The sequence below is a fragment of the Limanda limanda genome, chromosome 12 (genome assembly GCF_963576545.1).
Source record: "Limanda limanda chromosome 12, fLimLim1.1, whole genome shotgun sequence".
Classification (NCBI taxonomy): domain Eukaryota; kingdom Metazoa; phylum Chordata; class Actinopteri; order Pleuronectiformes; family Pleuronectidae; genus Limanda; species Limanda limanda.
Window position 1 is genome coordinate 9,187,344 of NC_083647.1, and position 72,089 is coordinate 9,259,432.

Below are 72,089 nucleotides of genomic sequence, written 5' to 3' on the forward strand. Positions count from 1 at the left end.
ATAGGTCGACCCTTGACCCCGATTCAGGTCCGACGTCACTGAGTTACTTCCGCTGTGAGGCAACTGGTTTCAGGTTGAACTGTGGTTAATATGGTGATTTCTTTACAAAAAACCCCGTTTGCTTTTTTAAAGTCTCTGCAGTCGGCACGGAGGTACTGTGGACAACGACGTGGGTGCGAGACCTAAAACATCTCTTTGAAAAATGCAAACAGCATGAAAGTATCGACAATAACATTCACAGTGAGGCTACATTTTTGTAGCAGGCTGAGCATACCATTAGCATATATATAGCATTGGCATATTGTGTGTTGTGTTATTTTTATTTTTCCAAATATTTTCACAATGCAAGAGAACATGAAGAGCATACAGAGCACTCTACATTAAACATTACAGAAAATTACATACAAAAAAATTACACACTTAGATGAAATAAAACTAAGTAAATAATAAAGTAAATAATTCCCCCCACCCAAAGAGAAAAAAAAGAGTCTGTTTTTAGTTTGTTTGCCCCCCTAAATAAAATACATTTTAAAAATTGCGCCCCCCCCCCCCCACTGCAATGTAAATATCTATTGTATCTACTTTTTAACTGCCACATCACTGTGAAAAACCTAATCCAGAAAGCACAGGTTACAACATCAGACTTCACTTCTCTTATTCCTCTTTAATCTGAACATGTAAAAATGACCACTGAGGATGTGACGTGGCTGTTGTGATGGAATGTACAGTATTTATTTTGTGTTGTATTTCACCAGGTAAACAGGAAGGCAGCAATAAATTATAGAATTAGTCCACACCGCTCCCTGCCAGTGGCGGCCTGGGGGGTTTTGAATCAACCTGCTGTGAAGGAAGCTGGATGCTGGGGTCTTTGTGTTGGCACAGTTTCGGAATAACAGGAAGAGCTGGACTGAAGAGGGGAGGTGGGATGGAGGGTTTACTACCTGTAAACATTCAAACTGTAAACTGAAAGAGCTGCAGCAGGTGCCACACCTACAAAACTGCACTGACAGAACACAACTATCTGTCTTCCACAACATGCACAACACCTCCTGATGATTTTTGCCTTTAAATCATGTTCTTCCACCATCTTGGTGATCAGTGTTCCACAGTGACTTTCTGCATAGATATCAAAGTTGCAGCTTTGGCCCTCCCCTTCTGCCATGTCCCATCGTAGACTTTCCATTGTCTAAGTCCTGCCACAGGTTACTGTATACACGCAGCGCTCCCCAGAAACTGTGGGATATGGTCTGCTCGGTGTGTGGCGACACGGCGCCCCCCCCCTCTCACTATCCTCCTTTCTCTGTGGTTACCAGAGTCTCCATGTCTGCTGGAGCCAATAAATAAATAATGGGCCCGGTGATCACTTCCAACCGTGATACTGCACGCTGAAACCACTGCATCTGGGAGTGCCTCGTTTACAATGACAACAACACAAGACGCGCACGTGCAGAGACACACACACACACGCACACACACACACACACACACACACACACACACACACACACACACACACACACACACACACACACGCACACACAGATTAATGCTGAGCTAGTATCGTAACAGTGAACTAATTTCTCATACAACTGCAACTTTCTTAGAACTCTGCTCTCCGTAGTTTCCACTGGCTGCTGTTGCGCTTTAACAGCAGTTTCTTTAAAATGTGACAATTAAGAATTTTCACATCTTTTATATTTTGGTTTTTCTACTCTCTTGTGCCACTTTTCTCTCTCTAAAAATACTTTGAATTAGCGTGAGAACTTTCAGAGGAACCTTCTTTGCTAAAAGGTTCCTGCTCTACTTTGTGATCCAAATAAAAGAACCATGTAAAGTAGTTGAGGACTCTCTTTTAATATGTTTGTTTATCAAATCTGTGCTGCACATGATATGAATATGCCCAAGGTATTCTGACTGGGATATCGGAAGCTAATGCCCAGTGTGAGGTGTGAATGAGCAGTCGGGACACTGGACCTGTGGATGCAGCCCTAAAACGGGCTCCCATGGCCGATCCCAGAGGAAAACAGGACCATGGTGTTTGATGCAATGACGGCCACTTCATTATAAAAGCCTCCTCAAGTCCCACGCTGCATTCCACGTTTATGGGGAACATATGGGGAAGCCTGCAATTTTTAGACCACAAAATAAGCCCCTTTGCAGCTGGACGCACGACCGCACTGGGTCCTTTTTGCCTCGCGAGCCACACCCGAGAGGCGTAGGACCACTGACAGTGATTAAACCACCACAGTTTTCTCAGCAAAACAGGAGTTATATTAAGCTTAAATACAGGGGCTTGATAAACAAGGCCTGGGCAGAGGAAAAAAAGAATTGAGTGAAAGACAGCCACAATGATCCTCAGACTATTTTTCCCCTCATGGTCATGGCCGGTGCAAAGCCATGAGATGGATTTCAAAACATGAAGCAGATGTTTACCTAGACAAAGAAGTAAAAAACACAGAGCGGCCCGAGGACTAAAGAAAAGGCCTCGACTTCGGAGCCTTCTTCCAATATCAAGTTTGGACTGCACTACAATAGAGCCAGTTCCCGCTCTTGCAAAATGCCGTGGGACGACTTCTATATTTGTTTTGCTTTTCCTCCATTGCTCATTGAAAATCCAGATGCAATACAAAAATAGGGAAATTGACAATAATGTGAAACAGTCCCTCCTTGTGAAAACAAACAGAGGAAAAAATGTATTTCTCACTTAAACGGAAAAAACAAAAACAAGACAACATGAATTATTACCAGCAACATGTCTCACTTGCACAAATACACGCACGTAAAATGATTATAAACTGAAACAACCACAAAGCCCCGTGCTATGAAGCCAGTGCTCTGCACTCTTGAGCATCCCCCTTTTTCTAAACAAACACAGATGAGACCAGACACTGCAGAGACTTTCCACCTCAAATGCACCAGACCTGAAGAAAAGCAAGAAAAAGCAAAGCTTCAAATGTTAACAGCTTCCTATTTTTTTCTCTTAAGCTGAAGAATTATTCAGCTCCATGGTTCAGCTACCCTGGCTTTGGCCTTGCAGAGAGTGGTGTTTCCCTGTGGGCCTGTACGACAGCAGTACCTCTTGTTCAGCAGCGACACACACAGCTGTAATCTGTCCCTGGGCTGGCAGGCCGGAGCCCAGGCCATGTCGGGAGGCAGCTGAGGTGTTAGAAGAGGAAGCTTTGCTGTCGGTGAGGTTAAGCCAGAGGCCTGTAGTGGCCGCGTGGACGGACTGATAAAAGCCCTGGGGCCGCGGCTGTGGCCTCAGCTTTCGGCCACACTTGCCGACACGCCGTGTTATTTAGCCCGCGCTGCCGCCTAACTCAACGGCAACTGCTCATTTACAGGGCAGTGCGGGCTACCAGGAAGACCGGCAAGCTTTCTCTCTCTCTCCATCTCTCTCTCTCTCTCTCTCCCTCTCCCTCTCTCTCTCTCTCTCTCTCTCTCTCTCTCATACAAACATACACATACACACAGAGAACATGGTATTGTATACACATACAATAATATCATGTGGTCCATGCATCAGACACACACACACACACACACACATACACACACACAGGTCTCCAGGGAAAGCGATGGGGTCACATGAGTGACCAGACGGTGGTTTTGGTCCGTTGTCCCTTGGCCAGACATGGTCAGTGTGTCATGGACACACAGGAGAAAGGAGAGAGGAAGTGTGGATACCACAGGTTTGCAAATGCCAGTGATTTATTCAATCACAGACACACACAAACACGCAGAAACACACATGTACACATGCAGTCCTACAAGATTGTCAGGTGGAAAGCACCACAGTCTCTCTCTCTCTCTGACTGCACTTTTGTCACTCTGCTCTGCACTTCATTTCTGCACAAACTCACGGCAACATGAATCATTTCCTGTTTTTACACAACTGCTGCAGCAACTTTAAAATAAACCATAAACAAAAAGAAAATAAAAACTATATTGGATATTGGCCTCAAATCACTTCTGAGGCTCATACTGTACAAATAGCACAGCTGGCCACATCACTGGCAACTTTTCCGTTCTTTAATTCAACCTAGAAAATGAAAAAAGTGTGAAAACCACAATCAGGTTAAAACGCTTCTGCAGTTTCAGAGCAGGAAAGAGGCGACACCACTCAATGAGCCCACAAACACTCTCTTTTCAGTAGAAACTCTCCGTAGTGAGGTGAACTAAAATTATATGCCTTAGTGTTTATGCTCATGTGGCAAAATCTAACATAAAAAAAGAACGAAAACAAAAACAGATAAGCTGAGTGAGGGATGGATGAGGAAAGATAAGAACCAGTGGAGGACTCGAGTGGAGCAACTGGCAGCGCTGCTTCTAATGAGACTAAGATTATGATACTATCAAGTGGTAAGTGAGGGTGGGGGGTGGGGGGGTTGCAGGCCCAAAACCACCGGTTCTTACAAACACAGATGTTCTGTGAGTCAGACAAACATAGAACGAGCACAGAACATACACAGGCAAGAACAAACCGCTCCGTGCTGCTCGTCAGTTGCAGACAACACTTTCCTGTCTCCCATCAGCGGCACAAAGCCACAGCTATCTCTCTTTCTCTTTCTCATCGTCTTGTTCGCCCTTTTTCTCTCCTCGTGTGTTTGTTCAGGGGCTTGATACATTATAGCCTCGGCACTTCTTTAGCAGCGGTTTCAACGCTTTCTCTCTCTCACTAAACAGGGAGCCACAGTGGCGAAGGGCCGCTGCCTGGTTTGAACTCAAAAGAAAATAGAACGTTTCCAAAACTTGGACGGCTAATGAAAAGTGAGAGTGAAGTACGGCGAGTCAGAGAGAAGGAGAAGCACGGAAAGTAAATGAAAAAAAAAAAAATTACAGAAACCAGAGAAGAAGCAAAGACGATAGGAGAAAGGAGGAAGGGAGGGTGAGAGGGTGGGAGGGAGGGAGGGAGAGAGGCCCGGTGACCTCACGTGACATGTGACGTGGGCTCCACCACTCACGGAGGGGAGTGTGTGTATGTCTCTGTGTGGAGGATGGCGAGGAGGATGCAGAAAGACTGTGGCTTTGAGCCTTTTTTACTAGCGCTTGCGTTCCAGTCAGGCCGCCACCATCAGTAGGAGAGGAAAGAGAGAGACAGACCACGATATCAGGCTAGCTGGCTAACCTCAGACCCTCAGCCCCACGGCGTGACAGAGGACCACAAACCCAGCCCTCCTCGCCGGCCCACTCCCACCACCCAGGCTTTGTCGGTTGGGCCCCCTCTCATCTCCAGCCCTGGTGAGTCCACCTCCACACCTGGAGACACCAACTCTCCTGTTGCTTCATTTGTGAAATTATTCATTTGCTGCCTTTTCTTCTCTTTCTCCCTCTGACCCTTTCCCTCTCCACGTCTCCCTCAAACATCTCCTGCTGCTGCTGCTGCTCTCTCTGCAGGCTTGTGGCTTGGGATTCCTGCGGTGGTCACAAACCCTAGATTCTTGGTTGCAAACGGGCTCCGAGCTCCAGGAGTTTTTGTCTTCTCGTGCTCTCTTCCTTTCGCTCCCACTCCCTCGTGCTCAATCCTCCTTTCTTTGCCCCTGCAAGGTCGGCGGGCGATCGACTGAAACGAAAAGGCTCCGCTCCCTTCCTGGCGTGACTGTCATGGCATCCAACAGCATCTTTGACTCCTTCTCCACCTACAGTAGCAATCTGCTCAGAGGTGAGTGTTGATCCTCCCCCCTCTCTCTCTCTCTCTCCCCTTATCCACCTCCCTCCCACCACCAGCATCCCCTTTTCTGTCCAGTTGACATTTCAGTGTGACAATGTGTTTGTTTAAACAAAAAAAGTGTGTTCAAATGTGAGCGCCGGGTGCTTCTTGAAGTGTGTGAATGCATTTATCTCTGTCAACACACACACACACACACACTCACACACATACACACACACACACACACACTCTCTCTCTCTCTGAAGGAGGTTTACAAAGGAGGATCTGATTTGCACAGCAGCCCTCATCCAGTTGACTGATATGGCCCTTAAAGGCCTCTGCCTCTCGACTCCTGTTGTCTTCTGTAGGCTTGATGGAGCGGCGCCATAATGGGATTCTCACCACAGACATTCATTATCAAGTGAAACTCTGCGCTCTCTCTCTGTGAGAACACGAGCTCAGGGCTCCACGTGATCGGGCCCTTTACTGGAAGACGGGCAATACAATAAAAGAGCAAAGCAAAAAAAAAAGAAAAAGAAAACATATTAGTCCGTCTCTCACTCTGCTTTACTTCCAGGAGGTACTTTTGGTCTGTGTGGTGAGGTGAGTGCACTATACTTGGAGACGCTAAACGTTAGTGTCAATGAGGAAGCCATTTGTTGCCATGGCGATTCCAATCAGATGGCTTTTACTCGCAAACAGCTCTTTGGAGAAAGGGAAGTCGAGAAAGGTGGCAAAGTTTCACCTGATTTGAAATTGAATGTTTATGTTTATTCCTGGGAAGAAAACACAGAGATGAAGTAGTCAGTGTTGACACAGGATTTGTTAAATCGGACAGCCGGGGGAAATCAGCTGTTCCCACTGTTCCTCGCACAACTAACCGCTGAGACAGCCACCATAAGGCAGAAAAGGAAAAAAAAAGGAAAACTAAATCTCCTTCCCAATTAAGGCCTCGTTGCCGTGTTAATTAGAGACAGCCACAGGAGAAGCACTACCAGCTCCTAATTGTTTGCAGAGGATATCTTAAAATCTCTGGAGCCTCTTTCTGTCTCACACACACACACACACACACACACACACACAGACACACACACAAAGTCAGACACATGCGCACACAGACAAACACAAACATGCTCAGTACATCTGCGTCTCACATGAGAACAGTTCTCTGATATCCCCTGCGGAACCGCAGTGACAGGGGATGATGTTCCAGTGTTCTCACAGCTTCTACAGACACCCAGGCATTTATAGTTTCCTTCTGACAAGGCTGAGCCGCCCCCCCCCCCCTGCCCCCTCGCCCTTCTTTCTTCTTCTCCACAACCGCTGGATCTGCATCCCTTTATCTCCTCGCTGTTTACAGATCAGAGTGTCACCGACCTCAGGTTTCATGCATGCCCTCCATTATGCTTTTGAGACACTAACCTCTAACGTTATGTGATTTCTGGGGTGCCTGATCTTGACTTTGAGCCCAGCAGTGAGGCACTATGTGAGACAGTAGGTCAAAAGGGGGGGCAGAAAAAAAGGAGACAAGCATTTTAAAGTAATCATCCATTGGAAATCATTAGTGAAAATGTAATATCCCTTTACAATTCATTCTGTCAGGAGACTGAAAGTCAACTTTCAGAGAACAAAGGCCAACAAGTCATTAAATCCTCCAGTTCAATCTGAAAGCATTTTAAATTTGGACTACCTCATGTAAGCAAAATACCACGGCGGTTCGTTTAACAACTTGCGTTACACAGGAAACGCTTTTTGGTCGAGGGTCTCTTTAGAAAAAAAACCTCAAATCAAACTGAAATTAAGAGGAACGGCTAGAGAAAATCAAGGAGACTGTTGAATGTCTGGCTTCCCGAGCACTGACTTAAATACTGTGTGACATGCAGCTTATGGAAATAATGTTATCATCTCCTCATGGGTCAGGAAATACTGCTGCAACCTCAGTTGTCTGAGACGTGACACAAAATAAGTACACTCATAACATTTTCTAAATTGGAAAAAAATTAAATAAAAAGTTTTAAATCTGTAATATCTTTTCTTGTTCCAGCATTTGAGATGCAGGATAAAATGGGGCAAAAAACACTGCATATATTTTAATCGCAAAACAAACTTGTATAGTTTATATACGGTAGTTTATGTAGTGTGTAGGTGTTACTTTAAAACTCGTATATATGTCTGCCTATCTCACTGTGCAGACTGAGAACACATGTAAGCATGTGATGTGCAACATCAGATGCACTTCGCGTGAGAAGCGAGAGGACGCCTCACCTCAGAAACCTCAGAAACACACACACACCCAGGCACACAAACACGCACACACACACACACACACACACACACACACACACACACACACACACACACACACACACACACACACACACACACACACACACACACACACACACACGTAAAAACATATGACACATGCACACCAAGTCACAAAGAGAGTAGACAGACAGAGCGAAGGTCTTCGTCATGGCGGCTACCTCAGGACGAGAAAAAGCAGAGAGATGGAGATGGAGAGTTTTCCATCGACGAGGCGTTTATCTGATGCAGACGAGCAGTGCTGCTGCACTTCGCTGATAATAACCACAATGAGGCTACACCTGTTAACCCTCACACAGAAGCGCAACTATTTAATCAGAGAGCACCATTTCTGAAGCGCTTATAAAAAAAACCTGAAAGGGTAGCAAGTTAAAACCTGAACAGTTTGAAGTTCACTGAGTTTTCCGTTCCTGAAATATTGGCAGTGTTTGCGTCAGGTGGGGTACCTGGTTTATTGGGGCTGTTTGGTCGGTCATATCCTCGACTCTCCCTCCAACGTGTTGCTGTTTTACGCAGGGTCAGTATTTTTTTCAGAGTGCTACACTCTTGGGAGCCAGCTCCCTTTGTGGCAGAGAGAAAGGCCCCACTTTATTAGGGTGGGAATGGTTTTATATGTTTGGCTCATTGCGCTGCATGAATGGAAGTGAGGGCATGTGTGTGAGTTAGCGCCATGCCTCTGCACCACAGTTGTAGCGAGGTTATTTTGGAGGATTCTGGGAGGTGGTCTGGTTTGTTCTACAAGTGTTGGGGAGGGGGGAAAAAGCCCAGAGAGACACATGCACGCTGTGAGGGGAAAAAAAGAGACTTTAAATGAATGCAGTGCTAAAATGAATCATTCACAGGGGATAAAACTCAAGATGAACCTCAAGCTCGATACCACTGACAAATAAAACAGGCACTATACGGTAGCTGAAAAAAGAAAAAGACTATAAATTTAATAGAACACATGGCTGGCCTCTGGTGAATTTATTAATAACAAAGTCATATGGCAAAGATTTTTTTTCCTCCTCTCTTAAATTAACATGCTTGATTGGAGCTCATTCAAAATCCTGCTGAGCGTGAGGCCCCACAGTGACGCCAAAACATGAAGAAGTGGCTGAGCGGGCTGGAAATCTGTAACCAGATATCAAGAGTTCCAATATTCTAAAGTGAAAGCAAATAATAGAAAACGCATGACAGCCACAGAGCGGTGAAATCCTGTCTCCAATTTAGTTGAGTATAATATCTATTTATAAAACTCTGAAGGCATATTGGATAGAGGCAGCGCTCTGGACTTGATTAGGGATGTAAACGTTTTTGGGAGGTACTTATTTACTTTTTGGTCCGTCTCGCCGTTTTCACCATCTGTCAACACGACTTTATGGGGCACACTCTCAGGGGTTGCCAGTGAAATAGCTCCCAGGTAAAGCATGCAAAGGGGAGTGCTGATTATGTGGTTGACTAATTCTAAACCTGCATTCGCCCATGCACACTTTTCGGGGTTCAAACCGCCGGGCTCTGCACAGCGTTGGTCAAGGTTAAAGTCGCGCTAAGTGTAGTAGTAAATACAATTTTCTGGTGGTCGGCAAGCAACCACAGTGGCCATATTCTTTTCAGCCGATCTGATAATATGGATTTATGCCGTAAAGGTTTCTCTGACGAAGAGGGGGGAAGGAAAACGTGTTCTGAAAGGCTGAGCAGCTTGTATCAACAAACGTTCCTGGGGGGGGTTTGTGTAAAAGTAAACTGGAGATGCGTCCGCCCTGAAGCAGCAGCATCCAGTCTGGAGCATGTGAAGTGGGATCGGAGGCTGGGGGGGGTCAAGCCAAGCGGGCAGGAGAGGATATACCCGTCTGCTACAGTTCATCCTGAGTTAGACTGCATGGTAGTCTCCGTGATGTGATTGTGCACGACAGCTGTGAGAGCAGTGAGCTCAGTGGATGTGAGCTGAACTCATTCGCTGAGGTCATCCTCACATGAACATTACTACAATACTATAGTCCTTCATGATTATAAACTGCTGGTGGTCAAAAATAATTGGGAGAAACACAAATGTTCAGATATGAAGTGAAAGGAATTAATTTTGTCTAGACCAGCTTCTCTAACCGGCACCATCTGACATGAAGAAGAAATCAAAAACAAGACATTGGCAGTAAAATAGGCAGACGGTGAAAGTGTAATTGGATAATGAGGTGGAAATTATCACAATATAAAATTCTTTTTTTTACTTTAAAATAAAGTAATACTCATACCGGATGAGGCTCTATGACTCATTTCTCGACCGTTAATTTGCTTCACACACGAGCTGATAATATTTCATATGAGGCCTTACGTTAAAATGATTAAATCCACATCACTGTTATTAGCCTCTTCATGATCTCATGCATCCTGCATGACGGACCACTAAATGAAGGAAAAGCCTTCCTCGCAATTTTCTGTTTCTTAATTCTGTTTTAAGCCTACGCCCTAAACCACAGTCCGGCCCCACAGCTTATTACATGGTGAGGCTGGGATGCTAGAAAAAAAACACACACAAGTATTATTCGGAGCTAATCTATGTATTATTACGCTACATTTATGCAGCAATAACACTGGTATTTGGAGTTTGCTTGCAGTTTAAGCTGTAAATGGGATTTGTAGAAATAAAAGTTTGACTTCATCTCAGTTGCTTTCAGTGAGTGTGACCTGACATTGACTCAGATGAAGAGGACTTGTTGTTGAGACCCCTCCCTGTATCGTTAAACTGATGTCCTCAACAACATCCTTTCTGTTGCAGCAAGAGAGGGGAGGTAAAAAGCAACACAAAAAATAGAACGCCTGTGACTAAGCACAACGTCCATCGCTCTGCCTTGCACTTTTGTTTTTATCATTACAGTTGCATTTCTAAACCACAAATTACTTTAATGGGCGGGCATGGGTCTGGTCGTGCAGCACATAAAACTGACTCAAACTTATGGAGATCCCACATGTCCAGAAACATATCAGCAGGCAAAAACTCTTCTTCTTCTTCATCTTTTTCTCTTTTTTTAAACGCATGAGATGGAACGCAGGAGGAATGGTGGGTTTTATATTATCATGTGTGAAAGTTTAGCAAAGATCTAAGGCCCAGAGGAACTCATTCTGTCACCATCAAAGCCCCAGAAGGAATGTTTTTCACAGACAGAAAAAAAATCCATCCTCCAGACTGAATCTTCACTTCATTATGAGCAACTTTAATCATGCTCAAAACATCCTTATAGTCTGCCCCTTTTCCCATAAGCAATAAAGAAAAAAACTTAATTACGGTGGAGGAAAAATGCAGATAATGATAGGATGAGAGAGGCCTTAGGCTATGAAATGTTTTCTTATTCTCTATTTTCCTCTATTTTCCCAGATTTGTTTCCCTCCTCAACTTGTTTACATACAGTTAATTGTTGTTGCTGCAATAAAACATGTTTTCGGGTTGCTTCTTTCCTCCCCTCAAACACAACTTTAACCACAGGGAATTGATTTTTTTGTGGAGGCAGCGTTTCAAAAATGGGATTTTAGTTTTCTCTTCCGACTATTCATGGGGGGGCACCAATAACTGGCTGTAATGGGCCACCTAATTGTGCTTTTCTGCTCAGCACTGCAGTGAGAGCTCAGCGTCATCATCACTCATGTTTTGACTAAAAGAAGATTGAATGAGGAGTTTTATCATTTTCCGGGAAATATGCTCTCTTGCAACGAGATAGAGCCTGTTTCAAAGTTTGTGAATTTCTCAAGGAAAAAAATCTGACATTTGAAGAGTGCTTATATCTATGATCAGGTTAAATTATGTGACTCAAAGAAGGGGGGTGATTTTTATTGTTTTTATTCAACCAACAAACTAATGTACTGGGGTGAAAACATAACCTCCCTGGTAGGAGGTAATAAAATATATATTTCTATTAAATTAAATTGATCTATCAACCCTGTAGTGCAACAGGCTTTTGCCCTGATGTAAACTTTAATGAGTTCTCTCTACAGCTGCTCACTTCTGTATTGGCTCAGTAGGAAACATAATGCCAGGGATTCCCCCTCAGCTGTGCAGCAGAAGTGTCCCTTCCACCTCTCCTCCGCAGCCTGTCTGCTGTGAGGTCACTCTGTCTGCCTCGAGTCCCGTTCTCAGGGTTGCAGATGCTGCCGTCACGAGCACAAACGCACGGCACAGCTTGATGGTGTACACACACTCACACAGACACTCACACACAAATCCGCCGCGTGAGTTTCTCCCCATGCTGAGTCAGAGAGGAGCAGTGCATGTCAACATGATGACCGTGACGCTTCTCCCCTCTAAATGCTGTCTGACCTCACTGTAATAGCTGGTCAGGACTAACATATGGTCTCCGGATGCCTTAGCCCAGCAGAATGATCCAAACGGTGACTAAACAGCAGCGAACTTCACTGAGAAAATATCAATGCCTGCTTTTCTAGATTTTGTATAAAGTACAAAATTTGTATCTGGTGCTTGAAAAAATATTGAGCCGACTTCTGTGTAGTGTGGTTACCCTCATATTGACTGAGCTGAGGTTCTGTCCAGTGAGATACTGCATTGTTGAATTCACTGTCTGACCAAGAAAGGCTCTTTGCATGACAAGGGAGAGTTATCGCACTGAGAAGCAAAATGTGACCTGTTGCTAGGGTTGCCAACCCCCTGAAAAATAAATAAGGGACACCTGATTGGCAGGACCGACCGACCCGATTGCCTTCACCCTTCCTGGCGTGGTGAATTGTTTTAGCCCCTTTTTTTGTGAGTGAAACAATTTTTTTAACTATTTGACCCTGAATTGAATCAGATGCATATTTTTGAGTGACATGAATACATGGAAAACAAATTATTATCCAGCACCTCACTTTATTAATAATAATAATAATAATAATAAAAGAATAAAATAAGATAAGAATCTTTCTTAAACAGAAACCTGTCTTGCTTAACTTAAAACTGTATACATTAATATAAAACAATAGATAGAAAGCAGAACATCCATCCTGAAAAAGTGCATATTTTTAGTGCAATAACAAAACTTTGTTGTCTTCTACTATCTTCTCCACGAGCAACAGTACCTCCTCGACCAATGGGATGAGCGTATTCGTTATCATCGTACTCGTGTGTGAATATGCTGTCAGCTCATTGATCCCAGAGCAGGACATTGCCTGGGAAAAAAATTACCGTAAATTTTAATATAAAGCGCCCTGTTATTCATTTTCCATTGGCATTTTACTGACAATCTCACAGTAATACGGGACAAAGTGCATCCCTTTTCAGCTCAATACGGGACGGGTGCTTTTGTTTCTAAATACGGGACGATTCCGTTTTTCAAGGGACGGTTGGCAACCCTACCTGTTACTCATAATACATGTATTTGTAGGCAGGATGGCAAGAAGACCTAAAGAGCATCCTTAAACATTCTGTCAAGTTAAAGAAATCTAGTTAGTCCTTAATGAACCTGGGGGCCCAACCCAACCATGTTTTACTACGACAGCTAGCTGTGCCAACACTGCCAACCTGGCGGAGAAACATTCGTGTCAAAAGTGACGACCTTACCCCTCTAATCAGCGTGATGACATAAGCAGCAGACAGCAAGCCAGTCATTCAGGCCGAGCAGAGTTTGATTAACCTCATCGCCAGGCAGCCAGACTCCAGGCTTCTGATTGGGTTTACAAACACCCACTTGTCATCGTGGTGTCATTAGCTCGTTGTTAGCCGCAGCCGCCTTGACGTGGAGCAGCGACGTGCCGCACCTAAACACAGCAATCTGGGGGATTAGTGTGCAGTTACAGCACAGCCCGGATGCCTCGGGCCGGAGTCGAGGAGGGAGAAGTCCTGCCTCACTACATGAGCTCCACGTGGCCCCGGGTGCTAACTGTATACATGGGCAACGCCACTACTGATTAGCGCTGGAGATGATGAGAGGAAACATTCAGGCACTTTCGGACACGCGGGTGGTTTCCCGGACTCCAATTAAGCCAAGTCCTTGACTGAAGCACTGATTTGAATGGAGGGACTCCATTGAAAATAAGTTTTAGCCTCCAATTAGGTTTGGTTAATCCAGAGCTGGGACCTGAGCCCAAAGACATCACAGGAACACAGCGACTCTGTGCTGCTGCTCGGTGACATTTGGAGATGATTAATTCTCTTTTGATTTCATTTCGAATCAATTGGAATGATGGCGCTTATTGAGTAAAACATTTTGATGTATGAGAGATGACAATGTTATGTGTCTAAGTGGTCTCCAGAGCTCCTTGGCTCACGGGGCCGAGAGTCGCCACACCCATGATTCCTTTCAGGGAAAAGGCCCGAGGGCCGGCGGCGGACTTTCCAAGAGTTGTTTCACGTCTGTGGAGGAAAGTGGCACGGACGCTTGTCAGGAAACCAGCTCCGGGTTCCTGCTCGAATCTGGTCGGATTTAGCGGTGAGTCAGATGGTGCTCGGGAGGCCGAGCCCCTCTGAAGAGGGAAAGAAATGCAAATTATATTATTTGGGGGCTCTTTGAAGTCCATTTGCACTTGAACGAGTGTGACAGAACCTGGAATGACCCCTGTTGAAAAGAGTCCCTTAATAGTGATGAAAGAAGTTGAAAGGGACAAGAAATGATGACAATAGTTTAAAAGTCGGAAAAGGAAATGTGTGTGTGTGTGTGCGTACGTGTGTGTTCATATAAGGCCATGCTTGAATGTGCCGTATCATCGTGCAGGCACCAACAACTCGAAATTTAAATATGAATACATAATGCAGCTGAGAACAACACATCTGGCCCGGTGCCCTCTTGGCAGCGTCCTCACTGACTTGTGTTTTGTCGGTTACGTTCATGTCATTCATTTCATACATACCTCACCGTGTTCTTTCGCAGTAACAGGAACCTCGTCTCTAAAAAATAAAAAACATGTGGCTTTTGTTGCAGGCAGGAATGAACAACAGCATTCCATACGCAAACCACATCAATGCTGCCGCACGCCATGGGGCTAAACGAGGGCAGACTGTCCTGCTCGCCCCTCCTGACACGACTGCCACTAATTAACCCGAGATCTCAAAAACTGACACTTCCTCCGCATCACTCATCCTCGCAGCGTCACCGGGCTCTCCACGGGTTTTGAAAACGCACGGGGGCTTCTCTCTTTGGGGTCCCAGTGAGAGGGGACAGCCACACAACAAGCACAAAGGAGCATTGTCTGCTGGTGAAAATGTGGTTTACAGGCTCTGCTGTAATGGCTTGGTGGTTGCTGGAAGCCATGCGCACTTCCTAATATTCGGCTCACATGCGATTTCATTTTGAGAAAAGACTGACTGTGGGGCTTTGCTTTTGTGTGAGCGGGACGCCTCACAACTTATTTCCTAAAGCCCGACAGGCTCCCTCACCCCCCCTTACCCGCTCCTCACCCACTCTTCCCCTCTCTGGTGGCGCTACTATATTTGTGTGGGATCTCTAGCGATGGCAGAGTACACACAGGCTGCGTTGCCAGTCAAATGTGTTTGGGGCTGTCAGACTGAACGGCTTCCAGCGCTGCGATCTGTCTCCCCTCCTCGTCAGTGGGAGCTGTTTGATCTGACAGAGAGACTCCATTAGAGACACAGGGAAGTTTCAACTGCTGGGAGGTTGGATGGCTTCAGCAGTCAGAGTAGCAGCCCAGAGAGGAAAAGGTTCGCACACACAGTCTGGTTGCAATCTTGGTGTCTGTGCCGTGTATCTATAAATGTCTCGGAGCATTACTTGTCCTTATTCTAGGTGCGTGCGGTCACACGTAGACGAGTGTAACGTAAGAACACCCCGGCTGAGGCTGACATGCTTTTGGGGATCAGTCGAGCACAGGGGTGATGACGCAGTGGGTTATGATATCATGAATGTGCGGCGCTGCTGAGCTGCAGCGACAGATAGAGTGGACGAGTGAGAGCGAGAGAGAGCTGGTAAAACATGGTGTCTTTATGGGTGCCCTCGGTCGCACCGTGGTGATGACCTCACAAACCTGCACCACAGTCCGGCAGAGAAGAGTCAACACTGGTGTCAGAGTGATGAAATAATAGACTTTGGTTTAATAAATATGCATCAATGGTTCGGCCACAGACTGTCACTACACTCCCCAACATCTATTGTGCATTTGACCTCCACAGATCTCATTACTCTGAGAGAATTTTTCTAAACATTATTAGAGAATTAGACAACCTCAGGGTAATTTCATCACCTGTTTGCAATATGTGATATCTGTTCCAAAGAAGCACGGAGAGTGAACTGATGTGGCTCCTGTGAGAGATTCGCCTCCTGATCTGTGTGTGGCAGCTGCGCTTTGGCAGGGCTCTGGCTCCAGGGCTGCGTGGCAGTTAAACTGTCACTGGCAGGAACTGTAAAAAAAATTTGCCCAGTGTGAATGCAGCGTGACAGCAGCACAGGTGTGTGAGTGAAAGTGTGCACTTCGTAAGGTTTGTGAGGTCGTAAGGTTTGTCACAATTCACAAGTTTCTCTTTGTCCCTGAGGAGCAGTCTTCAAAATCTGGAAAAGTCAGAGTGAGTCAGGAGGCAGTCTGTGTGTGTGTGTGTGTGTGTCTGTAGGGGGTGGGGGTGCTGTCACTTTGGCAATGCAACTGCACATATTGCAGCGATTACCACAGCGGAAAAATGTTTTTCTGCAACATGCAATTACTACAGATTACAGATTGCCGTCCTTGCATCAGAAGCACTCGCCAGAAAAAGAGAAACACTGTGCATTTGTGTGTACGTGGATCTGTGAGTGTGTGTGAGTGTGTGTCGTTACACACAAATAGACAGTCAGAGACAAAGAAAGATGAGAAATGATTATAGCTCACACTAAAAACCACAACTGAAAAAAAATGGGGGAGTTGACATATTTATGGGACTCATTTAGATCTAAAAGTTATACTGACTTCCAGGGGTAAATAAAGACCCTGGAAAAAAAATACAATCTTTCCTTCAGTGAAATGAAGAAAAGTGGAACAGGGCCCATTCTGTAGCCCTTTGTCCATCATCGTCAACGTTATGAAAAACATACACTGACGTCCTCATGAGCCTGAACTCCACAAGTCATTTCGACTTCTGACTTGACGTTTGGTACCAGGTTACAAATCAGCCCCGAGTATCAAGCAGCTTCCTTCAGGTCACACTAAACAATATGAGCCTGACCGTGGTGCTCCGCAGCAAGGCAGGGCCCTATTTACAATCCCACCAGATCAAAACTCAACCCAAAATGCTCCTATAATAGCACTCGGTTCCTTTTGGTGAGCTTACCATCCAACGCTACTTTTAGTGGGTTTCCAAAGAATAAACAGGCCCGCCAACCACATCACAGGCTGCTGACTGTCATCGTTGGGTAAGTGTACCCGACGGATGATGTGAGGGCGGAGCGACCGTGACACTGGGGTTTACGGCGACTTCCCCCCCCACCCGCCCTGCCTGCCTGCCTGGGGTGTGGTGGTTACCATTGAGCTGCCACCGGAGGGACAGGGAGGGGGCCACGACCACATTCGTGCCCCAATCACAGTGAAACCATCGCAGGGTCTCGACCGTGACTTTCCCGACCTTTTGGGTAATTGTTAACAAGACAGATGTGAGTCAGGATTGTTCTTGGTATCAGAAACTCAGGTATGTTTGGTTGCATTGTGCTCACACGGCCAATCTGATGTGCAGTATCCACCCCCCCCCCCTGCAGCAATGTTCAGATCCTTCCCCCTGAGTAAAAGTACAAATGCCACAGTGTAAAAATACCCCATTAGAATAAAAAGCCCTGCTGTTCAAATTGTACACATAAGCAAAATGTATTTAAAGTAAAGGACTAAATGCACAATTGACGAATGAACAGGATAGAATTTAAAATTAAATGTTGTGTAACGAGACAAAAAGAGGGAAGTTAAAGAAAACAGCAAAGTTACACAGCAATAATAACCCTCAGGCCACTTCATGGAAATATTTGTCTTTTTCCATTTTTATTTTTTATTTGTATTTGGGTGTGCATCTTTGTGTTTAAATTTAATAATTTTGTTAGATTTCTCTATTCCTATAATATGTCTATATACACTGGGCTACCAAAATACTTTGTCACAGCAATTTTAGGAAAAACATGTATTTTTTGAAACATTAGAATAAAAAATAAACCATATGAATTTACTATTCAGCAACATTTTGACACATTGTTCGCAAACATTTGCTAAATTTGTTCCAGGAAGCAGTGACATTTTTATGGATTTTGAATTCAGCTTTTCAAAATAGTATAATATAGTCTTTTCGCGGAGAGATTGCTTGTGTCACTAACAAACACAAATTAACCACATGTTATTATTACATTGTCACTACCAATACATTGAGTAGTATCAGCTGTGGCTTTTTGATTTGGAACCAGTGCTAACTTTGTTACAGCGAGTTTAGTCAAGTGGTTCCCGACCTGGTGATCTGTCAGCCTCTCCAGGGTCACGAGATAAATTTGTGGGTTGTGAGATAATTAAGAGGCTTGAGAAGAAGGGAAAGGAAAAGCTGCATTCTGCTTCTGTCTTCATCATTTTAGACTATTTTGGGTAGTTTAAATTTTTTAATCTTTGGGCCTTGAGTGGTTATCGGCATTAAACCATCTGATAAGTTATATTTTAGGCTTATCACATGTATTTTCCAAACGTAACAGGTGGAGAATAGCTAGTTGTAATAGTTGTCAAATAAAAGTTGTAAATAGAGAATACAATTAACAGCAGATTAATTTGTCCCGGGAGTGAATGACGATTTAATCCATTCTCTTTACAGACAAAAGCCAAATGTCAGTGGGTTTTTGGAATTGTGGAAAAGGGTATTTAGTTTGTGTGTTTTTTGGGTGCATCTTTATTAGAGGGCCGATGGGAGGGGACAAGAAGCATCAGAGGCGTGTTTTCAAAGTGTAGCCTGCCCTTGCTCGCTTTTCCAGGATTACCAACCCTAGCTTTAAGTGTAAACTATCATATAAAGGGAATACTCAAGCAAAGTGCTTTCAGTAGATTGGGAAACATAGTGGCACCATTACCAAACCCACTCCCATAATGTGTTCAGTATGAAATGAAGTGTCTGATAGACAAATACGTGCCTGAAAAATGAATGCAGCCTTTAAGAAGCCCATTTACATTCAGCAGACAGAAATAAAAACATAGTCGGAGTCGTCCCCCAGCAGCCATTATGCTGCTCAATTGATTCGTAGGGCTTTAATAAGCCCCTGGCTCCGCTCTGCACCTTTTATAAATGTAAGCAGAGTATTAAAGATGCATGAAATGAATGCTCTCTTTGTCTCCTCTGCATGGTGACTGCCGCATTTCAGCTCATAGTGCTCACAAGTAATTAGCTGTTGGGTTTGGAGGTGTCACCATCATCCTAATCACTTTAGTTTATACTCTAAATGCCTTCAAGGATCTGAGATTAGGACCTAACAACTGGATATATTATAAAGCATTATAAAGGGCAAACTATAGCAGTACGGAAATTGAAATACAGTTTTCTCAGGATCAGAAGGAGCTAAAACAAAGCTTGATTGCACAAATGAATGCCAGAGATCATTAAAACTAACACAGACAGTCTTGGTGGACAGAAACATAACACAAGAATTGATGTGATCAAAACTGTTCAATGTGTTTCCTATTTTCTTGTCTGAACATCAAAATGGACAAAACTGACCACCAATTGTGATGTGCTGACACATTATGTAATCAAAATTTGAGAGGGAATCAGCCATCAGAGCAGCGAGAGCCCGAAACCCAAACAGTCTGTACCCACTCACTGTTGTTTAAAAGTTTCTCCATATACTTGTGTATATAAACACTCGCTAGACGCTAGAATATGATTTGGTTTTGAGGGGACTGGCACAAATGGTTTTGGTGACTTACATCATGCTTGAAAGTCTAATCACAGACACTCTTGTCATATCAAGCAGAAAAAGTCCATTTCATAGGGAGCTATGGTTCAAAAAAAGGGAGGGAACGGTAAACAAGCCTGGCGTTCCACAGCCACCGCAGAATTCATCATTCATACAAAAAAATACCCCAAGCCCCAAAGTAGAGCTAATTTAATCCGAGAGGAATAAAACTCCATTTCATAGAAGTCGTCCATTCAGAACACTCATATTTCCACTGAGCAGAAAACCCCCGGCTGAAATCCGAGCAGACACTTTTCGGAAGGAATGCATTCGGCGGATTGAGGGCCAGCGCTCGCCCTGTAATTTGTGAATGTACAGAAATGTGTGACCGCCAGAGCTCCTCTAAAGATAGAAATCTTTGTCTTATGTCATCGCCGAACCTCAAACTATTTCTAATTGCCCCCATAGAGCCCCCATTTCCAAATGAATAGCTACCCATCCGATGGCTTATGTGTGCGCGGCTGAAAATAGCCTGGGAGTTTACACAGGCTAATAGATCATATTCAGCAAAGAAAAGAAGGGATCTCCACGTATCTGAGCCTGTGCCCATCTTCAAAGTGACTTTTAAGTGGCACTGAAAGCTGTGTGGGTGGCACTTAGGGGCAGGTATACGTTTACAGAGCCCAGAGGCTTCCACTGGTCCCTCCGCTCATTGGGATCATACTCTTCCTTTTAGTCTTTACAATCTGACTCTTCACACATTAAACCTGAAGTTAATGGGGATTGGTTTTATGCACAAATATGATTGATCTTTGCACTCTGAGGAAGCTTAGGATTTATATTCAGAACTCATTCTGTACATGTATTCAGGTCAAGTCCCAAATGACACAGTGTTTGACCGTGGTGCTGCAAGACTTCCTGGTTTCTCTCAGTCCTTATTTTTCATGTAGTGACCCATCAGTGAACAACAATGTGATTTCTTGATTTACATCAGAAGGCTCGGTATTCTTTTCGCTCTTGAATGGTATAAGAATCGAGTATGTCTGAGGCCTATTTGAGGTGGGTCCGGGTTTCACATATCCTCCAGGAGTTCTGTCTTGATTTCAGGCTCAGCCCACCCCGGATCATTAAAAATCGTTCAGGGCCACGACGGCCTCTGTCCTCAATGGCTGTGCGGCTGAAACTGTAGAAACTGCATGTTGAAATGCAGAGGTCTAAATGTGACAGGCGCCCGGAGCGCACATTACAGCCGGGCAGGGTATCTAGCCGAGGCATGTGGTCACATATTAATAATGAACTAGGGCAGGAGGACGACTAAAATATCACGGGCATTGTCATTGTCCCAGTCGAGCTTTACTCAAAATAGAGGCCGTATGATAGCTGATCTGATCAGACATGATTTTTTTTTTTTTTATTTGTAGTTAGGATTGAAGAAATTACACTGCTGCTGTAACACAATGATCGGACTGTGAAACAAGGTTCTGTGATTTTTTTAAGAGTTTCCATCAGTTTCCAATCATAAACCCCAGAAATGACTCACATGAGGTTTTTCTTTTCCTTGGATTGTAGTAGAGGAAGATCTGTTGTCATCCGCTCTGATGTTGCTCTATGTGATATTGTTCTGTCCATATATGGTAGGGTCATTGTGTGTAGTGTCACCACCTATGTCCATGTCTATGTTATTGTTCATGTTGAGATTTTCCATGCTGTGCCAAACAATAAGTCCACCGACTTGGTTGTGTTGTCATTGTCAGATGAATCTGATTCTAAACCCAGAGGATAATAGTGATGGCCTTACTTTCATGATTTAGATATTGCATATGCATCTTTATTTCTTTAATTACAATATTTTAATGCCTGAAATAAAATAAAATAAAATAATATTGTGATGTCCACCTCACAAGCAATGAGTGTCAGTGTTAAACAAGGTTAATATTCATGTGACATCAAGAGAAATATTTTTTAAATGAAGAAGACAAGAAGGAAAAGAGAAGATTTGTAGAACTAATATTTATTGGCACTTTTTGTATTCTGTTTCCTACTTGTGTGTGAATGATTCTTTAAGGATTGGAGGAGCATGCTGACAAATGTGTGATTTTATAAGGCCAAATTTGATCCCATACTAACAGCTACAGTGAAATAAAGATTTAGAATCCACATCTTATTTTCACACTTACACAAAATTGGAATTCTCCGTTTTTATGATTTATGATTATTAATTTTTCCAACTTTCTGAATCTCTCCTCTGAAACTCTCTGTCTGGGATCAGAACACTCAAATCTGAAGCCACTCCGATGACTCCTTGCGCCACTTAACGGCACCTCATTTATCCTCATGCGAGTTAACGACATAAAAACCACCGCACGCAGAAACACGTGGTCCTGTTATTAGGATGAGACGTCGATTGATTGATTGGTTGATTGAAGGCGTTTTAAAATGCGCCTGAACGAGAATCCTGATCAATATTTATTTTATTGTAAATTCCATGTTTGCATGAGTCGGATGTTATTTCATTTTTGTTTTGTGTTTATTTTTGTATTCATTGTTTTATAAACATATTTCTTTCCATTTCCTTTTTTTTCTAAATAATTTAAAAAAGTGTCACAATCAAACACTATCAGGACTTTCAATGTTTCATAAAACGACTCGTGCATTTATAGTAAAATACAGGAATAAATAAATACAATTTCGAAATGTTGAATTTAAAGATGAAAATGTTAAGTCTCGTCCCCCACACAGCTTCGTTGTGCTGTCAATAAACGAATAACTGTCTTTGAATTTTAAAATAATTTCATTTCCCAATAATAATTAGCTTGATTGTGATTCAGGCAAAAATTAATGTCTCCATTTCTCTCCGCGACAAGAGCTGCATCACTCACATAACTGTCGTTGAATCGACTTTAAGCAGAAACGTATTCGGAGGGTGAGAGCCACAGAGGGAAGTTTCCTCCTCTCTCTTTTTGTGCAGAGGTGAAATGTCTGCCTCACACTCGGAGCTGACAGCGATTGAAAAGGCAAATGCGCCAACTAGTGTCAGGAAGCAGCACGGCGGAGGAGCGGTGCAGGGTGTGCCGTCATTTGACGTAACCCTCAGCATTTCATGGCTCCTGATGAATTCAGCCTGTGGCACACGCACTTTATTAATCAGTTGCGTCGTTTGATGTGGAAAAAAATAAAAAAGACATTTACCTGTTTGCTTTCATTTTCCTATATTATCCACTTCAGCCAATTAAAGCGATACCAATCTGTCTCATGAACACATAACCTCTCCCCTTGATGAAAAGAACGCATTTACCTGTGGAGGTGTGAAGCCATCAGATGTATAATAGCTTTTCAAAATGAATTAATTGGAGTGAAACCACAGGCCTGTGCAATCAAAATCCTGCTTCAATTGCATTTCATGTTGTAATTACACAGTTAAAGACAGTTTCATGTAAGAAAATCTATTCATAATCTCATCAAAGAGGTTGTTCTGCACTAAAGCTATATTATGATTTATTTTTTAGTCGTAAAGCCATTGTATTTAAAGGCTAACACGTCTAGAGTTGCGTTTAATCTCCCCAACAGTGCGTAATGATTATTGGCTACAATGTCAAATCGATTGATATTATTTTCATTCATTATTCAGCAGTTCTATTAAACCAAACATCCCTCCAACCAAACCCAGTCGTGTAATGTGTCTCTCTATTTATATATAAATCATATATAAAAAGCCAAGCAGATAGAAAGACAGATCTGTATCAACAGCACAGCTCGTGTGTGTGTGTGACAACAGTTGCAGAAGGAGCAGCGGCGGGCTCTGATTGGTCCGATGAAAGCCCAGCCCTGCGCATTCATTGGCGGAATTCGCCTCCACACTCCCAACCACTAAACACTAAAATGACTCGGGTAAAATAATATCGCAGCACTCTGCACTGCGTTCAGCCTCACGGCTCCTTCTCGCGCCCCATAACCCTGCGATTTAAAAAAAAAAGAAGGATAACCTAAACTTTAAAAAAGGAAATCCAGCTGGAGCCACGGGACACTTCCTTTTCTCCCACAGAGACTTTTTTAAATTTTTTTCTGGGAAGATCCAACGAGGATAAAAGTTGCGAGAACTTTTACGCACGAAAAGGACCCAGATGTGCTTCAGTCAGATACTTTTAACTATTTGGCTGTTTTATTTTACAAAGTCAAGTTTAGCGTAGTTTGAAGGGCGCCTGCTCTTTTAGTCGCGATAATCGTTCACAGGAAAAAAAAAACTTTAAAGACGAGAAAGGCAAAAGTCTTCGCATCACGTCTGGATTATCTGACCTGTGCCAACAGATCATTGATCGCCAATAATTATTTTATTAGGATCGATCGACTGAGTAAGTTCAGTAGTTTGCGGTGTTGATATATAGTCCACACGCGGCTGGGGTTGTCCATCAAGTGTGCGTCAGATCAGACCGAAGACAGACTGAGCACTGAGACTTTTAGAGGTTCTTGTTTGTGCGTAATTTCGCATGAAGTCAGCGAGAGGCAGAGCGACCCTGATGTTCCTCCGGCTGACACATCCTCTGCACCGCTCACACTGAGGCTCTCTTCACTCGCCTCCATCCTCTGAGCCCTCACACACTGGACTCTGAGACCAGCGGCGTTTGGAGAACGATATTTTCATTCTCCCAAAGTGTCCTGCTCTTCTCAAACAACCCAGTCAGGTGGCACTGACCCAAGCTGTTGTGATGCATATTCCCGTAGAGCCGCCCACCACCAGACGGTTCACGCCGCCCTCCACGTCCTTCCCCTGCAGTAAGATCGTGGACGTCAACGGGGCCATGGCCACCCCGGGGCCCCTCAGGTCGCGACCGGACACCCGGAACGTGGTGGACGTCCTGGCGGACCACGCCGGCGAGCTGGTGCGCACCGACAGCCCGAACTTCCTCTGCTCCGTGCTGCCGTCTCACTGGAGGTGCAACAAGACGCTGCCCGTGGCTTTCAAGGCAAGATACATGACTTCTAATTATCATTCATTATATTTCCATTTTAATAACGCACACAGTGTTTTTTTCTGAAAAGTGAGTGCAGGAGAAAAGGCAAGAGATAGAGGCTGATTTTAAAGCATTAAAATATATTTTACAGATGTCATTTAATTGAATTTATACATGGTGACTGGAAGTTTAGCTTTTTAGTTGATGCAACTTGCAGTTTTCTTTCGTGTAAAATTACCATAAAGTATATTTAGAATTTGCGTTCATCAGCTTCAAACGGCACAATCCAGAATGTCAATATTACCTCAGAAATTGCAAAGCAGCAAAGGGGCCTGCAATTACAAAATGTCTGAGAGGAAGCTTGATATGAACTATACTTTTATTAGCATATTACTATATTTGTATGGAGCCTCCTATAAATTATTTTGATAAGATTTGTGGCTTGCATCAAAATAAGTCTTGTTTTGCGTAAATCTTGTCTTTGGATCAAAGCAAAATAATCAGCAGTAACAGGTCAGGTCATGACACGCATGCCACACACAATGTTTTGTAAAATTCGGATTTAAATCTGAACAGGCAGCGTGGGGGGTGTCAGCTCACAGGGAATCTACACAACTCAGTTTATTGTTGACAATGTGGTGAAACTCTACCGATATATTCATGTTTAATATTAAGGGAGCCGGATGCGGTTTTTACGCGCGCAGTTGTGTACATTTGGGTTTGGTGACCCGGGGCGACCGTGCGCTTCTCACCTCCTCCCGTGCGTGTGTGTGTGTGCGCGCAGGTCGTGGCTCTCGGGGACGTGCCCGACGGCACGCTGGTCACCGTGATGGCCGGGAACGACGAGAACTACTCGGCCGAGCTGAGGAACGCCTCGGCCGTGATGAAGAACCAGGTGGCACGCTTCAACGACCTGCGCTTCGTGGGCAGGAGCGGACGAGGTGAGCTCACACACACACACACACACACACACACACACACACACACACACACACACACACACATGCACAATATAAGAAAATGACAAAATCTCTGCTTGTGCCATTTGCAGCAACAATTACGCGCATAACAACAAGAGGGCACATTTCTTTATTATTTTCTGAAAGTTCAAATGTTAAATAGGTCAACAAACAGTCTATGTGGCTCAGACGCACCCTCAGTAAAGTGCCATCCGTTACGCTTTCTAAAATTATTGTATGTCAGCGGTGTTGGCCTGCTCTCTGTGACAAAGTTAAAACCGCAAATGTGGGATCATTTATGTGCGGGTACGGCGAGTGCCCTCCCTGCGCCAACTGACGTCTGCGGGTGTCATCCGAAACATCTGGCGTGCGTCACGGGGCGCTGCAAGTGGCGATGGGACCAGAGCGCTTCATATCCCCTAATCCAAGGTATTACAATAATTACCGGCTTGGTGGTGTAAATCTGAGGGAAGGAGGAGAAACCATTCACCATCGGACGAAATGTCAATTTTTTCATTGGATATTGTGCAATTTATTTTTGGCTAAAATAATAATAGGATAATCACGCATTGACAGGCCTGTTTGCAGGGAGTTGTATTTAATGGACGGGCCTACATGCTGCGTTTGTTTATGTTGAGGAAATCAGAACCTCTCAATTTTCAAGACTAAATAACAAAAACCTTAAATAAAATAAAAAAATAATTCAACAATCCTCTTCATCTATTAGATGTGTTACATTCCCCTCAGGTCCTCCTCTGATCTATCGGATCTCTCTTTAATATTAAAAATGGCCGTGACTTGATGAATGGAAAATGTGTCTCCTCTTCGAATTAAAAACGGAGCCGTACCTTTCATTTCTGAACTCAATTATCCCACCCGAGGATTCTTCTTTTCCTTTCTTTCTTTTTTCTTTTTTCTTTTCTTCCCACGCAGTCTCTTTTTTAACGAGACGTGCCTTTCTCTGAACTGGAGGACGAGCACCGGACCCCTTTTGCACAATGCTGCCCCCCCCCCCTCCTCCCTCCTCCTCTTCCTCCTCTGTGCGCGGACTTTGATGCAGATGGGAGCAAGATCCTGTCTTGTTGAACAATAAACCATCGCTGTAAGCCTTCTCTGGAACAATCTGGAACACATTCCCCCCAATAATCTAAATCATATACCACAGTCAGGCCATCAAACGAGGTGGTCCGCTCCCCCGGCCCCCTTTAAAATAAAAATAATAATAAAAAAACTCTTGAATTCTAAAGGCCGGAGCGGGACGAAGGAAAATAAAAAGCCGGTGCTGATCTGAGGCGGAACAAGCGAAGTATTGTTTTGTGAACAAGAGGGACAACTGTTTTTCACATCACTAATTCAAACTGTAATTCCATAAATCTGCCGCAGGGAAGAGCTTCACTCTGACCATCACCGTGTTCACCGGACCCCCGCAAGTGGCCACGTACCACCGCGCCATCAAGGTCACCGTGGACGGACCCCGGGAACCGCGCAGTGAGTACTAGATCAATGCGCACACACACACACACACGCACGCACGCACGCACGCACGCACGCACGCACACACACACACACACACACACACACACACACACACACACACACACACACACACACACACACACACACACACACACACACACACACACACACACACACACACACACACACACACACACACACACACACACACACACACACACACACACACATACCCGACTCTTGCTGTTGCTAAAATTCACTATCTTGTGAAGTGTGCAGAGAAAGATGGTTCAAGTATTATTCTATTTTGAGGACTTTAATCTGTTGTCTACAATTGAAGACTTGTCTTCTTTATTCGGGAAAACAACCGAGTCCCCATGAATTAAATCATTAATTATTTTAAGGTGAAGACATGTTTTAAAGTTAAGGTTAAGTTTAGGTAAGGTTAAGTTAAAGTTAAGGTCAAGGTCAGGGTTAGGCAAGTTGTAACTATGGTTAAGGTTTGAGTCGGTCTCCAGGAAATCAATGTAGGTCAATGTAATGTCTTATGACAGTCGTGTCAGGGTGTGCGAATCTGTGTGTGCGTGTGTGTGTGCTAGATCAATTGTGAGGTTAAGACTTGGTTTTGGGGTTAAGATTAGAATTAAGACTAGGTGAAGGCTGGGGTTAGGCACATTGTGGTTATGGTAAACCTCCAGGGATGAAACGCAGCACAGTGCATTGTCCTCACTAGTCTAGTTGTGTAAGTTTGTATATGTCTCTCAAGGTGTGTGTGTCTCTGCATGTGTGTGTGTGTGTGTGTGTGTGTGTGTGTATGTGTGTGTGTGTGTGTGTGTGTGCAGCATGGGCATTGGGACGGATCATAGTCAGAGGAAACTGTAAAGCATAATTCAGGCATAACCCAAGACCACTAAGAGGAGCTGAGCGAGTCTCCAAGCCGCAGGTTGCTCAGCTCAGTAGAACCCACCTCCTCCTCCTCCTCCTCCTCCTCCTCCTCCTCCTCCTCCTCCTCCTCCTCCTCCTCCTCACCCACCCCTCAACCCCCCCTACCTCCCCCCAGTGCTGGTCGGAGGGGTCGTACCTGGCGACCACATAAGTGGCTCGTTGATTTCACACAAGGCAGAGTCTGGCCCCTGTCGGCCCTGGCAGGGAGGCCTCACACCTTAGAGCCGTTAGCGCCGCTATCCAGCCGCGGCTACGTTCTCATGTGGTTTGATGCTGCTGCTGTGGCCTCCGCTGGTGTGAGGGATGGCGAGGAGCAGTGTTGCGATACCAAGAGGAGTCAGTTGCTGGAGGGCGGTGGACGTGCATGAGTTTTTCATGAGCGTAGGTGAGATGGGTATAGGATTTCGTGACCTACCTATGGAGGGGTGGTGGTTATGGTGGGCAGGGTTTTTCGAGGTCCCTAAATGAGTGGATAGCTGGTGGTCAGAGGGGAGGGAGGGCTGGGGGTTGTGAAGGGAGGATTTAGCCCAGTCAAAACAGACCACAGCCGGGGAAGAGAGAGTGGGAACGAGTGCCACATGAGGAGGGCTACATGGCTGACAGAGAGGGAGCCAAGGGGCACAGAGGAAGGGGCACAACCCAGCCACCCTCACTGCCAATCTATTTGCAGGGGTAGAAAAGAGTAAAGCAAAGGAGGGAGGGACAAGATAATAATAAACACCGTATGTGTGTGCGTGTGTGTGTCTGTGTGTGTGTGTGTGTGTGTGTGTGTGTGTGTGTGTGTGTGTGTGTGTGTGTGTGTGTGGATGGTTTCAATTTGACTGTCCTTTGTTTAAAGAAAAAAAAAGGAACACGTGTGCCTGTGCGTAAATGTGTTCTCGTGTGCATCTGTGAATTTCTCTGCCTGAAATAACTGTGTACATTAAGATTGTCTCCTGTCTGTCTGTGAGCATGTTACGGCTTCAGCTGAGGCGTCAGAGTGGCCGCGCTACTTTTACACTGGCGCTGGGTGCTATAAAGTGACACTGTTTAATATAGGGCAGGAGGAATTTAGGGCTCCATTAAACTCTATTACACGGGTACTGAGGGGGACTTCATAGAATGACAGACTATAAACTCCTGCAAAGGCCGAATTTGAGAGAATAAGCCTGAATATGATATAGTGTTCGATATGCAGTAACTGGAACCTCCAGGAAACAAAGATTGTTTGATATGAGAATATGTTAAAATGGCTGCAACAGTCCAAGCTTATCTGAAATATGAATAATAAATCCTGTTAGTCTGCAGTGAAAACAGATCCAGCTGATCACGGTGAATTGAATAAGCAATGTGAAATACGGTGGAGGTATAATTTGTTTTGTTGGTTTGAAGGAGCTGTCAGATCTGAGGCCGAGATGAGTTTTCAGTCCGATTTAGTGTAACGACAGACTTGAAGCCTCAAAATAGAAAATCCCTTGTGAGACGAGATAAAGGACCTCTCACATTTTAACAAGAGGCACATTCTGAAGAGAATAATATCAGTCGTGTCCCGGCACAGTCAAAGCACAGGAACACACACTACCATTCAGACATTATTAGGACCATAAAAATATTCAGATTCTTCTCTAACCACAAGGCACCACATTATATCATCTGTACGAGGTTTGGAGTCGGAGCAGGGAGGCACCGCTGCCAACGCGTAAAACTAACAGCATTTTTTCATTAGGAACCTCGTTCTCAGAGGCATATTTATTCCGACCCTGCTTTGATCCCATTCCATGTTTCAGTGACAATGCCACCGCAATGTCGCCCGCACGCCGCTGCTGTCTTCACCTGTCCGCAGGCTGGAGGGCCCAGCTCCGGCCCGGGGGCTTTACCGGCTGTTTTATGCCAGGCCTGCATTTGCATGGCTGGCAGCCGAGGAGCTGGCACCGAGGGGGTGTGGTGGTGGGGGTGGGGGTTATTAATGTTTACTGATCCAGTCGGGAGAACCTGATGGACAGGACTGCAGTGGCAGCCCGCCTTGGGCAATGATACAAAGAACAGGGTGCTTTGCCACAACACTTGAGCCATAAAATAAACACATAGGTGAGCAGGCACACGCACAATAACGTGTGTTTAGACGTCCAGTGAATGTGTACAAACACACAACACAGCGTTCAGTTCCTGACCAGAATGTATTCTTGTCACCCGTTGCTGCTGAATTTCCTCATCACACATCCGGCATTCGTCACCCCACATCCCCAACCCCCCCCCCCCCCGTTCTGTTTTTTTCATTCTTTATTATCAAACTTCTGTCAAAGCCCAAAACTGGAAACACAACTGTCACACATGTCGTTGCAACAACAACAACAACTCTTACTCCACTTCTACGTAAGCCGCAGCTTTTGCAATCCGCAAATAACAAGAGAGAGCATTAGGAGTTAGAAATGCAAATACAAAAAAAAAAGCAGGTGACTTAGGTGTTGAGACCCTTTGCTGTTTGTTGCTGGGATCAGATGCTCCAGGCAGCCTGCAGGGTTATTCTCAATTAATCCCACATCTTTATTTATGGTGTCATTCTCACTGCCTCACTTATACATGACATCAGCCACTGTCTATTTACCCACAAGGGAGGGGCCATTTGTATTTCTGCTGCCACTTCAGGTCAATATGGTGGAAGATATCTTATGCTTGTGAAATACTTTTAGGAAATATGTGACTTTTTTTAGCCTGACATTTTTTTTATATTTATGAGAAATAAATAAAGATAAAGAGTAACTATATGTAATTAAATCATTACACCTGAAAGTCAAGTTTGTGCAAAACAGTTTTTTACAAACAGATTAATTAATTTGTACTGTATAAAGTTGCAAAAATTAATTAAAGCTAAAGTCAGGAGATTAAGAAAGTATTTGTTCTTCAATAACTTTCAAAGTTTGGTATTTTGAGGTATAACTGTGAATATCTGAGGACACACTCAAAGCTGTTATCATTAAATTAAATTATTAAATCAACAAAGTTTAAGCGTATATGTGACGCTGAAGTTACTCTAGAAGTTAAACTGTCCAGACAAATCAGCTTATTGTTGTACTAGGTATTTATCATTTATTCTACTTTTCCTCAAACCAAAATTTGAATCTCTCAGACACTTCTCCTTCCCACCCAGAGGTCTGCGGGCTGATAAGAAACGGAGAGGAAACGGAGAGGAGAGACAGTTGTTTGCTGAGTGTTGTAGGATGAGGAAGCTGGTTTGTACCGCAGCGAGGTCAAAGTGACGATTTGTCTGACGAGACAAATTGTCACACATGAATTCACCACTATAAACATGATTACACAGCCGTTCACCTATTAGCTGCATAGACGGAGCCGGCACACTTTACCACCCACGGGCCCACGCATCCACTGGAAATCGCACAAGTGCCTTCGTGTTTTTGTTGCCTCTGTTTGTTCGGCTGGGTGTGTTCACACAGCTCGAGGAGGAGAATGGCAGGCGTGGAGGTGGTGGATGTGGTGGGGGTGTTGAGGCTGAGGGAGGGTGGGAGGAGGGTAAGTCGCGGCAGTGGGGGGGGGGTGCTCGCCGGAGTTGGCGGGTTGATTTTATTTGCATTTGGCACACAGACTGTACAAAGTATGCAAACAGACAAACAATGACATTTGCTGTGTTATTTTCCCAGTGATATTGCAGTCTCTCTGCAGAGTAAACAACACAAAAAAAAGGGATTGCATGCACGTTGTTGTGTGTAGATTTGCGTGTGTGCGGCTGCTCGGCCCATGCACCTGCCAGGTGCGTCCATCTCTTTAAGTCGACCCCACGGCCCCGCCCGCGCTCCACAAATCACATGAAAGGCTCGCCCTCCATGCGAGTTGCTCTCTCAAAGGCAACTTTGATGTTTTGAAAATGGAGATGGGTGTCTTTGAAAGAAAGGCCTACAGGTGTATCAGTGCCAGGGGAGGGGAACACCAGTGGCACGTCTGACACTGGGTGCTTTCTTGAACTGCTAATGGCTCACCATGGCTCCTAGATGTATAACCTGGAGACATAGTGGCCTACGCACATAATCACACACACACACACACACACACACACACACACACACACACACATACACACACACACACACACAAATAGTGGCTAGCCTCAACAATCCAACTCATGACCACCTCATTTATGATTTGTTAGAGAGGAAATTTTTTTAATTTCATTACCACTCACAGACGGATGGCAGCAGATAAAAGGGATATTTATTTATTCTTCAGAGAAATGGCACTCTGGTGTCTGCAGTGACTGGAGGCCTCCGACTGCGGCACTCCCCCCCCCCCCCCCCGGGGTCACTCCAGACGCGTCATACTTGGCTTCGGTTGATTAGAAGAAGAGCAAATATTGGTCAACTGATAAATCCACTGGAATGCAGCAGTGCATATTGAATGGGTTTGGGCCGATTTCGGAGCGGAACCTGTATCAGGACAAAACACATTCAGAGGCTTGTGTTTGGTGACGGAGGAGGACAGTGTCCTGCAGTAGTCACGGAGGATGTCTCCACCAGTGATACTTTTTAGTTTGACATCTTTTAATTTAAGATATGAGTGATTGCACGACCGTTGCTGTGAGAGTCATGAAAGTGTGATTGCACAGACATGAAAGCATCGTTTTTTTGTTGTCGTGGGAGGGTAAATAAAGATGAGATGGAAGCTCTCTGACCACTGTTGCCACCTTAACCACACCTAGAAGCTTTGAGGCCAACTCCCTTTGAGGGCCACGCACACACAGCAGCTCGCCTTCCTTTCCCTCAGCGTTGTGAGATACCCCACCTTTTCCTGCAGCATCTCAACGCTTAGAACAACCTGACTGCTGCAAGCCCACGCACACACACAAATACACACGCAGACTTTTGTACTGAAGGTTTCATGTCAAAGCTAGTGAGTCAAAATACCTAGATTAAACTGAGATATATAAGAAAATGCCCCTGTTTGTCTCCCTTTTTCTTCCTCCTCCCCTCACCCTCTCTGTTTCCTGCTCGTCATCTTGCTGCAACATCAATGCACAAGATTTAGCTAAAAATAGGAAAAAAGAAAAACATTGTCTAACAGTTCATTGCCGACTCCTCGGGCCAGTAGATGACTGTCGGAGACAGACTCACAATTTGCCTTGGGGTGAAATGGCCTCTCTTTATCTACTCAGACACAAATTCCCCCCCCTTATTTGCTGACGCCAGAGAGAACATTAGCAGGAATCACCAAATTATTAACAGAGGCCTCAGACAGCTCTTAATTCACTCCGATGATGCAAGTAGAAAACTTTTTTTCTCCGACTCGACCAAGGAGCTCAGCCACACTGGGGTTTATCCTTCTCTGTCTCTCCATCTCCTTATACCCACCCGCCTCTAAAGTCAGCGGCCAAGCGTCCTTCCTGTTTACCTCCCGATGAACGGAAGTAACATGCTCACTCTGTGTGTGCTCACTCTTCCTTATTTACACGGACCCATACAGGAGGGAGCCATTACGACCTTTCAGCCGTAATTCAATAAAAGTTCCGATCTGCATTTAGAAAAAGTAAATGGCCCATGAGTGGAGGAATATTTTATCCCCCACTGCATTATGACAATAAACCATTTTCTGCGTTGTGGCAGTGGTGGGCGGAGTTGGGGGGCGATTTGTGGGAAGAAGGCACCTGCTGGTTCCTGGAAAATACGCAATGTACCACCACCCTGCGGTTTGGATATTTATTTCTTCAGTCCTTAATGGTTAGGAGCAATGAGCAAATAATAGGTGTAGCAGGACCTTTCTTTCGCTTCCAGGCGCATGGAAGGTTGTAATCCTCTGGGTAAACACGGAGGGAAGCCTTGGCTCCTCAAAACAGGCTGGAAAACCTCACAGAAAAGAGGGGGTTAATCTTTATAACCTCAACATCACTGCAGCAGTCCCATAACAGCATGATAACAGAGAGGGCTGCAAGTAAAAATATGTGCATGCCCCCAGAGTGGAAAATTCACACATTTACCTTGACCCACCTGAATAATAATTTGTCATTCTATGGAACTGTGTGTGTACGTGTGTTTTTTTGTGTGTTTGTGTGTTTAGGGTTAATTGTTCACTTGTTGCACATTATTGTGTGTGAGCTAGTATGCGCGGAGGTGTGAACGTGAAGCCGTTTGACACATCTGCTGGCGCTGCATTGATGTATGTGACAGCAGCAGCTCGCCTTCCTTTCCCACAGTGTTGTGAGAGCCCCCACCTTTTCCCCCCAGCATCTCGATGCTTAGAACAACCTGACTGCTGCACGCACACGCACCAACACACACACACACACACACACACACACACACACACACACACACACACACACACACACAACCCCATTCACCATTAGGAGCTAAAATAACACACTCAAAGCAGCTTATTGCTTTAATATGATCGGCCGCCGCAGCCAAATAGGCCTTCTGTGCTCAGCCAGGCTAAACCAGCGGCAGCAGCACTGGGAAATCCACGACGTCTGTGGGCAAGCTGCCAAAAAAGGCCTGAAAACAACCCTGCTCATATCACCCCCAACATGCCCAAACTCCCGAGCTACTCACTCACACACACACACACACACACACACACACACACACACACACACACACACACACACACACACACACACACACACACACACACACACACACACACACACACACACACACACACACACACACACACACACACACACACACACACACACACACACACACACACACACAAAGTCTACAATGATCGGACAAAAGAGAGATGATTGCTCTCAACGTGCTACGGGCCTGGTAGTATTGTTAGACAATCCGGGTGCATTGGGCCTCATTCTGGCACCCCCTCACTCTGCCTGCCTGCCTCAACCTGCCTGGCTCGAGGGCTGCCCTTGTGTGCCACTGCTTCTGTTGCACGCACACACACACACACACACACACACACACACACACACACACACACACACACACACACACACACACACACACACACACACACACACACACACACACACACACACACACACACACACACACACACACACACACACACACACACACACACACACACACACACACAGAGAAATGCAAAGAGCTTTATCCCCTTATCAGAAAAGGAAGGCTGCGCTCTTTGCTCAAACAGCCTCATGTAGCAACTTCCGCTGTGAGCAGCTTGTTTTCAGGCCTGCGAGAGGAGGGGGATTTTCACACTGCCGACGTCCCCAGAGAGCGGCCCGTGCACCAGCCTCAGGGACCAGATGATCCCGCAGCTGTTGCCTCGGAGGGTGAACTGCAGACACGAGCGTGCCAAAAAAACGTTTGCTCAGCTCCTCCCAAACAAGCCTGAGTTCAAATAATGTTTCCATTTAAAAAAAATTGGCAATGTATATGCGAGTGATGCTATCGTAATGACAGACACTTTGACTCGCACCTAGTTTGCATCCAAGAAAAACAAACTGTGCTTCCAATCCGTGGTAATGATATGGTCGTAAAAGTGAACACATTCATACTGAAAGTGTTACGAGAGTGATATGTAAATGAACCCAAAGTAGTGTAATGTCTGTGTGTGGCTAGCATCGACTCAGTTTGGCCCAGACGAGACAGCCACAATCATCAGCCAAGGGTAAAACCCACATCCTACAGGGTCAGCCTCAAAACAAGAACTCTGATTCGCCCCACTCTAAAATACCCAACTGTGTGATTGGTGCCATGGTGCCAAATACACTGCTGCTTTTTGTGATGCTACTTATAGAATTAAAAGGAAGTAACAAAGAGTGTGTTGAAAAGAAGCAGGGTGGTAACAAGCACATATAGGGGGGGGGGGTTCAGGTCCGCTAGAGAGGAGGAAGAGGAAGACAGGTGTACAAGACTTTGCTCAACAGATGTTGCAACGTCCCCAGTGTCTGTTGAGGGTGAACGGAAGTAGCAAAGCAAGTAGGCCTCCCTGCAACACATGTTCAACCGTCGCCCTAGATCGCTCTGTGGGGACGACAATCTGAGCTTTGCATCAACACGTTAGAAATACAGCATTCACTTCGCTGACCTAAACAGAAAGTTAAATGCATTTCAAACCGTGGCAAACAGCACAGGGAAAAACTCTGCAAGAAAAATATCACAATCAGCTGCCATTTTGTAGACCTCATGTTAGAATCAGAAAATGCTTCATACGATGCCCAGACATTTTTTCGATGTAATCCTATATCATACTTGCAGAGACTTAACAGTCAAGACATAGTTTTCAGGAACTGCTCACTCCAAATCAATTCTAGTATGTTATCAGGGGCCTATCGAGTCCATTTATACGTCAAATACAAATATTTACACTTCAAATATATTCGGAGCAGACTTGAGCTGCAGCCAAAGCACGTATTGCCCTTTGCCATCCAGATAGAGTTTCACTTTGCCCCTGAAAAAAGCACCCGGGCCCTTCACTAAAAAGAGCTTGTGTCTAATGTGTCTCCCTTCGGACGGGAACATATGTTTCTTTCTTTCAATGGAGACAGACACACGCAGACACAGAGGAAGGGAAGTGAAGTGGAGAAAAACGTGTGGGATGAAGGAAGGAAACGGGTCATATTGGGTGATCACTTAGCCGTGGCGTCGGTGTTGAAGGCCCGGCTGTCACCTTACTGAACAAACAGAGTCTCTGTGTGGAGCTGATACGGGCTTTGTGGATGGAAGGCTGGGCGAGGCTCGGCGCAGCTTTGCCGTTCATGTGCTCTCGTCTCGGGCGCAATCACGTGAAAACAAAAACTTTTATACTTGAACATATTTGCTCGAAGGCACAGCACAAACCTTTTTTTCCGCAGCAAAGATTAAACACAATCGGGAAATAAAAAGACTGACGCGCACACACACACATACACATACACACTCACTCAGAAAACAAAGCTGGGGCAGAGAACTACACAACCCATCGCTTGAAAACACAACCCATCGCCTTTCATACATCGTTAATACCAGACATTTTATATCAAGCGATTTATTTGTTCTTCATAGACTTCCATAATGCTTTCAGATGATGTGGTTGCTACTTTGAGAGGAAGCTAGTAAATCTACAACCTTTAGCATCCATTTCGACTCTTGAGCGCTGCTGTTTAGGCCTCATGTGTGCATTGGGCCCCATCTCCCAGCTCTATCTTGTGGTTATGATATCATAGAGAGAACAAAAACAACGGGCATTCTCTCTCCTAAGTGCACCCTGACACATTAAATATTCATCCGACCACAGAAACCCCTCTGAAATGGGGCTGGTGTGGAGCTCTCGCACCCCTCTGGCCCCTGGCCCTCGTCGAGTGGAGAGAAGTCAAATGTTGGCGGTCTGAGCAGACGCGCTGCGGCCACAGTCGGGGTCAACTGGCCAAAGAGAGCGTATTAAGACGAGGTTTAACTGGAGGAGCAGGTTCTGGATCACTGGCAGAGACAAAGGATTCAGGGTAGATGTTAAAATCTTTCTTTACAGTGGAGAAAGAAATAAAGTTTAAAGTAGGGATGAGGCATTTATTTAAAAACACACACACAGTAAGGTATCGTTATATGTTAAGGATTTCTGTTTAAAACTAGGATTGGTAATCCTGGGAAAGATAGCAGGAGCAGACTACTTGGAACAGATCCATCCCAACCACTTCCATTGGCCTTCTTGTCAAAGCTACGCCTCTCTACCTATTTATCATGTTTTTCTGTTTTTATTCTTTCTACCTCAATATTTTTTATTTTATTCTATTGTATTGTATTTTATTGTATTCAAATATACCGGCTACTATGATGACTTAATTTCCCTTAGGGGATGAATAAAGTAATCTATCTATCTATCTATCTATCTATCTATCTATCTATCTATCTATCTATCTATCTATCTATCTATCTATCTATCTATCTATCTATCTATCTATCTATCTATCTATCTATCTATAACACATGAACGTTTCCCACCTGACCACTGCTGGAAACCAACTTTTCCGTGAGGATAAATAAAGAATAATAAACTTCATCCATCCACTATATGACTTATCAATTGTAGGTAAAGACCAAAACTAAACAAGATAGAGGAAATCGGAGTAAGTGCTGCTCTCCTGATTTGTTTATTAGTGTCCAAGAGACAAAGGCAGAGGGGAAATTGGACAGGATTGTGAAAAAAAGTTTGGCGTCTCCTTTCAGTTGATTAGTGGTGTTAACAGCAACTGTGGGTCCCGGGTTAATGAGCTCCAGGCTTTGTTCTAATGAGGCCTCTGATCCCCTTAAAAAGACAAAAAAATCACCCTCTCACAGCCCACTAAACCCCCTGCTGGACGCTATGAACAGTGTGTCGCCAAAAGCAGTGGGCCATTGCCAGCTGGAACTGGGCCACTGGATCTACAGCTAGGCTCAAGTGTGTGTGTCTGTGTATGTGTGTGTTTGTGTGTGTGTGTGTGTGTGCGTGCAGCTCAATGATCACTTTCATCACTGAAGAGCCAGCCAATTCATTTCGACCACCATTGGCCACAGAAAAACTGACCAATTATCATTTTTTTTCCCCCCGACTGTCTGTGCCTTTTTTTTTTCCAACCAGCGAGCGATGGGATGTATCATTTCCCTGACCTCAGCCGTTTGAGGTGGTGTAAATCTCTTAATAACTACACAAGGACACATATAGGGGCTATATTTGGAGGGCTGCTTCCCCCGGCCGCCCCAGCCCTGGCCTGGAACAGACAGTAGCCACAGTGTCTATGTGGGTGATGGAGCCTGGACCTGGCGCTGTGTGTGTGTGTGTGTGAAAGAGAGAGTTAAGAGCAAGAGAAAACCCTGGCCTTCATTCCTTCCATCATGGTTTATAAAGACGGCAGACTGGCCGCATGCATGTAAGCATGAATAAAAAAGATATAACAGAGTGTGTAAGGTTGTGTGTGTGTCCGCCCAGCCAGTATAGGTTCCGGGGGAAACGGTACTGAGCAAACTGGTGGGCCGGAGAGTTGAATCTCACACATACGAACACACCATCCTTTCCCATTGGCATCCCACGTCCTAGCGCTGGGGAAAACAAACAGCTGGAGAGCAACAGAACTGCTGCGTCTGCTCAGACAGATTAGTCACCATCCAGTCTCTCACTTTCTCACACAAGTTAAAGTGCCACGACACCAACGATCAGCGGGTGAACAAAACTAAATATTCTATGCGGCACTTTGACTGTGGACGTCAGGGAGTTTGATTTCAGCGCTTGTCTGTGTTCAGACATCGTGTCTGTGCATCAATGTGTGCCTCTGTATGGATGTGTGTGTGTGTGTGTGTGCGTGTGCGTGTGCGTGTGCGTGTGCGTGTGTGTGTCGGGGGGCCGTCAAAGCTAGATATCTCTATATAGTTCGTAAAGAGAGGATGGAGGGGAGGTGGTGGTGGGCACAACCAAATGGACAGAGCGGTAAACGAGAGGAAACTTTACCCATGGGTCAGCCTCTGAGGGAAGATATATTGCCCATGGGTCAGTGGAGAGAAAGGACGGGCAAAATCCATATTGGTCCGTCTGCCTTGCCCCCTTTATATAGTGATAAAATATTCAAATCCAGCCATTACTTCACATTAGGGCCACTCTGTAGAGATGCCAGGGAGAAAACCACAGAATGTATACATGCTGGTTCACACACAGTTTTGGTGCATTGATAGTTACATTAAAATCTCTTCCTCCCATTAGAGGCAAAGACCTCATCCGGACTCACGTCTTGACATTTAAAGGTGTGTTGACATGTGGAACACGCGCACATATGTGTGCGTGTGGAACATGTGTGTTTGTACATTTAAGTGTACATGCAAGTGTTTACATGGAAGGCATGATCAGAGGGGACATCAGAGTGATAAGGGCGCTAAGTGTGTTGGTTTTTTTTCCCGGGTCGGGATAAAAGAGGTGCAGTAGATGGGCTTCTCTTGCTCGCAGTTAATTCTCACCTCCTACACACACACACATGCACACACACACACACACGCACACACACTCTCACACACACTCACATATCTACAAAAGCTCTTTCAGTCTCTCTCTTTCTGTCTGTTATGTTTAAAACTGATGACTATATGGTTTGGTAGCCTTGTCTGGGTGTTTCCTTCTGACTAAGTGCTGTGTAAGTCCTGTGTGTGTGTGTGTGTGTGTGTGTGTGTGTGTGTGTGTGTGTGTGTGTGTGTGTGTGTGTGTGTGTGTGTGTGTGTGTATGTATGAAAAGGCAAACATCACCTAAATTCATCAGGTCACAGAAATGCCTGCGGTAACAATTCCTAGTTCCATTATTTGTTAGACTTCAGGGAAAACAACATTCCTCCTGCAATTATTTTCCACCACTTATGCCGTTGTTATCTGCTGATGACACTGCAGCAGGTGCAGCTTGGGTAACACTTAGTGTCTAGCCAATGTATTTCAAGGTCTGTTAACATCCTAATAATATTTTTGTATTTGGAAGCTAAAAACATGGCGACAGCGTCTCGGCCTTTCCCCTTATATAATTCCATCCTGTGTGAGCGTGCGTGAATTACAATGGATATTGATGGTCATCACAGTTTGAGTCAATTTCACATCAATTACACTTCAGACAGACAAGTGAGAGGTTGTTCCTGTCAGGACAAACTGCCCCGGCGAGTGAAGGAGTTTTCCGAAAAAGGACTCTTATTGTTTTTGGAAAATACAAAGTGCCGTTGTGTGCCGCTCTCACGTAGGTTGGTAGATTGGCAAGTCCTTCATTTTCTCTCCTCACTCGGCCCCGTTTCTGTTGCTTTTTCCAGGGCACAGAGTGAAGATGGAAGACCCCCAGAAGATGCAGTTCTCCGACAGGTTGTCAGAGATCGAGCGCTACCAGCGGACTATGCGAATAGGCCCGGTGAACAACAATCCCCGCCCCATGCACCAAACCCACCTCAGCACCACACAAGGTGAGGACCACAGACAACCACATCCAACCAACATCCCTTCAGCCACCACAGCTCTGGCTCTCTATTAATCGCCATTACTTAGAAATAAATACCTGCTTCAATAAAAATAAACAGATTTAGTTTGATTTGGCCAGTGGGTACGTTTTCTGCACAACATATCTGTAGCACATCAACACAGGAGAAGCCTTTCACACAGAATGAAACCAAGCCAAGTGCCCCCCCCTCTCACTACCGGGGCCTTTGGAGTTTTGTTCCACTGATCTGGGAGCTGTTCTACATGCTGGCCGTCCGAGGGGAAGTTCATGTCAAAGCTCTGTCCCCGGATGCCCTGGTGCGTTGGTGGGTCCCGGGCCCCACAGCGCGCAGGGTTGAGTCTGTGGCAAGGTGGCGTGGCGGGTGCTGCCAGCCGAGCTTGGCCCCGGGCGCTGAGGCTGGAGTCCACACGCCGCACGCTACAGCCTCAGGAATGTAACAGCCGCCCGTTACCTTGGCAATCACGTCACTCTCAGACTGGGGGCACGCGGGGGGGGCAAGGCTCAGACTGAGACTGAGGTGATGCGACGGAGGGGAGGGGGTTGTTTCGGGCATGTGTGTGTGTGTGTGTGCTGTGGACAGCTGCGTGGGTGACGGCAGGAGGGAGGATGAGTGTTCGCTCTTCATCATCGTATGTCACGGCCTCTGCAACAGGATGCCATGTCAGGAAGCATGCAGACTAAACACACACACACACACACACACCAGAGATAGAGCGAATGTGCTTCCCTGAAATGCCCACTCTCTAGTTCTCACAGCTAATGAATCTCATTACCTTTGTATCAGCGTGTTGCTGTGTACAGCACTGCGCCATGTGTGGGTGGATCTCTATCAGTGTGACCCGCAGCCGTCCGCCAGTGTTTGGCCTTGTGTGCGCAGCTCGGCCAGCACTGAGTCACCGGTGCGGTCCTATCTGACAGCTGACTGTGGAGAACACAGGGTCTTTTACCCCCCCCGCCCCGCCGACACCCCCCTTGTCCTTACTTCTACTGTTGGTGTTGATCTTGTTGCCCTCGCACAGCCCGTACCGAGCATAAAAACACGTCAGCCATCTTAGAAACACGGCCGAAACCGGTTGTGCGCTGATAAAAATACAATACAGCCACTGTGATGATAATTTTTCTGATGATTTAGAGTTTTGGCGTTAGCTCCGTACGATGTCTGCCAATGAAAAGCCCCCTGCAGCTAAGCTTTTTTTGTACTGGGAGCTTTAGGTTTCTGACTTGCATAAGGAGGGAGGGGAAGCGGGGTGGGGGGGTGGTGAGAGGTGTACAGACTCGGGTCCAGACAGCAGACGAAGAGCAGCCCTTTGCTCTTCGCTCTCGTCTAGCCTCGCACACCGGATTAGAGCAGGAATTAGAGCGTCATTGGCTCGTCAGGCTTCAAAGGGGGGGCGGCGATGTGGCAACGCGCACACGTACAGGACGTACACGGCGAGCAGACACAACACATTAACATCAGTCGGAACTGTCAGGGAGTGTAAAGACCTTGGGCTTCACGTTACAGCCGCCGGTGACTGGAGGCCATCTCCGAGAAGTGTGTGTGTGCGCGAGCGAGCGAGACAGGAGGGGAAGGGCTCTGCAGAAAACCGCACACCTTAATGTGTGGTATTAGCATCATGACGGCATACCGCAGGGCAAGAGTGGTAAAATAATTAAATAACAGAGCGGAGGGCCCTTCTCCCTCCGACAGGCTGGGGATGTACATGTGTCGTCCCGCAGATCACACAGAGCGCTCCTGTATGTGTAGTGAATCGTGCACACACAGACAAGAGGGCTACAGTATTACAATCAAAGCTCAAACAATAACAAACTTGTCATAAATCCCCATTCAGAGACGCTGCGAGATGTTTACATATATACAGCCCACACGCCTTCTGGAAGCCCTGCCAGACACTGTTGTATTTTGCAGATACTTTAAATCCCCGGGCCTGTTTGTTGGAGTATTGCCAGCTGATAGATCGCCCATCAACAAGTTATAATTAAGTGGATTCCCGTCAACGCTGTTACAAAAGATGTTTTCCATCAATCCAGGGCTGGAACCTTTGCGTTTGCTTCCCTTGAAGAAGACTAAATAAGAAAATACGGTGTCATCTCCTCCTAAAGCCGTCTTGCTTCATTTTGTTGTCTGAGCCGTGAAAGACTGTCTCAGTTTTGTTGTCAACAGGACACGTCTTCAGACATCTGCTCAACGTTACCCTGGATTCTTCACACACACACACAAACACACACAGAGCGATGATTGCAACATAGGCACATTGAAAATACAAAACACACACACACACACACACACACACACACTGTACACTGTTCCGTGATAGTGTTGCAAGCTTCTCTGTTAGTGCCCCAGACAGACAGGGTAATTAAGAGCTCATTACAGTGCATGCAGTGACAGGATTCCTGCACGCTGGCAGACGCTGCACTGGCTGCTTGTTTTTGTTCTTCGTTGGCCACAGGTAAGCCTGCTAGACGTGTGGAATGATTCTCAGAGAGGGCGGAGGCACCGAGAGTGTGTGTGTGTGTGTGTGTGTGTGTGTGTGTGTGTGTGTGTGTGTGTGTGCGTGTGGTTGGAAATGCGTGGCTCAACTACTGCAGTCGAGCAAATCTGACACTCAGACAATCAAGTACTAAATTGTTATTCTGGTTTTTGAAACCTCAAGTGACGTACCTGTGTATGCTTTGTGTGTCTGTGGGTGGCAGCTTCTTCCTTTCATCCCCTTTTCTCAGATACAGAATGCAGTTTGTCCCCTAACATCTAGCATTAAATTGATCATTTATACACATTTCTTTCCAGTCTTCCAAAAAACTGCAAACATCCGACAGAGAATCTTTTTTCCCCGACAGATTCCAATTTAACCTTGTGCCATTTTAAATGCAGACAAAGCTCAACAAGCCCCTGGCACAGCCTCTAACAGAGCGCCGAGACGAAAGCGGCTCTTTCAACTTAAATGTGTTTTAATAGTGAGAGAGACAGCCAGAGAGAGAGAGAGGGAGAGAGAGGGAGAGAGAGGGATAGAGGAAGAGAGACTGCGAGAGCGAGGGGAAAAAAGAAATACAGCAGCAATTTAATCATCCGAAAAGAAAAGTCCTGGCACTTTGGAGGTGGTATCATTTAACATGTTATTTGTTCCAACACCTGTGAGTTCCTCTCTGAAGATGAATATCAGATACAAGCATAACGTTCCGCCATCGAGTCAAGTGCTCAGCGCTTTGATGACGGCCCAAGAGAGTGTGTGTGTGTAGTTGGAAATGTGTCTGCCTGAATGTGTGACACATGAGTTGATGTTATTCAAAATGACAGTGAAATCTTGCAGAAATAATAAATTACACTTTTCAGTTTTAAATATACTCAGCGTTTATTTCTATTTTTAAGCAAAGGAGCAAAAAAAAGTAATGACACTTTGACAAATGCTGGTACCTCTGGCGTGTTCCTGCACAACTGTCAAACACGTGCTGCAGCTGTGGCCGTCTCGTTCAGTCCGTTCAGCCTGTGGCCTTTGGACTGGACTGGAGAAAAAGTCCCGTTTGAGGGAGGACCAGCCCCGATGCAGCCGTGCCCCCCCCCCCCCCCGCCCACCTCACCGTCCACACTGACCACACTGTTGACTCCACATAAACAAGCCGGCCGGCCCCCCCAGGTTCGAGGCAGCACTCCGCTACTGGCGCGCGCACAAATTTACACATCCAGAATGACATGATCAGCCAATTAGAAGCCAGAGTGAGACAGGAAATTAGCGCCGTCAGGTAGCTGTGGTGTGGACCAGCGAGTGTAGCTGTCACACTAGTTGGGTTTCTTGCTGAATTCTGCCAAACCCCGAGCAGGAAACTGTCCCTCCGAGGCCAACACAACCAAAACGAGCAGGAATCTGGACCAGTCCTTTAGACACTCTGTTTTACTTCTACACTCCACTATTTACATAATATGTCAATGACCGCCACGGAGTTTATTTGTTATGGTGCCTGAAAGCTTCACATGTGGTTACTCGCTTTTTGTGACCCTGAGATGAATAATTCAAACTGAAAATGTTTCTGTTCTCCGACGAAAAAAAACAACAGAATCTTTGAAGCTGCCTGCTTGGTAGAAAAAAAAGAAGAAAAAAAAAAAAGAGAAGTGAGAGCAAGTTGTTTTTTACCAGACTCAACTGTTTGTGTAAGTTATAATTTCACATCAGAGTCGGGGCTGAGTTTTACATTTCAGCAATTACAGAAACTACATGTGTGCCATGAACAGTCTCTATTGAGTCTGGGGCGAGGGGAAGGGCAGGAGGACGACCAGCTCTCAAAGAGAACACAGGATTTTTCAGCCCATGTGTTTGTTTTCGCTCATGTTATAAGTGAGGGCTCAAAAGACATATCAAATGTCCCACATAGCTGAGCCAAGGCCGTGTTCCTCCCCTCTCTAACACGCTCCCTTTCTCTCTCCTCTCCCTCGCTGGCGTCTTTCTTTCTCTCTTGCTTGCTCGCTCACATTCTCTCTCCCCGTTGCGACGCCTTAAGGCCTGAGCGAAGCAGGAAGCCAGCACAAGGACTGGCATTCACTGTGTCTCAATGACACGCTTCATTATGGCAGGCGCATTACATGTCTCAGAGGCGTCGCTGGATCCGGAGTCACGAGGATGGTCGCCATTTTGGCTCAAACGTCTTCTCAGCCGACCCTTTGATCCGAACATGCACTTTAAAAATCAGCGCGTGTGTTTATTTGTGTCCTCCCCAAACGGACAGTGGCAGCACCCCAAAGCTACTTATTAGTGACGCAGTTGCCACTTCTTCCCGTTTCAGCCCCTTCCTTCCCCACTCCTCGGCTCCACCCAGGGGGCTGGTCCTCTTATTAACAGAGGTAATCTGTGCCTCTGGTATTGACGTTGTCTGCCGGCCAATCAAAATATTTGAAGGAAATGTTTATTTTCTTGAGCGAATCGTACCAGCTGCTTGCAAGCCTTTCTGAATAAGGCCATTTATGCGTAAGAATTTGCCATTGTGAGGCGTAGTGCAGGACCTCTCGTTGACTGAGTGCTGATTTGGGCATTTGCAAAGGAAGCAAAGGAGCTCCAGGGGAAGCAAAGATCTTACATGTGCCGAGCCCCAGTTGGGCTACGCAGCCCAGCACCAGCCCCCCCCCCTGCCTCTGGCATCCATCGCGGTCCTAATTGCCACGACAGGAGGTTAGGAGTTTACTATATTGCGGTGTCTCAACAGCGGTGGGCAGAGTCGTAGTGATAACACATGGTCGTCTGCTGCTGTCATTGAAAGTAGAGCACCATGAGAAGAAAACTGTGGTGAAAAACTATGTAGGTTTCTGTCTTTATGATGAGAACATGAATGCGCATTTGAGGAATATTCTTAAAACCACTTGTTCAAAGGTACGGTGACTAGACTTCAGTACAACCCATGTTCGCGGATCTCCGAGCAGCTTGTCTTGTCACAACTGCACCGTCTCAGACCGAGAGCAAACAGGCTCCTGTTTGCGTCAGGCCTCTTGCGGTGTGGCCGTGGAGTGTGAAGCTGGGTCCCACGCGTTGGGCCAGCAGGTCCCTGACCCTCCTGCGCTTCCTGACAGCTCAACTGGACAGGCGAGCAAGTGTCCTGTGCTTCACAGGTATCCGCTGCCTCTGTGGTGTCTCGCCTGAAAGACCCAAAAATATCTCCCATGCACCCATCAGGCATGTTTTCCAGGCCTGGTCTCACACTGGTGAGAAATCCACCCCTCCTCTTCCCAGTCTTCGCTGCTCAGTCAGCAAAGACCGACCTGTGACAGGAAGACACAGACTCCCAACCTCCAGATGTCAAGACAGTTTTGACAAGTCTGTTGTGGAGGGTGTTTTTTGGAACGTGCTTTAGATTTCTATGGCCCAGGCAGACACGTCTTCACGCCCACACACACACACAACCCATACGTTTCTTTTACCGGACTGCCTTATTTAAAGTAGCGGGACACCTCCACTGATGTCATGTTCACCTGCTGTTCATATTGTGTGTTAAAACAGCCCTGTGGCAGGAGCAAATGGAGACCCCCGCTCTGAAGACATGCAAGGTGGAGGAGGACCTGAGACCATGGCCAGGTTAGACATGCAATCTTCTTCTAACGTCTCTGTGCAATTTATTTGTCTGGAACTTTGCCAAACTATTAAGAGAGACTTGGTTAGTTGTTTAAGAAACACATTTAATTTGAATTTGAGGGAAATCCCCTTCACATCCTGATAAATAAAGTTGTCTGGGGGGAAAAAAAGAAAAAAAGCCAGTGTTTGTGGCCCTTGCAGGACTTTAATAAAAACTACCAATCATTTCATTCGGCCTGAGAAGCAGAGACGCTAGCCAGAAATTAGTGAACAGTGGTCAGGCAGGGCACGTTCATGTGTTTTGGGGCGCATCTTTGACGAGAGGGTCAATGAGAGAGAGTATGTGTGGGGGGGGGGGATGTATCAGTTACATATTTCCAATGTGTGGCCTGCTCTTGCTAGCTTTTCCAGGATTGCCAAACCTAGCTTTAGAGCTTTGCCCCAGATCTGATGTGAATTTGAGTATCTGCATACCTGTGCATTTGTGTGTGTTAATGTGAAAATGGTTTCTGAGAGTGGTTGTTAGTTGCCAAGACATAATCATATTGTGTGGCCCAATTAACCAGTAGCAGGAGAGGTGAGGGCACGATACCCAACGGCCTAAATTGCTAAGTATGAGATAAACCGGCCCAGATAAATACAGAGGAGATAAGTGGTGCGCTTTGTACTGCCGAAGACAGTTCACACCTTCCAAATGGTACATCTATAAGAACATCTCAGAACAAACTGAAGATTTCCAAACTAATTAATTTTAATTAGTAGACACTCTAACACCCTTTCAAGCAAACAATACCAAAGTGGATCAGCTAGAATGGCAGGCATGGCTCAGGGTGTGTCACTCGTCGTGACAGTTTTGGAGTGCGCCTCGTTTTGCCCGTAGGGCGCTGTTATATCCCAGAACATTCCTAGCAGGTCACCACTCTGCCAACCTTCATCTTCTTCCTCCTCTTCTTCCTCCTCACCTGACACTCCCTCTGTCATTTGTATCTCTGGTATCAAACAGCACCCGTAGTCTTCAATTCGTCCACTACCCAGAAATCACCACACCAGACAAGCTGACTCATAGACTCACACTGTGGTGAGGACAGACATCTAGACACAATAAACCTTAGATTTGCTTCACTGATCTAGTTCTATCGCCTTTTATTCATTAGGTAAGATACAATCTCAGAAGCTGGAAACGGAAAAGTGACGTGTTGTCATTGTGAGATCAGGAATTAATTATTTACATGTTACTCTCAGCCTTTCCTCACCAGAGAAAGACGTTTATGATGGTGTGAATGTCAATGAAAGTGGTGGTTAGTAAAAGGGTATGTTTGAGATCTTAAAGCCTGAGATGGAAGAAAACACAACACAAAAACAATAACAGTATACAGTCAATAGTCTATGGTTTTGCAGGGAAGGAAGTATATCCCCTCCCACTTAACACATTAATCATGTATACTTCATTAGGAAAATCTCAGGTTTTTGTAAATCCAACACATCCTTTACCTTTGTTTGTATTGCATGTCACAAGTTGGGGACATGCAAAATCCTCCCCGGGCACATGGTGAAGGGGCTGGTGACCATGGTGTCGCAGTACAGAGTTGATTATCATTTGCATCCAAAGCCTTGGCACTTAAATAAACACCTGGAGATCATTTGTGTTCATTTGGATCTCCTGTTCTTTGGCCTGCACAACAGCAGCAGCTCTGCCCCGGTATTATGCTGCCTTGTTATCATCGCCTCTTATCAACAGTGTTTACTCATCCCGTGCCATCCATTCCAACCACCCAATCCAGTCAGTAAATCAAACAGACATACAATCCATAATACATCCCAGTCGAGTCTCTTTAGGGATGGGATGAGGGAGAGGATTATAGTAAATAATCTCACGGCATGTTGCAGTGTGTCTTTACGTGGAGCTGGACCAGCCTGCAGGGGTGTCTACACACTTTTTCCTTCCCTCCACTTATTTGCCTGAGACACCATTCCCTGGGCGCTGGCCGTCACAGTTTGCATCAAGCTTGAGTAAACATTTCACAGGTGAGCGCCTGGATTTGCATCTCCCCATTGCCAGCCACCACACGTGGACACACACACACACACATCTTTGCACATTTACACTTACATGGCCGCCTGAAACTCGCCCTCGTGTTAACAACCAAAATCAGTTTCTCCCATAGGCAAATCAGGCAAACCTCCTGTCATATCTGGGTTACACGCTTGACTGTGGAGTAGTGGACTTCTTGAGCTAGGCAAAAAGGTGGAGCGGGAAAGGAGCCTTGGTGCTGCAGAGTTAAGTGTGTGGTGCCGTGCTTCAGAGCTGAAAGAGGAAAGTAAAGGAGAGAGCTTTGGAACACTATGTTCTCTATAAAAACCCTCATTCCTAGCTACCCGCTTCGTAGACCGGGAACATCACAGACGGCAGACTGTGCCAGCTCGCCCTCTGGGGTCCATCCCCTCTCCTGTCCCTGCAATTTAGTCAACACGTTTCAGATGAGCCTAATGGAGATCATGTGTGGTTTTGGGCCGCAGAGGTTACAGGCAGCTACTACTAGGCTCAGCTAGGAAGACCCTCTTTGCCAAAGATACACCGCTGTTACCACAGCCATAACAGTGAGGCCTGTACTTACAGTGGGTGGGGGAGGGTGGGAAGGCCGAAAGGTATGCAATACGGTTTAAGGGGGAGAAAAAGCAGACTGCAAAACTTTGCTTCTCAATTACCGAACAGTTTGTTTAGCCCTCTCCTCCAGAGGGAGCTACTGTACTGCAGAGAGTTTCGGGTGGCTTCCTCTGGCCCACAGCCAAGAGGCTGGTGCTGCACAAGCCCATTAAGGTGTTGTGATAAGTGTCCAGTCCCGTTTCCGTTGACAGAACACAGGAGTCGATCCCCACCGCAGTTTAGCCAACACGTTTCCACCAACTCCAATTAAATGGAGATCCTGAGCAGGGTGGGCCGCAGCAGCCAGAATCATCAAGTCCCCACGCCATGCATCCCCTCCCCGGCTTCACCCTGAAGCCTAAATTTAGCACGGACAGAGAGAGATGAAGACACAGAGCCACAGAGAGAAAAAGAGAGAGTGAGACAGAGAGAGGAGGGGGGGATAGACTGAGAGCGGCTTTTTGGGAGTCCGGTAGGAATTAGTGGGCCGACTCCACTTCACCCGAATCAACAGCAGCTGAAGGCTTGGATTTTCCTCGCGTGAAATCAGATACGGAGCCTGGTAGACTCTGGAAAAAGAAACAGCCCCCCCACCATCAAACTCCCTCGTCCCAAAAAGAAGAGGAAATTCAACTGCAGAAAAGTGCGTTGTTAAAAAAAAAAGAGAGAGTCTAGCAGGGGCCATGGAAATTGCTAAGGAACAGATTTTTTTGTAGCTGAAAATGGACCCAGTTCACCAGACATAGGGAAAAGACATTTCAACAAGACTGTGGCACGCAAGTTTGGCATTCTCCCCCCTCAGGGCTGTGGCGTGCAAGCGCTTGCTATTTTGCAAATACAAGCTCTCTTTTCTCTGCCATCCAAATCCACATTTTACACTTGCAGTCATGTGGGCACATTGGACCCGTGAAAGCCACATGCAGACAAACAAATAAGCATGGATCGAGGTGTGCGTGCATGTAGGTGTTTGAGTGTGTAGATGTGTGTCTACAAGTGGCAGGTGTGGATGGATCATCTGTATGTTGACATCAGGTATGAGGAACTCTTCCTTGTCACTGTGAGGCACAAGCAGGTGAAGGGTGTATTCAGGTGGCCGTCTGACCTTCTTCCAAATGATCTGAGTGCCATGAGCACAAAGACTCGACATGCTTAACTAGTAAGCCAAGAATCTACCTAAGTATGATAAAGGAATGGATGTGGATTTTTGGTGGATGCTCGTGTGCATTTTCTATGACTGTAACTTTTTATTGATATTTATACAAGTAGGGAAGGTAAATACCGTAGAGGTCTACTATAGCCATGTTCAGACATGACATCCAGGTAAAATCCCCCAAATTGGCCACGGAGTTTACAGAAAAAAATTTGCCTTTCACACATGCACAACACAGCTGCACAGACACGTTCACAACAGCATCGAATCCTGAAGCAGCCGGGTGCAGCAGACAGAGACAGGAAGTCACGTATTAACTGTGCTTCGTAGACCACGTGATGATTGTTACAGAACCCTGACACTGTCAGTGTGTCTTCAGTCTGTGGAAGAGTTGAACATGTCCTCTCCTATGTCCTCGGATAAACTACAGCGGCGGTTGGCACCCGGATTAAACCACGGGTCATAATTGATGCAGATCATTTTGATATTAAATTATTTTTATTTCACCATATTGGACTGAGACAGAAACAGAGACGCATCACAGGTCTATACTCCATCATGGCAACTACATTTAGAGAGTAACTACCTGTTTGGCTTCAAAGTAAAAGCTTAATTATAGAATTTGTTTTTCAAAGTTGTGAACTTTGGTCTGAAGATTCTGGCGAATGCTTAACAAATCTCTGAAATGTAATACAGAAATAACACTTGTAACTCAATCATACGAACCACACATGTGAACAGTAACTAAGAATATTCAGTTTCATTTTATGTAAAAACAGACTGTAAAATCTTCAATGCAGATAAATCAGGTAGGATGAGCACAAAGTTTTCTAACTTCACTCTGCACCATAGACGGTTTATTAAAAGTTTTGCACACAACGTCCAGAGCACAAACAACAACAACATTGTCAATATATTGTAGAACTGTTTTAGAAGGACTCACTAATGACTGACTAATAATTCTGAAGTAGCTCCAGAGAATTGATACAGTACAGGCAGGTTTAGAAAGTATACTGCAGTGTTGCACTAACACCAGCTTTTTATATAGTAAACATATCTGTCACTATGCTATGGTCCAAACTCAATTGCTAAGGCAGCATGCAGCGTTCAGAAGTTCTAGATGACTCTAGGACTGTGCACAGATTCATATCCGCAGCTCAGGATGTAAGATCAGCCAATAATATTCCTCGGTTAAGTGAGAGGGGCAATATGGTGTTTGACTTAAGGAACTGAGCTGGTGACAGTAGCGGCCCCAAATCTCAGAAAAGCAAACTGCCAAGTCGAACCCTTGAGCAATATTTCTATTTCCCTTTTGTCAGCTGAATAAATTAGAAGGTGTGTGGTGAAACTGAAGTCCTAACAGCTGGGCTCAGCTGCGCTCCGTTACCTGTGAGATTACACACAGCAGTTAATTCTGACAGGTCAAGACTGTGATACACATTAAGAGGATATTCACATAGAAACACACCCCCACTTCCTTTCCTTCCCCTCGTTCCTTTCATTTTCCTTTTCCGTCTCTCTGTCTGCCTCCGTGACAGTCCGCCTCTGTCGCCTGAGTATGATTTACGATGAGTTGCACAACAAGTCATCGGTGTTTATGCAGAGCAACCCCTCGCCACTGACAAAACCTCTTTTCATTTCTCAGAGAAAGACAGAACACTGTGCATTGCTCATTTTGTGGGAGTGGTAGGAGGTCTGTGGCGAGGGGGCCTTTTCATAACTTCAGGCTTGTGCATGGGGCTGTGGGATGATGTGCTGTCAGTGCTTGATGACTCTTATTGAGCAAAAAATGTCTCAGTTCATTACGTTGAGCAGACGTTTCAAGGGACAGACACATCGTAAAGAAATCTGAGCTCAGAGGGGGGGATATGGGAGACTTGTTGTCCTTGAGATGCGGGTTGTTTTTTAAAGGGAATAGAAATAGAGAATTTGCTGAATCCCTTGTTTCCTAATCACAATATCAGTTTCTATTTGTTGACTTATTCCAACCTTTTGTTTCTTTCTTTCTGCCAACAGGGTCTACAGATATCTTCCAACAGAGGAGCAGCTTCCCATCTCTCTCGCCGCTGACTGACCCCCGCTTCTCAGACCCTCGGATGCATTACCCCGGGGCCTTCCCCTACTCCGCCAACACCTCCAGCAGCGGCATCAGCGGCCTCAGCATGTCAGCCTCTTCTAGATACCACACCTACCTGCCGCCACCCTACTCGAACAACCAGACCCAAAACTTCCAGTCCAATTCCTACCTGTATTACGGCGCAGGCTCTGGATCCTACCAGTTCTCCATGGTTGCGCCGGGGAACACCGGAGGGGAGCGCTCCCCCACACGCCTGCTGTCCTGCTCGGGCGCCGGTGGCCCCGGAGGGACCAACAGCCTGATGAATCCCGGCTTGAACAACCAGAGCGAGGGCGTGGAGGCCGACGGCAGCCACAGCAACTCCCCCACGGCCATGAGTGCCTCGGGCCGCTTGGATGAGTCCGTCTGGAGGCCTTACTGACTGACAGACAGCTAGACAATCAAGATGGTGCGGGAGAGAGTGAGGAAGGAAAAGGAAAAAAAAAAAGAAAAAAAGAAAAAAATGCTGAACACTGAAAGAAAAGAAAGAAAATCAAGCAAAAATAACAGAAAAGCTGCATGTTTGTCTTTTATTTCTCCAGCACTAGCTTTAAAGACTTTGTGTTTTACAACTCTCCCAAGACTTCCATGTATTTTGTACATTTTGAGTGAACTCCTGCACCGTGCTGAAACATGTATTCCTAAGAGACTCTGAAAGCCTTTTAAAACGGAGATAATGCTCAGCGGAGACTGTAAGTAGACATGAGGGTAAGAAAAAGCCATAGTAACGTTTCAGGAAGAGTTTTCTGACATAAACCAAAGACAAAAGAAGGTAGGAAGGTATGAAATCCATCAGTGCAGCGGATGAACTGAAAAACCGCAGCAGACACTCATCAAGCCGACCGGTCAGACTGATCCAACTTACATGGACACTGGACATGAGCAGTCACACTGAACTTTTCCTCCAGGAGTGACTCTGACATCCTTCCGCGGCATGGCTGCACTGCTGTAGCGATCGGTTCTTTCAAGGTCTAGTTTCTGCAACATTTAAACATTGCAAAAAACTGTCAGTTGTGAAACATCCTCACAAGCGTACAGTGCGTCTATGCAGTGCCTTATCGCCTAATTCATCATCCATACGAACATTAACAGCCATTGGTGCTACAGTATAACATTCGGTGGATGTGTCAACACAATTGCTCCATATTTGAGAGAAAAGCATTTTAATGTGGCAGGACTTATACGTTTAAGGACATAAATTCTCCTCTGCTGTGTCATCAGCGAATCACGTTTCAACAGGACACTGGCTGATATTTAGAAGAATGTAAAAGTCAAAAAAGCAGAGGAGTCTTTATTGGGTTTCTTTTTCTGCAGGTATATTTATAGTCCTGTTGTGTCTTCTCTTTAATTTTTCTTTAAAATGTATTTTCCAATCCCCATTTTCTCTGCAAAGAAAAGTCTGTCTGGTTTTTGCAACCGGATGACACGGTTTACTTTTGATATTTATTTGAGCCAAATTGTGAGGAAATGTGCGCATAAACCCCAACAAATCCTTGAGCATTTCTCGCTACCTTTCCTTTTTTACATATATATGAATATAAATGCATACAGTATATATACCGTTTTGTTGTTAAGTATAAATTTGGAATTTGTGTAATATATTGTTAAATTATGAAAAACAAAATCTTTAATGTAATTATTTTGTCTTCCAATGTAGCTTTGATGCACTAAAAACCTTTATTCCTTATGAACCACGCAGATTCAGCGAGTCAGATGGTGTATCCAGAGCCGCAATCTTTTAAATTTCCAAATTGCCTTCCTCTGCTAAATGAGTCATTTGCATTACTATTGCACTATGTTTGAATTCATTTATCTCATATGGTTTTGCATTTAAACAGAGGATGCAGAGCTAAACATTAAAAAAGAGAGAAATCCCCAAACATGAATACAGTTAAAGTGGCCTTTTTGTAAATCTTACATTAAAAAAGGATTTCATGATTACACACACACACACACACACACACACACACACACACACACACAATTCCTCTCCCACAGATGTGTGTGTGCACATCCCCCCCTCCTGTCCTGAGGCCACTGCAGTTGCATGTGATCCCTCTACCGCTGGAGGAGGGTGAGGATGAAGGGATAGAAGGAGGCAGTGGGGTCAGAGTGATCTTCTTACCAACACCTAGCACAGTAATGCAAAAAAAAAAAATCCCTCGTTGTGCACAGGTCCCTTTGTTCTGAATAATCAGTGTGTGCTTTGAAGCCTTTATGGCACCGATTCTGTCTTCGCTGGTCTAATTTACTGATCATCAGTGCCAAGGGCTCAGCACTCTGCCAATAATTCATACACCTGCACAGATTATCTCAGTATCACCGAGGCGTTAACGACAGGTGTCAGGTGTTGAACATTCACCCGGAAAGTCCTCCACAAGAAGGAAGATGATTAGTGTGACTCAGTGAGATGGGTATTTGGTTGAGTCAGGAGTGAGATTTAATTTCAAAGTGAATACAAAAGCTGGCATTTGCAGCTCAGGTAATAATAAAAGACTTATTCTATGCCTTATTCCTACTTTTTAAAACAATCAGAAACAATGTCTCATTCCTAATTCCTCCGGGGCCTTTATATGGTAGAAGACCTCTTTTCTTTTTTTTTTTTTACTATGGACAAAAATCATGCAGCTAGAGAAACCACATGTTGTATTTGTGTGGTTCCTTATCAAAAAACCAAAGATCTTCACAACTGCCTGTAGTCCAGTTGGTTGGATGTTAATGATGGGAAAGATGTGTGGCGAGTCTTGATTGATCTCTAATATCATTCTTTATGCAAAACAACTGGATTGTATTTAATTGTATATTGGATTAAAGAGCACAATGTTACATTTTCTTTTATTTCTTTTTAAAAGAACCCCTTTTTCGTTTACCAAACTGTTACATCATCCTCCCTCTCTTCATTTCTCTTTTATGCTCAAAGCATGTACATCTGAAAGTGATATGTTAATTTAAGAATCTCATCTACGTATGTAATAATATCGTTAATGCTTCCATACCGAGTGCTTGTACAATCTGCGGATAATGTAGTTTTTAATCATTTTAATTAAAAAACATGTGTCTCACCTTTGCCTTCAAACATGCTTTTCATTTCATAAAAAAGGTTGTTTTTATTTTAAATGTAAATTTTTTATTAAAACTAGAATACCTCCGCCAATGCCCAACACTCAATTAAAAAAACATTTAAATTCACTATCTCTGGATTTTTACTTGGATCCCCAGCTTATTTAACACATAAATATCAGTCCCATAAATATCAGATTCTTCTCATCACGATACATGAATTATTCTCTGAAAAATCTTTGAAAATGTTAAAATCTTATCTCACATTGTTAAGGATAGTGAACCAAAAAAATCCTGGATCTGCCTCCTGTTGCAGATTCGCACTTTCCCTGACCCATACCACAAAGTTTTGGGGGTAATACACAGAGCAGTTTTTGTGTAATCCTACTAAAAAACAAACCAGCAAACCAGGATAGCCCCCAGAGGAGCATATACCACCAACCAAGGTTGGACAATTCTACACATGATTGTGCTTTCAATAGAAATCCTAACCTAATTGATTTAACCCTAACCCTCACATAAATCACACATCGTTGAAAAAAATATGCCTCTTAATCTGCTTCCGCACCAAAATGTAATAGCTTTGGCCCCGGCCCCATCCCTCACAGTTGGTGGACATTGGTTTAGTGGTTATTGAGTAATCCTGCAAACAGTTAAACCAACTATAAGGGCACATACCTCCCTCAAGGTTAACGCCATATCTCTCATGTTAAAGGTGACAAAAGGTCAATTAATGTGGATCTGCTTTAAAAATATAATTGCTTCTTCTGGTGTCGTGCTCCAACCATCCACCAAAATGTCATTGAAATCGGTTCAGTCGTTTTTTGATACGCAGACGAAAACATATCCTCAGTGGAGGTAATACCTTTTTTTATTATTTCAGCTTAAAACGTCCCACCTGCTCTGAGGAGAAAATCCCACCCACACTAGATTTAGGTTCAATATTTATGGTCACTCTCTAAAACATTGTTTACTTTACAATAAAAACAGCTCTTTACCATAAGAGCTCCCTCAATTTGAAACTCAATGCTCAAAAGTCTGGATTGTGAAGGTCTTTTATGGGTGAACAGGGGGAGGAGGCGAGAGTAAAAACGTTAAATATGGAGACGCAGGGTATAATTCATCCTCAGAAAGCCAGACACTGTCACATCAGCTGACATACGAGCAGAGGAGGAAAGAAAAAAACAACGTAAATGTTCATGGGACCTAATTTCATGCCAGCAAATTCTCTCTTTAACGTCTCCTTTCATAAAATAAATACCATACATGCCGCCACCTCCATCTCACAACCCTGGCAGTTCATTGGCAGTTCATTCCTTATATCCTATATAATAATTACACTCCGCTCTCTCATTAGTGAGACTCTCACTGGCAACAACCCACACCTCAGAGTTTTTTTAAATGCCTCAGCTGTCAACACGATGGTACCCAGAGCGTAAATAAAAGCGCGGCTCAGGAATCCAGCACCGCCCTGGCAGCCTCTATGTTTGCGCATGTCGGCAAGTTGTCACTTGTTAAAAACAATACAGGAGAAGTTTGGAATGTCAACCCTCTTTCTTATTGGCTACGTTAATTTATCCGGCGCTGATGGCATCTGTTAGGTCCATTTGATGCCGAGCCACAAGATTAAACACTTGAGATGCTACCTTTTGGGGTGGTCTGATTTTAGTTGTCTCATGTGGTTAACCTGAAATACAATACCCCCAATCCTTCACTCTTAAACTAATGCCACCTGTTGATGCTCCACGAAAGGGATTTCACTTCTAAAGGCTTTGTTTTTCCTTCCTCAATTTCTTTCTCTTTTATTCTCCCTGTATCTCTGCTCTTTTCTCTTTCATCCTTTCTTCCCATTCATTTCCCTCCTTTCTTTCCATCTGTATGGTTTGTATGTGTCAGTGTGCGTGTGTGCGTGTGTGGGTGTGTGTGTGTCAAGCCTTCTATGGGGGCAGTGCTGGCAAAACAACAAAGCCTTAGGACACACACACGCAGCCTTGATACACACTGTATTCAATTAACTCTGCACACTCAAAGCATTTCAATGCACGCACAAGAAACTCATACACACACAAAATCCCCTGCCGACAGATCTCACACCAGCCTCCACCCCAGACAGCCCGAGCTCCACTTCAGTGTGAGCGTATGACAGATCCGCACCATCTTAAAACATTCCCGACTATTTGCTCCAGGTCTCATCACAGTGTGGCTCTCCGCTCCCCCCCCCCACCGCTCAGGAAGCACAAAGAGAAGATGATAAGCTTTCAATTAGACCCGGCTCAGGGGAATTTTCCAGCTGTCTTCACACACTCTGAGACCCAAATCTCTCGTCCACATGTGGGGAGCAGAGGAGCTCTCGTCGGGCTTCTGCTTTGTCATGGACCTACACGAGACAAACGGCTTTTTTCATCTTCCCTCTGTTCCCGCCGTGACGTTTGCCTGAAAACTTGACATCACTCCGGGTAAAGAGGTGAAGCGTTTTCCTGGATGAGGCCGCTTGTCTGGATGTAATTGTTGTCAAAGACATGATGAATCGGTTTAAAAGGGGACAAAGAAATTTATTTTAAAGAGGATGAAATACAAAAGACAACTGGAGCCATGGTTGTGTCACAGGCAAGAAACAAAAAACTAAAACAATGAGAGTCACTATAAAAAATAAAAAAAAATCTTCTGATGACCATCACAATATGTTTTGATTTTTCTTGTAACAAAAGTCAAGCCTTGTCTTTGACACATCTTTATCTTTAATTAATGAGAGAAAGAGGGAGCGAGCTTTATAGTTTTAAATTAAAGACAGACCGGGAAAGAGATGCAGGGGACCGAGAGAACAACTGGAGCAGGGAAGGGAGAGAGGGAGTGTTTTGGAAAAAGCGCAGAATCGTTAATGCCCTCTCATTTCTCATGAGCGCAGTATCCTGTGTCGCTTCTGTGGTACCTGCATACGAAACCCATTAGGGCCTCTTCTGCAGCCGCTGACCTCTCTTCCCCCCGAACCCGTGAGAAGGAGCGGGCTAGAACCGGCTTGGTTTGGGTGCCTGGTGCATGACCAGAAGTCTATTTTCTATCCAGACTGGTGGTGGGAACACAGGCTGCCGTCCAAAATCAGGGTTCCCACAGATTGACCGAGAAACACAGGGGCCAGGGGCTATGAAACCACGAGAGCTGTGATGCAAGCGTTCTCACACTTGATGACTCGCGCTGCTTGGCTAAAAGGGAGCGGGATGTGGAGGGAGAGATGGGAGAAAGAAGGAGAGAGCGAGAGAGTGGGCTCTCCCAGTTCAGAGGAATCCCAGCGAAGGTAGTTTCTCATCCATGCTGGGTCTACAGAGACCGCTCTGCGTTACGATACACCAGGCAGCCCGCGGTTCCCACAGTGGAGCACCTCTCCATGGAGCTCGGACCCAGAGCGTCACAGAGTGCTCACAAGAGGCACTTTCAGGAAGCGTCTCACTATCAGTTCGATCTGAGAGCTGCCACCATAAGGTCATCGTCACGTCACATGACTGAAACATTCTGTGCTACCACTTAATGATCAGATGTCAGGCGGCCATTTCTTGTAAGCAGCGCGGCAAAGAAGAGACACAGAGCTGCCCCATGTCAGTCACATTCACTGATATCCAATGGATTTTAATTGAAATACATGTTGTCTCCAGAAGTTAAACTTAAAATTAACAATATTTACATCTTCATGCAAGCGAATGTGATTGTTTATGTAAAGATTGTTTTTAAGAGATAATTTAAGTCTGTGAGAACAACTTGTCAAATATATATCATTCCAGTATTTTAAGTATTTATTTTAAACCCAGCCTGTGTGTTGGTCTGCCGATATAAGCATCTCATAGTCATATCAGTGAGCATCAGCAATAATTGTAAGTCTTTCTGGTAGTATTTCTTTCTTGATCGCTGCAATACCAAGAATTTCAGAAGCGCTCTTGATCATAGTGATAAGAAGAGACAACTCTCAATCTTCCTAGTCTAACCCTAACCCTCACTCCTCTCATGATCGGGTAAGCAAGACATTTAAATGAGTCCAAACCAGAAGGCGGCCTTTATGGAAACCCAGCAGACCACTGCATGGTGGACCTGTGGCCCGGACGCCGGTTGGAGGGTTTCTGGGGTCTGGTGAGGACCACAGCAGCTAGCCTTCATTTAGACGTCCTAATGGCTCAGATTTAGACTTTTGTTATTACACAATGACCACATCTCTCTGTGTCTAACCAATTTGCCCTTAATTTGATCAGTTAGTCAAGGGAAGAAAGTAGAACATATGATATAAGAGGATAATAGCTCGTGGTGTTTTGGGTTATTTTGTTGACTGGAATAATGAGATGACAAGCCTTTCAAAGCTTGATTTAGATATTAAATCTGCACTTTTATCAGTGAACCAATATGTTTTTTTTAAAGAGAGTCGGACGGATTCCCAGAAACAATGCTTGTTGTTTCCCATAAAGATTCATGAGAATTGACCAACAATTTTTTTCCTGTTTTTTTCCCTCCTTTCTCACAGAGAAAGTCTGAATAACGATCTGTACATGTGAACAGTGTTTCCTCTATAAAACAGGAAATTAACACACACACACACACACACACAAACACACACACACAAGCGCTCTGCCAGGCTCTCCCCCATCACGGTGGGGTCCTGCGTTGGAGGGGGGCAGGAGGCGAGAAAGGGAAACTGGGATCCCTGTGGACCAGGTCTCTGTTCACTTCCTGTTGGAGCAGGGGAACATGCCAAATTGGCAGTTCACATACACACTGTCTATCTTTTTATCTCCCTTACTTTTTTCATCCATGTGCGCAAGCAGCAAGTAAAATGAGTTTGATTGCTCAAGTCTGTTTCGAATCTTGTGGGAACGTGGACGGTCATTAAAATCAACATGCATCCACTCGTCCTTTCTGTTCCCACTATCTGCTTTGGAAGGAAAAGTCAGATTCATTTACGTGCTCAATGGTTAGGAGCCAATTTCTTTGTCTCCTCGGTGCATCTAAAAGCAGATGTCACTCTGGGACGGAGCGTCTGAGTAGATGACTAATATCCTTTCACCAGTTAGGGTGTGTGTGGCTATATAAAAAAAGAAGAAATCAGTGAGAGCTGCTGGAGCATCGCAGACCTACAGCCTCGTCTGACCCATAAACTGACAGTAAAAACATCTTCTCTGGCATCCTCTGGAGTGTCACTGAACACGAGACCTTTAAATAAGTCTGTCGTCATATCATCACATTGTCAATGGCAGCAGGTTTGTTGGTTTTGGCACTTTGAACATCGCACGCTGTCATGAAAACACTGCAGGCTTGTCTGAATCATTCAAGATAATGTTGACACCCAATAAATTGTTGGCTATTGTTGATGTTCGACAGGTGATGCGGCTAAATGCCTGTGCTTTGTTCTTTTGATCCCACTCTGCTGTGTGTGTGTGTTTGTGTCTGTGTAGTTGTGTGTGTGTGTGAGTGTGCGTGTGTGTGTGTCAGTGTTACACACCCCCGTGTCTGGCCATAGCTGCCCTGCAGGCCTCTCCTAACCAGTTCCCATGGTTCCACTATAGTGACTGAGGACTTCCTCGGGGGACACCTCCCACACACTAGTTTGTTTTCATCCTTAATGGGAGATCATTTTACACTCTTATGGTGTGTGCATGTGAAGTAAACAGTGTGTGTGTCTTTTTCTGTGTGCGTGTGTGTGTCGGCCTGCAGACATCAGACACCTTGATTTCTCCTCCCTTTGTTTTTCCTTCACGAGGAAGAAGAAGGTAGACGAATATATTTTGAGTGTCTGGAGACGTCTGTATGGGAGCATTCATATTTAGGAATAATTGCTTTTAAGCGTCGAGATTTAACAGCCAAATGGGCCGTGGAACAAAGAGGTCTTGTGGGGGGTGGTGGAAAAATGAAGGCCGGGTAATGAGGGGGTTTCCTGAGAGATGACAGTGAGGAGGAGGATCAGAGGGAGAGAGAGGTTAAGACGGAGAGAACACATCGGATCAGGGGGCGGCGATTACAACACTGATCCCAGACAAGCTTTTTGGCTGTAAACATGGCCTCAGACTGTGACACACTCTGGATTGTGCATATATACACACACACTCTTTATCCACACCCAGTTTGAAGCCTACAGGTGTTTGTGCTTTATGAGAGGCCCTGTACTGTACCTCAGCAGGGGCTGCAGCAGCAGAGAGAGCTGGGGAGGATTGGGTCTCTGGGATGTCTTGGCAGATTCAGCCGTATCGTGAGGTGCGTCCCTCTGGCAGGCCGCTCGCAGCAGGACACAGCAGACCTGAATATAAACACAGTCAATTCTTAAAGACCATCCATCAAAGGGGTCCAACAGGGAACAAAAACCCATCAATCTTACAGACGAATGCTGAGAGATATTATTGACATCGAACAGAGTTGGGAAGGTATGACTGACTCTAAATGTGTTATTTAGATCAAGAAAGAAATCATATTTTAGACATTACTTCACACAATAGATTTCTCTTTGTGTTTCCTGTGAAGTGTCATTCCCCTCCTGCTCCACAGTCCCTCTGTATTTTGCCAAAGAGTGGTCCTGCAGTTTTTCCTTTTGGGGTTTTTGGAAATGCCCCCACTTTTCCGGCCCTGCTCCAATTTTCTTTAAATACAACCGTAATTGGTTTGATTTCCTACCTCCGGCCTGGTGGTGAAGGGGGGTTAACAAGTGGTAGTAGCCACTATAGTGAGGGCCAGGCAAAGGGGACCCAACCCACAGCAGGCGAGCCGCACGCTTGGGTGGCAATACAGTTTGGACTTCAGTGCCAGCGCCGTCATTCCCTCATTTTAAGTGGCTGTTTATGAGCAGATCTTGGAAGCCCATCAGTGGAAACTAGGACATAAATTATCACAGAAAACCACACACAATATTAAGAAACTCATGATACCTGAATGTGTCAGAATCATGAAAAAAATACACCCACACACACAACACTCCTTTCTGACACGCATCACACCCCTGCCAACAAATCTTGCGACATTATCACAAAGGCATTCCAGCATCCAAATCAAAACCAGTCTCCTACAAAAAGTCTATTCTTTGTGATTCCTCTGGTGGGCAGGCTGACAGAGAGGAGTGCGAGTGTGCCGCCCATCCACGCAGGCCTGAGTAATCAAAAAGGAAATAAGACGTAGCGTCTGGGAGAGGCCAAACGGGCCCTACTGATCTGCAGCCAGCCCATTGTTCTGGCCCTCTATTGTTTCCTGCTTGGTCGGCAGATCAGAGAGAAGCCAGCCAATGAGAAGCCAGCTTAAATTGTCCTCGACCTGGAGCCGTTTACCTCAGGTGGCTCAGACCGCAAAGGAGTCGTCCTAGATAATCACTGCAAACAAATGCATCAGTGTAATTATAGAATATAGATAAATAGATTAGCAGGTATAGAATAGGTCCCAGCTGATGTTGGGTGAAAGGCACCCAGTGAATCGTATAGTAGGACTGATTGTCAAACAGCTATTCACAGTCACATTTATTTTGAGTCGCAGATTAACCTAAAGAGCTTGTGATTGGACTGTGGGCGGGAGCTGGAGGAAACCCACGCTGATTCAGAGAGAACCCAGAACCTTTTGGCTGTGAAGAGAAACTTATAACCACAGTACCGCCCTGAAGTCTTGATGATACGTTTATTTAAATCGGTGCAGAATGTTAAATTAAGAAAAGTTAAAGTGGTACTTTTACTTTGTTTTACTTTTATACTTAATTTCTACTTTTACCGAAGTAAAACTATTTGAATTCTTCCTCCACCACAGCATCCTCATTAATCTATTAAAGAAATAATGTTTTAGTTTGATACTTTACTTAATTACTGTACTACTAAGTAGATTTTTACAAAGCATTGTGATATATTTACTGTGTTTTTATATTTTTAAAATTAATCAACAAGAAGGGAATTGATCCTCTGATTTAATCAGAGCGCAACATTAGGGCCACCTCCTGAAATGGATTCAGAGGATCCCACTATAAAATTCTACTATTCTTATATTAAACAACATTTTCAGTGGACACATTTGGCAAGTATAGCCCAATTATTACTCTTAATTCTACACATTTAAAAGCATGTACTTATTTACTTTTACTCAAGAAGAACATTTTATGTGGGACTATTAGTCAATTTTTAGTCAATGTATTTGTCGTGAGTAAAATGTTGGAGTACTTCCTGCACTACTGATATTTCACAAATTAAAACGTTCTCATAGTATATAATGCAGAAAAAGATCACTGGGGCAAGACATAATGTTGACAAATACTTTATCCAGTAGAGCAAATTCATTGTTTAGAATATTCTCAGCCCAGTCGGTAGAACTTGTTGCAGAGTTCAACTGAGCAGAGGGGGGTGCAGAGGCAAGCAGCATCTTCACGGTAGGTGAAATACATGACTGCAAATAAACACAGCATCTTTTCCCTTTACAAAATCTCCATATAACAGTGTGCAATATATCTATACAATGTTTTAACTCTGCAGTTCGAGGTTATCAGAGGTGAGGGAGCATTGAGCAATGTACTCACAGCCCTTCTGATGACTGAGCACCAAGCCCATATGCGTGGGGGAAACTGGATCCAAACACTGAAAAGTGTCAGTATGAAGCAGAAGAGGTGTTGATTTTTACTGTAACCAGCAGCAACCCAGAGAAGACCTGTTATGGTGAAGTCTGGAGCCAAACACAGCCTGTTAATACAGGATGGGGAGACAGTAGAGGAGTGTGTCTTCCTCTAGATGGCTGGAAAAAAAACAGACACTCGTCCAACGAAAGCAGGATTCGGGGGTATGTGGTGTGGCCGCAGAAGAAATGGACCCAGGAGGCTTCCGTAGCTTGAGCGCTGGTGTGGAGAGAACACAGGGACTCTTCCAAAAATGGCACAAAAGTGGCAAGCACGTACACACAATGTGCAGCCTTCCCGGCAAGTGACAGTCGCCTCGGTGGAAAAATACAGTAACCGATGCATTAAAGCCCAGGACTTTGAGGTACTGCAGGGACACAGTGGCATTAGAGACAGACAGACCAGGGGAAACACCACAAAATATCTAAAAAGCAGAGGAGTGTGGGTAGAATGGGCCGGTGCCGGAGAATACACCCACTGACTGGTTAAGAAGAAATCAAATGAATATGGTTTGGACTCATATGAAATACAATTGAAGAAGTATTTGTGTAACTGCTTGTATTACAGTGTGGATACATGTCCACATGAGATACAGTATGGGCATGCTCTCAGCATATCAAAGACAGAACTACCCAATAATTACAGTGATTTGAAACAGTGTAGGCCACAGCGCCTTTCTCCGCAATAGAAAAGGGACCTTGCTCCTAATAAACAACTTTTATAAAAACAAGATGGCTTTAGAAGCAGAACCAGTAAGCGGCTCGTCAACAGCAAAAGGAAAAAAACTCCCCAGAAACCCAACTGACTCCCAGTAGAGGCCTGCGGTTCTTGTTTCTTCTAGCCCCATTCCTCCTGAGCTCCTTCCCCATTATCGAGCCAGAGGTCGCTCCTCGTTATGTGAAATGCAAAAACTATTCAACTGTGCTGGCCCCTCTTCACAAGTTTGAACTTCTACCACACTAGAGTCCAGGGACACTGTACGAGTTCACGGCTGGAGAGCGCCACAGCTTTCCCTGTTCAAATCAAACCAATTCCCCCAAAACCCTAAAACCTGATGCTGCTCAGGGATAACCAGAGACAGTGAAGCCAAAGAAATCCTCAATTCTGCCATCGGTAAACCAGCCGTTTTACTCCATGATCTCGACTTGAGCTTTCCTGATGAGCCGACAGACCGGAGAAGTAACACTGACTGTCTTATTAATGCTTAAAACATTCTGACAAAGCCTTTTGTTTCTTACTTAAACCACGCTGCCTGCTACTACCTAATGGAAGTCTAAAAGCCATTAGGCTGTAGAGGGCTTAGCCAACATAATACCACGCATGCAGGCTATGCAGGAGCAACTAAGGGCAATCAATATATCTCCCCTCATTCCTCTCCTCCTGCTACTGCTGCTTTCCTCCTCCAGTGTTAAAGCTTTAAGTGTCACAGCATCCTCCTAGCTGCTGGCGAGTAAAGGAGACACTTTGGTTTAGATCAGAGAGAATCCAGTGATGGAAAGAGCCGGCACCTGCAGCCCGGGTAGATCAGATACGTCCATTAACGTTGACAGCGAGTTAATTGCCTTTTTGCTCTAGGCCTCTCTGCACTTCCGCTGTGTCTGACAACTGTTACCTCTGTTTGAGGACAGCAGAGACGAAACAAAGGCCAAAATCAAAGCAGACGGCGGCCTCGCTGTCAGTAAAGGGTGAATGGGAGTGTCATCATTTAGCATGGCAAGGAGAACGAGCCATGCTGGACCATTTCCCTGCTAGGCCTGGTCTCTGCAGAGGTTGGCATGAAAAGAAAGCCGAGGAGCCGAAGACTGATGGCAAAACCAAAACTTCAAAGGAACCTCATCTCTCCTTCCATATATGTGGAACTGAAAGGGAACCTGCTAGTTCACTTTAGGTCAAAGATGTGCACACACACACACACACACTTTTAGCACGCCCATATATTCCCTGATTCCTTAAAGATATATATATAGGGACAGAAGTGTGGTTTGGTTATGAAGCAACACACATGTAGACATAGTGTACACAATGGCACAGACACAGCAATAATTCACCACATACCAGACGGCTAACTCGCCGCAGGCTTTGACACAATAACGTAACATAAACTGCAAGGTGAACCGGCCTCAGTGCGTCGATAAGGTGAGGGTGTGGTTGCTGACAGTCAAGTCTTCTATGCCTAATAGCTTTTCCTTCATAGACTAAATAAAACAAGCCACTATTGTAATCCCCTGAAAAGACTAAACAACCTGGACAGAGGCTCCTGGAGGCATGAAATACCTGACAGCAGTGTGTGTTTCAAGTACACTTACAGCTGACGGGGACTCGCAGCTCCCACTTCTTTTTTTTAAAGTGCTCACTTTAGGACCCACATCTCTTTTTATCCCCTACTCACACACACACACACACACGTCTCATGCTTCCTGTCAAAAAGTGCTGACAATGCAAAGGAGATAAGAACTAAACCCCTAGAGGACAGTGTTTGCCAGCTGCCAGAGCACCCCCTCTTTTAACTTACTGGGAATGACTACCCTCTAGTGGCCATTATCGGGGATGGCACCTCTTCCTACTTGAATTTTGTATTCCTGAACCCTCTTTACCAACCAACCAACCGACAGCGGCAGTTAACCACAGCTCTGCCACAGGGTGTGACTCCAGGACCCAGATGGGGGTGAGTGGCAAGCAGAGGGAAGGGGGTGAGGCGGCGTATTGTTCGGCGCCCAAGGGGGTCCCACCACAGTACCCCATTTCCCCACCACAGTAGCCACCGCCGAGCCCGGGAGAGATACAAGCCACCCCACCACATTTTAATGAGAGCTAAAATAAACAATGCCAGCACACAAAAGCCACCCTGACTGGTTGACTGCAGGCACTGGAGCGGAGAAGATACGCTGGACTGTTAATCGGTGGTCAGGGACTCTACGGGATGGCTGATGCCACAATGAACTCCACTATAAACTCTACCAAAAACTCATTCATAGTAGCGTTAGTCCCTTATCATCCTCAAATAAAAATAATGAGTGTCAGTGTTCGTCGCCAAGCCCATGTACGAACTCTGAGGACCAGTCTGAGGCCTTCCTTTTAATCTATCACCATTGAGTGGTCAACTACAGTTTAAGGTTGAGTTCACCCAAATTACAAATGAAACTCTCATTTCCTGTGAGAGTGGCCACAAGAAAACAAAGGCCCTGTTTTCCAAGAAATGTGCTGTCAACAGGTTTCATTGAAACTACTTTTTTAATTGAATAAATTATTGCTATATGGAAGCAATTCACTGGAAGTAGAATGTAACTAAAATTAAACTTCCGCTGTAATTCAGAGGAAAATAACACACATTTGTTTGAGTGCTGGACTCACAATCAACTTAAACAATAAACTTTAACATATGTAATATATCTAACTATTGTCGTAGATTCTTAATTTTTTTATTTACCTCCAACTGTGAAAATTGGACAATACAGAAATTCAGGGGAAAGAAAAGTGGATCTGTCCTATGTGCCGTCTAAATGATAGAGTTTAACTTTGTTTGCTTCGGTCCCTTTTATTGTAAACTGCAAAATGCTGTTTCATGAGAGAAGCAAATGTTTTGTTATGGAGGATGTGCAGAGATTGAGTTGTTTATGTTTGATACTTGTAAATTTAGAACTCAATTTATGGTCATGTAAAAGTTGTGTTATCATAGGTCATAAGCTTTAAAAAAATACGCATGTATATTTTTGTGTGCTTTTACATAAGGTGTAGTCCAAGATGGGATGGGCCAAATGAATTGGCATGACACAGAAATAAACTAATGTATGCATGTATAGAATTTTTAAAATAGGTAAGATTAAACCAAGAATAACAGAATATAAAACTTTTTATAACAATAAAAATGCTACTTAATTTGAAGCATCAATAATTATATTAATTAAAGTATGGCACAGTGGTCATATTCTACATTACTTTAAATTTGCCACATCTTGCTAATAACAAATAAGTTATTTTATTGTAAAAGTTAAATTTGTGTTTGGATCAGCGTGTCTTTGCTATTAGATTGAGTTGAGGTTACTTGTATGGAACAAAGGCCTTCGTCTCTGAGAAGATATTTAGGCTTCTGTGGTTTACAATAAAAACACATCATTCTTATTGGGGAGGAATGCGACTTTAAAACTACACCTCCTTTCAACATGTGAACCATTTATACCAGATATCTGGCCAAACTATTGATACTTATTGAACCCGAGACGTGTATTAAACAAACCAAACATATAAGCACATTCTCTGGTTTCAGTGTTTCCTTCAGTGTGCCACTCCTCATCACTGTCACAGTGTTGACATGTTTTCTCAGCGCTATCACAGAACATAGTCCTGTATTCATGAGGAACTGTGTGACACCAGACACACGCACAAAAATAAAACTTGGCTATTGAGGTCTAGAACTGCCACAGAGCAGATGACGAGTCCAACCAAGGGACGTGAGGAGGTTTGGCAAGAACAACACACCTTGTTGGGAGGATCAACGCACGCTGGGTGCTGCTGTTTAACCAGTCCCAGGCCCGGAGGAGCTGGTGCCAACTCGCTTCCTGAATCGAGGCCAACGTTTGTGCAGACGATAAAGGGCAGGGAGGACATGATGGAGGCCGGGACATCCCCACACATGCAGCAGCAGGTCATGTGCTCTCTGCCAGGCTTAGTTGATGTTGATTGCTCACACCTGTGGTTAATTTTCGATGCTAACAGGCCACTCTTCAGTAACCACGTGGTTGGTTAAAATGGCGGCAGTTTTATACCTTTGATTTATCAGTGGGTTGCGTTCGGGTGCGTCAGGAATTCCAGCCACTGAGTAGCTGTGTATCGATTCAGGGAACGTAACCCTTCAAAGGACCCGGTCTAACCAGCCGATGTTGGTCGCATTCTTTATTGGTTGCATAGTCGGCATCGGCTGAACTGATACCACACGTAGTCCTCTTACTGGATGACCTGCTTGGCCAGTTTTTACAGCCGTCGCCTATCAAAAAAACGACAAACAAAAAAATGTCTTGAGTTAATTAAAAAACGTTGAAAAGAATTTGGTTAGCCGGTTGACTGCTTACAATTTTTAATTTATTTTGTAATGTTTTTGCCTCTCTTTTCGCCGCCTTAGAAGCCATGAATCATGGGATATGTTGGACTGGCATGATCCACCTGGTTGAGCCGCCGATGCTCGAGGGTAGAAGGAAACATTTGGAGGAGCATTCGAATAGGGCGTTCTAACCACTGTTACTCAAACGGTCTTCAAATGTGTTCTCCGAAGGATGAAGCCTCTTATTGAGACACAGCCCCTGCGTATGCCCATTACTAAAACTGGCACACTGGAGTGCAGTCATGATTAATGTTATTGGTTAATTTACATCTTGTACAAGTAGAAGCTTGGTTTCTGATTCCTGTACTGTAGGTATATATTTCCTTATGTTCCAGGTGAAAATTAGGAAACATATTGTTGACTGCTTTGGTTCCAAACCTATTTTAAACAAAACTAAATTTTGCATTTTAAGGTTAAAATAAAAGGAAGGTGGAGACGGGGGTGGGCAGCAGTGAACTGGGGACATCAGATCACAAGTGTGTACTGCTTAGTTTGAAGGAATTACTGGTTAAAGTAGTTAGGAGCTACTGCCTTTGGTGGCCTTCAAGAACTATAGGTGTTTTCAGACATGAATTTCGGAGAATGTCAGCACAATTGGGTCCGGAATTTCTTTGGAGTTTCACATGTGAACAATGCATCAAGGGATTCTCTGCTCAGACGCATTCACAACAAATCTCCGGAGCGTTCAGGTGAGGGGTGGAGCAACAGGCAGCTGGAAGGACATAGCATAAAAAATCCTCCGGATGATCTCCTGCTGTTTTCTCGCAAGGCTCATTCAGAAATGATCATGAGTTTTTACCAGGGAGCTGGCAGGAGAAACTCTGAAGGAAGTCTGTATAGACTCTCACTTTGACATATGCGTTCTCACGTACAGCCCCTCCAAAGAATGTCCGGAAATTATGCGGTGGTTCAGTGCATATCTAAAAGCAGTGTATGTATACTGCTTATACTGTAATGAATAAAATTAGGAGCCATCCCAGGCGACCCTGGGTGAATAGCGGAGTACACCCTTTACTGGTAACCAACATATCGTAGAGCCAATGTAAAGAGACAACATTCAAACCCACAGTCAATTTAAAGTTTAACCTCACCTCAATTTGCATGTGTTTGGACTGTGGGAAGAAGCAGGCGATCACCCACGCAGACACAAGGAGAAAATGCATACTCCACACAAAGCGACCATGGCTGAACTGGGACTCGAACCAAGAACCTTTCTGTGCCAGTGTGAATCGATTGTTTGAAAATGACATATAATTTGAATTATAAAGATTTATGCATTTTCACATCTACTTGAAACTAAACTTTGCAGCTTTTCTAAAACCACCAGGCACTGTTGGCTCCAGTGAACTTTGAACTCTGGCAAACTGGCTACGGAAACAACATTTATCCTTCTTTCAATTTATAACTGTCATGATGGCGGCAAGATAATCTGCATCAATAGAATATCTTGGTCAAATTAAAAATGAAAAGATATTTCAACACATCGATTATTTTCATATTCAGAAGAAAAAGTTTTCTTCTTGCAGCCTTGAGTTTCCTCCATGTAGGTCTTTGTGCTGTCAATCACGAGTCTAGATCAAATACAAGGCGACCAATAGTCACATCAAATGTCAGGTGCACAGGGTTCATATGCAAAGAAGGTTTTTCACACATTGTAGCTTTGAAACCCAGTTGGGATATCACTGTGTACCCTTGAGTGAGCTACTTTACCCGTGTAAATATTTAGCCAGCTGGATAAATGGGTGTTGTGTAAAACCTGCAAACTCTTTCACCGGCCCTTTCTCTGCAGAGCCGGTGCCAAACATAAAAGGCTCTGCTGCTCAACTGCAGTGGAGTGAAAACGCACAGTCGACTGATTTACCTGTTCAAGTAAAAAATAATGTAAAGGCAAAAAGAAAAACAAAAGGTACATCACGGCTAAAGAAAGTGAAATCTGGCACTTGCAGGGATCACGTTTTTTGTCTCATTCTCACAAAGAGAGATCGAAGGCAACAACTAGAAGCAAATGTGTGTATGTGTGTATGTGTGTATGTGTGTGTATGTGTGTGTGTATACTGTATGTGTGTATGTGTTCAGTGTTTAAGATGATCTGTTGGCTCCCTCTCATGGTGGGTAATGTATACCTACACACACACACACACACACTCAGTCATGTGTCCATGACTCAGGAGATACATTGACTTGATTTCCTGAAGAGTTACTCAAACTTTAACCACAGTTATTACTTACCGAACCCTAACCTTAACCTCAATTTAACCTTAATCTAACCTTAAATCATTTTTTCTCCTCAATATTAAGCATATTATGAGGACTTGGCTTTTGTTACCACAGGGAAGACAAGCCCCCTAATTTGACTACTGTCACATTACACTACACAGGTATAGATTTATGAGTGATACCTGGAC

At 44.8% G+C, this 72,089-nt stretch overlaps 1 protein-coding gene across 1 annotated transcript; it reads left to right on the forward strand.

Moving 5' to 3' along the window:
• The first annotated feature begins 23,742 nt into the window (after positions 1–23,742).
• On the forward strand, positions 23,743–54,482 carry runx3 (RUNX family transcription factor 3). Its single transcript, XM_061082713.1, has 6 exons — positions 23,743–24,722; positions 25,495–25,651; positions 27,053–27,157; positions 40,786–40,932; positions 46,949–47,023; positions 52,831–54,482. The coding sequence occupies exons 1-6, from the start codon at positions 24,465–24,467 to the stop codon at positions 53,310–53,312; spliced, it is 1,224 nt and encodes a 407-aa protein (XP_060938696.1). The 5' UTR covers positions 23,743–24,464; the 3' UTR covers positions 53,313–54,482.
• Positions 54,483–72,089: the final 17,607 nt, after the last annotated feature.

Coding starts and splice junctions, on each gene's coding strand:
- runx3 (XM_061082713.1), top strand. CDS start 24,465: ATGCATATTCCCGTAGAGCCGCCCACCACCAGACGGTTCACGCCGCCC. Junction 25,652..27,052: donor CGTGGGCAGGAGCGGACGAG/GTGAGCTCACAC, acceptor AATCTGCCGCAG/GGAAGAGCTTCACTCTGACC. Junction 40,933..46,948: donor CCACCTCAGCACCACACAAG/GTGAGGACCACA, acceptor GTGTTAAAACAG/CCCTGTGGCAGGAGCAAATG.